Here is a 60948-nt window from a genome sequence, read left to right as displayed (position 1 = left end):
AGTAAGGATCATGGGGCTTGTGATTGGAGAGAGATATGGGGGCTTTGGGAGAAGAAAGCTGGAATAGCTTTGCCAACCCTCACGAGTATTTTGGGGAAACAAGCTAGCACAGAATAGTGATTTATTTTTATGAAGTATTAGTTTGCCTTGTAGAGTGAAAGTATGGGCGTTTGGAGAATGAAAGCTCGTAATGAGAGAGGCAGGGCTTATCCTCCACTTTCTCTTAACCATGAACAAGGAACGACAATGTCATTAATGACAACAGTAATAACTGGAGTCTCAGAGGAGATTAGAACTGGAGCTGGCGGCAAGTATCTGTGCTTAGTTATCTAGTCCAGCATTTCTCAAAAGAGGTTCTGCAGAGCCTAAGTCCCCTGAATGCTTTTTGCTAAAAGGGTTCATTCATGGTTAAACTATTTGGAAAACATAGTATGTACTTCACTCAGTAAATACAAAGGTCCCTGAAAAATAAGAAAACCTTATTAATTTTGATTAACCCACAATTCTGGTGCTTATTTCATCCAGGAAACCATTATTTTTTTGTGACTATTCTTAACAACTCCTAGAAGGTAGACATTTTGGGAAATGCTAATCTGAGCAAGGGTGGTTACTAGTTATTCTTACATAATATTTACTGAGTAATTAATTAATTAATTCATGAATTCATTTATTCGTGTAATCATTCATTTATTTGAGAAAGATCCATTGAGAGACTATTCTGCATAATCTAATGGGTTAGGAGCAAGGGGTGCAGATTTGATCGATGCCTGCCTAAAGCTATAGTTCAGTGGACAAGACAAAATTAAATAACAAATTTCCCGATTGATTGCTTAATTACAGCCGTGATGAGTGCTACAAAAGGGAAACACCGGATGCATACAAATTTACATTAACAGGATAAGGAAGGTAGTTTGGAGCTCTCAGAGAAGCTGTGGACCAACCATCCTGGTTTGCCCAGGACAGGAGGTGAACTGTGATTCATGATTTTAACTTCCCAAACTGGGACACAGTGTCAGGCAAATCAGGGTGGTTGGTCCCCCTAACAGAATGTGATTTCTGAGGTACACTCTGTCGATCTGACTTTGAGAGAACTCTGGTAGGGTGGAGACGTCTTTTCTGGAGTTGCCTCACCCCCTGGGCCTGAGCTTCCCTATCTGGAATGAAGGGGATGGGGGTGTGACTCTTCTGCTCTTCATGGGTTGTTGGGAGTAACAGTGGAATAATTACAATGGAAGGCCTGTGCCAGGCACTTGGGCTTCCTAAGAGTCAGGGGTGACTCTTCCTTCCAGGGGAACTATAATCATCCCTACCTGAAGGTAGTGATTCCTCTGGGGGAAGGTTTTCAGAGAATGCCACTAGCCACACATCCAAGTTTCTAAATCCAACAGCAAGAGGCATTTCCCACAGATGCAAAAACAGGAGCGTGTGTGGGAGGCATGAATCACAGAGGGTGAGGGGGAGACCATAATGATACCCAGGAAAACGCTTCACCCCAGGGTCTGGGAGGGGCTTGAGCCCAACAGCATCTTCCCCCTGGCAGGACCCTGAGGAGGGCTGGAGGGCAGTGCGGAGTCCTGCACCCTAAAGAACTATCTTGCATATGCACTTGTGCACCATGAGTGACTCATTGCCTGCTGGGGGAGTTCAGTGTCTTCATCTATAAAGCAGAAATAATGATGTTTATTTCAACTAGCTATTGGGAATTTAATAACAACGACAACAAATAATATTGCTGGAATGTAATGAATTTACCATGCCAAGGAATTGTGCTATGTCTTTACATATATAGGCTTGATTATTGTCTTCCATAATACAAATGTAAAAAGTGGGCTTAGAGAGGTTAAGAGACTTGTCCAAGGTAGGATGACTAAGTGTCCTGGTTTTCCCAGGACTTTTCTAATTTCAGCATGCCAAGTCCCCTCTCTTTGGAAACTCTCAGTCCTGGGAAACTTGGAATAGTTGTCATGTTAGACAGTCACACAACTAATAAGTGATGGAACTTTAAGATATTTCAGAGAAGAGAATTGTTAAGACTGTTAAAAATTATAGCAAAAATTATTGATATAGTTATTATTTGTTTTTTATATAATCATATAATCATTATTATATCAACCTCCATCTCAATATAAACCAAGTACTTCTAGACTTTTGTTTTTTAGGATTTTATTTATTTATTCATAAGAAACAGAGGGAGAGGCAGAAACACAGGCAGAGGGAAAAGCAGTCTCCCTGCAGGGAGCTGGATGTGGGACTCGATCCCAGGACTCCAGGATCATGACCTGAGTCGAAGGCAGATGCTAAACCACTGAGCCACCCAGCCTTCCCTAGGCATTTTCGTTTCATTTTATTTATTTTTTATCATGATAAGTGTACTCTTTAATCTCCATCCCCTATTTCTCCACCCTCCTCACCCCCTCCCCTCTGGTAACCATCAGTTTGTTATCTAAAGTTGAGTCTGTTTCTTGTTTCTCTCTTTTTTTTTCTTTGTTGGTTTGTTTTGTTTCTTAAATTCCACATATGAGTGAGACATATGGTATTTGTCTTTCTCTGACTTATATGACTTAGCATTATATTTTCTAGATCCATCCATGTTGTTTTAAATGGCAAGATTTCATTCTTTTTACAGCTGAATAGTATTCCATTATAATATATATATATATATCACATAAAAGTGATATATATATATCACATAAAAGTGATATATATATATCACATAAAAGTGATATATATATATCACATAAAAGTGATATATATATATCACATAAAAGTGATATATATATATCACATAAAAGTGATATATATATATATATATCACATAAAAGTGATATATATATATATATATCACTTCTTTATCTTTTCATCTATTGATGGACACTTGGACTGCTTCCATCATTTGGCTATTATAAACAATGCTGCTATAAACATAGGGGTGCATGTATCCCTTTCAATTAGCGTTTTTGTATTCTTGGATTAAATACTGAGTAGTGTGATTTCTGGATCATAGGGTAGTTCTGTTTTTAGTTTTTTGAGGAATTCCCCTACTGTTTTTCACAGTAGATGCACCACTTGACATTCCCACCAACAGTGCGTGAGGGTTCCTTTTTCTCCACATCCTTGCCAACACTTGTTTCTTGTGTTTTGGTTTTAGCCATTCTGACAGGTATGAGGTGATATCTCGTTGTGGTTTTGATTTGCATTTCCCCAATGATAACTGATGTTGAACATCTTTTCATGTGTCGATTGGCCATCTGCATGTCTTCTTTGGAGAAATGTCTGTTCATGTCTTCTGTCTATTTTTAAATTGGGTTGTTTTTGGGTATTCAGTTCTATCAGTTCTTTATATATTTTGGATACTAACCCTTTATAAGATATGTCATTTGCAAATATCTTCTCCCATTCAGTAGGTTGCCTTTTAGTTTTGTTGTTTTCTTTGCTGTGCAGAAGCTTTTTATTTTGATGTAGTCCCAATAGTTTATTTTTGCTTTTATTTCCCTTGCTTCAGAAGACATTTCTAGAGGAATATTGCCACAGCCAATGTCAGAGAAATTACTGCCTGTGCTCTCTTCTAGGATTTTTACGGTTTCAGATTTCACATTTAGGTCTTTGATCCATTTTGAGTTTATTTTTGTGTGTGGTGTAAGAAAGTGGCCCAGTTTCATTCTTCTGCATGTTGCTGTCCAGTTTCCCCAACATTATTTATTGAAAAGACTGTCTTTTTCCTACTGGATATTCATGTAGTTATTGCTATGATAATTTTTATATTTTAATATAATCATATATTAATTATTCTATCAATTTCCTTTTCAATATGAACCAAGTCCTACTAGACTTTTAAAAAGACTGTTTTCCCATCATATTAATAATGCTCTCCAGACATTAGTGCTACTCACCAGTATTTGTAGTCTTCTTTCTTCTGGACCCAGAACCTTTGATGATAGATGTGACCAAATGACTTGTTTTGACCAATGGAATGTGATTGGAAGTGATACACATCACTTCAGGGAAGAAATGTAAGGATCAGTAAGCAGCCCTCCACATTCCTTGCAGTAGATGCTGGTAGGGTTTTTCCCAGGTCCCTTTTTTTTTCTGGCTGGTATGCTCACCCTGCAGCTGCTGTGACAGCTGGAGTGCTAATAGCTCACAGCTGTCCCTACCTAGCAGGGCTAAGAGCACAAAATTTGATGCCAGCCCACTTGGCCAAGCCCAACTCTGCCATGAATGACTGTGTGATCCTGAATGAGTTATTTAACCTCTCTGAGTCTTAGTTCCCTCATCTTTAAAAAGGATAAGCCTACCTCATAGTATTAATGTGAGGATTAAATGCATAATGCTTGTAAAGCTCTTGTAACAGTTTGGCACATGGTTAAGTGGGCTTTTAAAAAAACATTTATTTTTATGTCTCCTGCTTTACCCTGCCTCAATTGGGAGTATGACAACCCATTATCAAGGGCGCTAATGCTGTCACAATAGAGTGACAGGAAACAAAGTCCAGAGATACTTCACAGGTTTTTCAGATTCCATGGGGATTCAGTTTAGGAGCTGGAGTAAAAGCTAATACAGAAGAATGATAACAACACTAAGTCAGCACTTACTGTTGCCTGGCATTGCATTATCTTACTTATTACTCTTCACAATACATCTGGAAATTATGATAATCTTGATTATACAGATGTGGAAATAGAGGCAAACAAAAGAGGTGAAATAAAACTTCACAAGCAGTAAGTGGTAGCAGAGTCAGAAGGAAACAAAAATGAGATATTTCAGGATGAAATATTTTGCAATGGAAAATAACTATGATTACTATCTTTAAACAATGGAAAATGGTGGTTACAAATTTTTTAGAAGAGGAAACATTTATTTATACAAGTGTTTCATACCACATCCACTATTCTATACTTTGAATTTTTAAAAAATAAACGTTTTATTTTAGAACATCTTTAGGTTTACAGAGAAGTTGCAAAGACAGTACAGGGAGTCTTCATATACCTTTACTAGCTCTCCCTAATGTTAACATCTTACATTACCATGGTATGTTTGACAAAACTATTGGAACATCACTGTTAACTAAACTCTAGACTTTTTTCAGGTCTCACCAGTTTTTTCCACTAATGTCCTTTATTCTAGGATACAGTCCAGGTTTAACTGAATTTTAGGTAAAGGAAAGCCTTGCCAATGATGGAAAAGTTTGTTTACTTAGGGAATAAGGATTTGGTATTAGGGCAGTAGAATGATAAGTGACTTTTCTTCTATGGTCAAAACTTTCACACTCTTGTAACGTTAACTATAAGGGAATAGTTATTACATGAAGTCTCTCGCACCATGGGCGTTTGGTACTGTCTGGTGCAAATCAGATTGTAGATTAGAAAAGTCCTTCAATTATCTACTGGCCCCATGGAGTAAGGGAGAAGCATGTATGTTTGTGTTGGGGGAGCCAGGTGATAGGGAAGCTGAACCACCATCATTGTCACAAGAAGGAGGGAACAGAAAGGGGGAGGGGCTGGATGCTTTTAAATTCTGCTGGGGGAGGCGAAGGGGGGCGGGGCATAATCCAGTGGTTGGTCAATCTAGGGGAGTGGCTTCAAAGGCTTTTTGGGTTTTGTTTGTCTTTTTTTTTTAATTTAAGCTTCTGCAATTCTTCAAACAAAAGTCTATTAATTATCTATAGTGTGGCAGTCCCTCTGTTGGCTGCTTTACCTACACTTTCCATACCTATACTCCTTTTTTTTTTTTTTATTGAAGTTCAATTTGCCAACATATATATAGCATAACACCCAGTGCTCATCCTGCCAAGTGCCCCCCTCAGTGCCCATCACCCAGTCACCCCAACCCCCCCGCCCATTTCCCCTTCCACTACTCCATACCTATACTCCTTAAAACAAGATGCTCTTATTCCCATTTTAAGGATCAAAAGGGTGGGGTCAGAGAGGCTAAGTGATTTTCCCAAAGACATAGTCTGTCAGTGTTTGGATTAGAACCCAGGTCTGTGTGACATTATTGTTCTTATGCCCTAAATTGTACTCCTTTGACATCCTCTTTAAAAAAAAAAAAGCCTCTTTGGAGTTTGGCATCAAAGGAGGAACCTTCTATTCTGCTGAGTATTTGGTTAAGAGGCCTGAAGGAATACCAGAAAGTTTAGTGGGATTGTGTGCATATGTGTTACCAGTGGGGTTGCTGGGTGTAAACCATTGCTTGAAGCAGAGATATCAACCTCTCCTTCCTCTTTTCCTCAATTGATCAATCACTAGGAATCTTGTGTCTGCTCTTGGTTAAAACTAGCATTTTGGAGGTTTTGGAAGCGGGCCAGCAGTGATGAATGAGTATGGCCCAGTCAGTGTCCAGATCCATCTGGGGTTCCCTTGGGACAGGCCAACTTGAGTTTTCTGGGCCAGATGCTTGGGAAACCTCCAACTTGGCTTTGGGGGTACACAAAACCAAAATAAATGAAGTGGAATAAAAAAAGCTGGAGGCACCCCAGCATGCCCTATTTACAAAGTGCTTTAGTTCCTTTTGGGTTGTATTTGATTTTCTCCTTCACTGAGAAATGGGGAGACATCACAATGACTTATGTGCCAAAGAGAGGACTCCCAACCATCCTTCAGCCTCCCTCACCCCCTCGGCCCCTTTTGTGTGACAGGATGCCCTCAATTACTCTCTTTAGGGGGGGGTCCCAGTCAGAAGAAGATGGAGCCAACCATCTGTTACCGACTCCAGTGAGCAATTTAATTTTCTCTTGTTCCCAACAAGGAGGATTTTGTAAGTACATAAATTACCGTCAGTCCTGGTTAATCAGGAGCTTGCTGTCTGAAGGGGCGGGGATGGTCAAGTTGGATACACCCACTGACCTGGACTTACCAAGAGGAAAGGCACCCTGCACTTTGGGGGAAAAGTCATTTGAAGGAAGTAAAGAATGTCAGACAGAGAAACTTCCTTAGAGATCATCCAATCTGACACTTCTTTTATAAATGAGGAAATCAGGGCCAGAGAGGGTAAATGATCTGTCTAGCTAGGCAGAGCACAGTTAGGGCTTGAACTAAGGAGCTCCAATTCCCAAACTCTATCTTTCCAACACAACACAAGGTAAAACAAATGACCTACTTGCCCCTGCCATTTAATCTCTAGAGGTGGGACCAAAGGATAATAATCATGACAATGACGACCACCACAGGAGCTACACCTCATGTGACCAGCAATGTAGGAGAGGCAGTTTAGTGCAGAGTTAACAGAATGGGCTCTGGAGCCAGATAGCCTGGTTCAAACCCCCAGTTCCATCACTTAATAGCTGTGTGATCTTGGGTAAGTTACTTAACCTCTGGAGCCTAGGCCAACAATGTCAGTTTTTGAGGTCTGTCCCTTCACATCCCCTTAGTGTCCTCACCCTTTCCAGCCCAACTTTCCATGTTCAGCATCTGCATCTTTGTTGGAGAGCTATCCTTGGGCCCCCAGAGTCTGCTCTGTCAATGACCATTGCAGGCCCAGAGTCTCCTAGGGATGGCCTTTGACCAACAACTGACAGATGTGGGGGGATAAATGCCCCAGCTTCCTTACTTCTTGCTCAGGATAGTTCCCAGGGATGGGTTTTATACCATTCTCCAGAGTTCCCTGCAGGATTAGGCTCTATTCACCCACCACAGTGGCTGGCTTAATAATGCCTGTGTTATTGCTCACTGGTACTGTGTCCTTTGCATCTCTTCATTAACTGTTTGCATTCAAATCCTTGTCTTAGCATCTGCAAATGGTTTGTTAATCCAAACTAAGACAGTGCCTCCACTTTCTCATTTATAAAATGATGTCAATGATAGTTTCTATATCAAAGAGTAGCTGTTAGGGGTAAATGGGCTGAAGTTGCAAAGAACAGTGCCTGATGCACAGTGAAAATTCAACAAATAGCTATGTAGCTGACACATGCTTATCTCATTATCTTATTAATTCCACACTGTATACACACAATTATTCCCATTATACAAATAAGATAATCCAAGCTCAGAGAGGCTAAGTAATTTTCCCAAAGTCATGAAGCTTAATAAGAAGTAATGTCAAGACCCAAACACAGATTGATCTTTGAAGTTCCTTCCATTTTTACCTCTGCCAAGCGGTTTTCCCTGATCCTTCCAATCTGGGCCAAGGTCAAGGGTCCTTCCTCTTGTGCTCCTACTACTTCAGTCACAGGACTTGTCCCAGTGTATTGCTTGTCAGACTTTCCCTCTAGGCTTCTAGCTCTGGGAAGCCCAGTACCTTCCCTCAGACATTTCTGGGAGCTCAGCTTTTAGCCTGGTGTCCTGTGCATAGTAGGCTTCCAGTGAGTGCTGAATAAATAAGCACACAACTTGAAACCAGAAGAGGCAGCCAGCAAGGTTGGCGGGGGCGGGCGGCGCCCAGAGTAAACTCCAGGGCACAAGTCCATGTTTGTGTCTCACAGTCTTCAGATTTCAACTGGAAGCATCTTGGAAATCTTCCCAGGAAATACTCTTCTCCTCCCATTCCTGCTGCAGACAGGATTTATATATGGTTGATGGGCCTCTTGGGTATTCCAAAATTTCATCAAGGCATCTAGTCGCTCTTAAAATCTTGTCAGGGAGACAAGGATCTCACATGTTACCACATAGAGACACATGAGCATCCAATCCCAGTAATTGTTCCATTGTGAGGTAACACTGGAGCAGCAAAGCTTTCAAGGACTGTTAAGGAGTGTGAGAAAAAGCAGGCAGGAGATGAACTGTGGATCAACATGACTGGAAGGATGCCCACTGGAGCAGGAGGAGACCAAAATTAGGCTAGAAGTGCAAGGGTCTTATAACGATACTGATAACTGGTAATCATACCCACCTCTTTAAAGCGTGCGCTATATATTGGCTTCAACACATTGTTTAAGAACCTAAGTTTCAGAGTTAATATTGCTTGAGTTTGAATCCTCTGTCATTTATTAGCTGTATGATCTTGGGTGAACTATTTAGTCTCTCTGTGCCTCAGTCTGTTGTCGGATTTGTAAATGGGGATAACACATACTTTCCTCACAGTACTGTCAGAAATAAAATAGCATGTGATGTGCTTGGGAAAGTGTTTTACCACATGGTAAGCAAGTAGGCAATTGCTAGTTTTTAGTAGGCACTGAATAAGACTTTAAGGAGTAAAAGGTAGACTATTTTTGTTCTCAGGAAGCTCAGAACATACAGTCAACGTTGCTAAGCTCACTTGCCCACGTATAGAGAAATGTTTGAGCAGGTTCCCCCAATTACCATTTGTTTGTTGAAAAGAGCTGAATGATAAAAAATAGGAAGAGGATGCTGGGGGAGCATAGAGAAGCAGCGTCTAGTTCAGAGCTGGGTAGGAGTGGTTACTGGTGGAAGTCAGGGAAGGCTTCCCCAAGAGGCAGTACTTGAAATAAGTCTCATGGACACATCAGAGTTATCTGAGAAGGTAGGAGAGGGCTTTCCAGGGAAAAGAACACCCTAGGTCAACACTGACAGATGGGCTTGGAAAAAAAAGTGAGCTATTTGAGAAATGTTGAAAAGTTTGGCTCTATAGCACTGAGTGGGAGAGTAGGGAAGCGTTCTGCTACTACTCACAATCCTTCAGTGGTATCTCATGGCTCTTGGGCTCTAGACCAGGGTCCTATACATGACCCATTGAAGTCCAATGCACTGTTCCCTACCGACCACCCTCAATCCCACCTTCTGCTGCTTTAGCCACATTGGCTGGCTTAGTGGGCTCTCTGCAAAACCGGCTCTGAGTCCAAGATTCAGATACAGATGGTTTCTTCTATGAGTATTCCCAAGAGGAACCCAGGAAGAAGTGGTGGAAGCCAAGAAAGAGTGTGATTTCAGGTGCAGTTTCAAACTGTTCCTGATTCCACAGGAAGCCGTAGACTTTCTCCACCTTCAATTCATCCATATCAATTGGTTATTGGCACTGGGCACCCGAGGAGGACATAAACTCCCAGGCACCTCTGGGTCTTGGTACAGGTGAGGTGCCTCCAGCCTGTGAAGATCACAGGTGTTAAGGTAAGTGGCTAGCCACAAAACACAGGAACAGAAGTGATCCCAGGGCATGAGGGCAGGCGTGGAGACCAACAGTGCCCATCACATTGGCCTGCTTTCGGTAACCTGAATGCTCCCAGCGCTCTCCCTTCCTTAATCTGGCTAACTTTTCTCATCCTGCGAGCTGCAGCTAAATGCTGTTCATCGAGGAGACAGTCTGACCCTTTAGACTGGATTAGGCCTGCCAACTGTTTTCAAGGCACCCTACATTTTTTCTTCCCAGCACTTCAAAACAAACTGTAACCAATTACATATCCAATCAGTTCTTCCGTATGGGGCAAAACTCCGTCAACTGCCAAAGACAGAAAAACAAGTCATATGAACTGAAGTAAAAACAGGGGAGTGCCTTCTGCAGCTGGAAAAGGTGTGAGGTGTGACTGGAGAACAGGACCCACACTGCCCACAGCCCACAAGACCGCCGGGCTTGGACCTGCAGCCTCCACATAGCTGGGCTCTTCTCTTTTCTAAACTCGGCTTCTTCCTCTGGGCCTCCTTTCTTTCTGCTATTGCAGATGTGGAGGGAATGTGAGCTCAGGCAGCTCCAAATTCTCATCCTAGTCACTACCGCAAGACACCCCACCTGACCCAAGAGAGCACAAGCCCACCTGTAGAACCATCACCGCAGCCCAAGTGGACATGGGCCAACGTGATTGGCCAGGCCTTGGTCATGTGCTTGCCCAGCTGCGGAGGGAGGACAGGGCAGTGCCCTGACAGGCCCCTCAGAGTCGCATGATTGGCAAGGGCCATGCTCACTTCTCGAAGAACGTGCAGGAGAGGAGCTGGGGGTGCCACGTCTCTGCCTCGTTGGATGGTGTGTCTCCCACAGATGTTTACAGCCATTGCCTTCCACGTGTCAGCCATTCTTATAGGTAAAAAGAAATATAGGAAATAAATATATTAAGCCTTGCTTGCACCACAGCTTTTGCTTTTTTGGGGGAAGAAGGAAAATAAGCACGCTGATAATCAAAAACGTGTCAGGTAGTCAGATTTGTTCTGGGAAAAAAGCAGAGAGTACAGATGATAGCACATGCTGAGGAGACACTGTTTTCCTCAGGTGGTCAGAGAGGGCAGCTTGGAAGACCGCGCAGGCAGGTGCCCGATGGTGACGAATCAACTACGCCATTCTGAGGGACATGAACTAAGTCCTCATGCCTCGTCTGCTTGTCTGCCTGCCCGCCTTTCTTCCTCCCTCCCTCCCTGAGTTCCTTCCTTCCTTTCTAGGTTTTCTTAAAAATGTACTGCTCAGACTGCCCCAGCAGGGGTAGGGCATTTATTTAAAAATGCAGTTTTCCAGACTTCTCTGAAGACCCAGAGATTGAGAAGTCTCTAGGGTGATGCCTAAGCATCTAGATTTTTAATAAGCTCTCCAGGGGATTCTTATGCACATTCAAGTTTGAAAACTAATATTTGAGGCAGCGGAGAGATAAGAGAGGCTCTGAACAGGGAAGAAAGTGGACCTCAGTTGTGTTATGGAAGAGTAAGTCTTAGAGGCTACTGCATTGAGGATGGGCTGGAGGCTGGCCAGGTGTAAAGGTCTTGGAGACAGGGAGAGAACACATAGCCAGGTGGTAGATCAAAAAGTTTAGGTGGTGGTGGACAGACAGAGTTTGTGCCTGGTACAGTGTGTGGGTGAAGGAGAGGGAGCTGTTTAAAGGCTCCCTGTGCTCTGACTGGGGTGCTGGGGGGTACTGGGACCATTTACCTAGGAACAATTACCTATAGGCATCATTGGCATTGCATCTCTTTCTTTACCTATTCTGTATCCAGGGAGTGATTTTACTTACTTACTTACTTATTTATTTTAAAAAGATTTTATTTATTTATTTATTTATTTATTTATTTATTTATTTATTTATTTATTCAAGCAGGGGGGAAAGTGCAGAGGGAGAGGGAGAAACAGACTCCCCGCTGAGCAGGGAGCCCAGCGCTGGGCTTGATCCCAGGACCCCAGGATCATGACCTGAGCCGAAGGCAGATGCTTACCTGACTGAGCCACTCAGGCACCCCCCAAGGAGTGATTTTAGAGTCATATATTATAATGGTGTCATTTTATTATTCAACAAATGATTAAAGACTTTTTAATTGTTTCTTTTTCTTCTCTTCTAGTATTTCCTCCTTTTTTTTTTTTTGAGTTTCTGGAATTTTACTTGAAAGGGGTTGATAGTAACTGCTTGCCATTTTTAATTTTGTCTCTTGTATAATTCATTTGCCAAGGGAAACCATTAAGGAGCAAGCTTTATTTTGTGGCATGGGAAGGAGAGATAGTGAATGATATTGAGGAGCCAAGACATCTGACGGACTAAGAATACAGTGCCTAGGACTTTTGGTTGTTCCAGTTGGATGTCTTGGGTGAAGCCGGTCACTCCAGGGGGGGGGGGGGATGCTTCCCATTTGCTCACCCCTGTTCAGAATCCTAAGAGATAAATAATAAAGTTATCTCCACTTAACTACTCTTCTGCAAATCTTCAGTGGGTGTGCCCTAGGTCTAACTAGATGATTGGGTGTGAGGACTACATGAGATAATGTTGGTGAGATTCATGGCATTCAGTAGAATCCATAGTATTTTCTCAATGAAGGAGACTGGGCGGGTATTATTGGCCCAACTTATATGCTTAGAGAAGTAAAATGACTTACCTGATATCACACAACCAAAATGAAGATCTGGCTTTAAATCCTTGCCATTTGGATTCTACAGTTTGTGTATTTTTCACCCCCAGGCAGGTGAAGGCTGGGCAGGGTGCCAGGACCTCAGTTTAACTGCTAGAGTTGGGGATGTGCTCCATTCCGGGGTGAAGGACCATATTAGTTTGAGAAGCTGAGGTAGCAGTCTGATCTTCTCCCCCCATGGTGGCCCTGCCCAGGCCACAGATGGCAGATCCTGTGCTCATCAGAGACCAGATCTAAATTCCCACTGATATTTGTTCAATAGCTCAGACATGCTAAGGCTAGCTGTCTTATAAATTATGGAACAGATTAACTGAGTTAGGCCTGAGACATAAATAACAAAGCCTCTCCACCCAGTGACAGGACACAAGGCTAAAGGCAAAAACACAGGAATTGTGGCAGAGAAGCAGACTGTTTTCCTCCTTTAGGGAAAGGCTGATGGAGAAGAGGGCCAGGATAAAAATAGAGGACAAGGGATGAGGTCAGAGGGAATTCTAGGCAGAAGGGATGACAGAACCAAGGAAAATAGGCCCCAGGGAGCAATCTCATTGACTCGTAAGGTTTTGTGGAGGAGAAAGCAGAGGAAAAAAACAAACTCTGACTTCTCTGTCCTTGTGCCCACCAATCTCCCATTGGATGAACCCAATCTGAAGTCCCAGCAAGGGGTCCTGAGTAATGCCATCCACAGGGGCAAACTCTCAAAGATAAGAGTCCTTGTGGCCATCTGTGATTACCTATATCTATTCTGGAGAGGAGAGCTTCGGGAAGGTAGGAGTGCTCATGAAACAGTGTCAGGTGATTCTGAGGTTCTGGTGGGTCATAATATAGTGAGTACAGGTGGAGAAAAGACTTTAGTTCTCCACGCTCAGCACCCTGGTCCTTCCTTTTGTTTTCTTCTGCAGCCATGGAGTCATCCATGGTATTTCCCCTTCTCTCAAAGCCTGTTTCCAATACCTCAGGGAGTCCTGCTGGCTCTACCCTCCATATCCAGAAGGCTACTACTTCTCACCGTCTTCACTTCTGTTACCCTCCTTCAAGCTGTCATCCTTGCTTGGATTAGTTCAATAGCCTTCTACACTACTGCTGCCTTTCCTTGCCCCCTTGTAGTCCATTACTGACACAGCAGCAAGATCGATCCTTCAATCCTTCAGAAATACAAGTCAGATTCTATCACTCCTCTGCTCAAAACCCTGCCATGGACCCTGTTCACGCAGTCAAAGCCAGAGTCCTTCAGGGGCCTGCATAATCTGCACCCCCAACTTTTTCTCTGAAATCACCTCTTACTACCCTTGCTTACACCCCCACTCTCCCTCCAACCTCACTGACCTCCTTGCTGTTCTTCAAAAACTCTAGAGAGCTCTCACCCTGGGGCTTTTGCATTGGCTCTCCCTTTTGCCTAGAATGCTTTTCCACCAGTTGTTTATGGGGTTGACACCCTCACTTCCTTAAAATCTCTTCTCGAATGTCACCTTCCCTGTGAGTACCCTGTTCACTCTATTTAAAATTGCAACCTATCCAAGCTTCCCCTTCCCTTCGCTCCTGACTCACCTTATCCTCCCTGCTTTGTTCTCATTGGGCTGTTTGTTAGGAGGAGTTGAGACCACCCCATGCGAGGTGCCGGCCAAATGTGCAATTCTGCACCTACTGCACCTTCCAGTCGGGTGGGCCCCCTGGGTGAGAATAGAAAAGGTGGGGATGTGGGAGGCCCCTTGTGACTGCTCAAGCTCTGCTTCTTCACACAGCCTACAACCTCATTATCCACACACAGGAGCACAGGCAATTGCCTCAGGGTATGAGAGTCAGCTTGCAAAGAGAAGTGCCTGTGCGGCAGACAGGATGCTGAGGCAGAGCTGGCAGCCAGCAGGAGGGGCCAGCCCTTCTTTCCTGATGTCCTCAACCAGAAGGGAGCTGAGGCCACAGAGCACTGGGTGGGAGGGGATGTGTGGGGTGAGGTGTGTTTGGAGGGACTCACAGAAAGTTCCTAACTTCCTCCTACTCCCCCAGAAAATGGTCCTGTTATTGGGAAAAGTCTCAGTTCAACCTATGCATGTGCCAGGTTCAGGGGGAGCTCTTGGTTGGGAGCTGTGGGGGGAGGAGAGCAGGCAAGTAAATGCTTTCAGTTCTGTGTTATCAAAAAGACCTGTGATGATGTAAACACAGGCACTAGGAAACGCACATGGCAAAGGGATACTCCTCTTCCAAACTGAGTCTTGACTCATTCATGCATTCATTCAAATGGTATTTGTGGAGGATCAGCTGTAGGCAAAGAGGCACTTCTTCAGCTGCAGGGGATACAGTAATGAATCAAAAAAAGCTTCCTCTGATTTCCAGGAACTTAGTTTAGAGTCCAGGCCAGAGGACAGATATAATAAGTAAACTAAAAAATAAATGTAACATTAAAATTGTGTTTTGGTGAAAGGCTATGAAGAAACGTAGGAGAAGCTTTAGAGGAAGTGTTAGTGGGAGGGTCTCTCCTGTCCCCAGGGAAGCCCTACAAAAAATGGGTAGGGAAGGAGAGACCCTGAGGCTTGAAGAGCCAGGGAATGGGAGGATCAGGTGAGGGCAGCCTGGAGGAGGCATTCTGGGCATGGCAGCGTTGTGAGCACCCAGTGCAGGCCCTTCTACTCCTATTCTGAACCCACCCATCCTGAGCTTGTGCAGACTCCATGTTTAAGCCACATTCAACTTGGCTCCTCTCCTCAGGCCACTGGCATATAGTCCCACATGTCACACCTCACTTGTCCTTCAGGGCTGTGCCCAAATAGCACCCCTCAAGGCTCTTCCCTAAAGCCTGCAGGCCAGGGTATTCATACTCACCTCCGAGTTTCTGGCCTGGGAGTGTAACTCATCTGTCCACATGTCTATCTCCCCAGCCAGGCTGTCAGACTTGAGAGCTGGGGTGCAGCCCCTGTGTGCAGAGCCCGTGGCTTAGACTAGGTAGGGGCTCAGTTAATGTGTATGAATAAGGGATGAGAGTAGGAAGAGAAAAAAGAAAAAAGGAAGGGAAGAAGGAAGGAGGAGGAGAGAAAGGAAGGTGTAAACTTAGAAAACAGTGTAAATATTTAACCCTCGCAAAGGATAATTCAGAAACCCTTATAAATCCAGATATTTGCAAATGTCAATCTGGAATATATTATTTTTGCCACAAAACTTTTCCCAAGAGCCATTGCTTTCTAGTCTTTATTACTTTTTCTTCACTTCCATCACCAGCATTAGCTCTTGGCTTTCTGCTTTAGAACTACGATTCATAGAGAAATCATTTTTTTGTACATTTTTAGAATTCAGTTCATGAGCCTTGCCTTGTAAACCTCAAAAGCCATGCTGAGATATGAATGTTGGGGTTCTCAGACCTACTCACTGGCAAAGCAAATGACTCTCAGAAACCAAATTAATGATGCTGCAAAATGACAAATTACTACGTGTCATAGACCTCAGGGATCTCCAGAGAATAGTGCAAACAGAGAAAGTTAAAGCGGAATGCTAATGGTGACCGTGCTCACCTGGAAGGCATGGGGGGGCCCTCTGGAAAAGACTTGGCAACTAGTTCTCCTCTCCAGATGCGGCTGGCTCCCGCTCACACTGGGCCACAGGTTTAGCTAAGTACTCGGTTACTAAGGAAACCCAAGTTGTCAGTCCTGAGCCATATGGGAATAATGGTGATTTATTTAGGAAAAGCAAGGTTTGTCACTTTAAGCTTACTGCTACAAAATTGCTTTTTGATTACCTCCCTCCTTATTGCATTGTCTTGTCACAATAAACTACAGAAACAAGTGGCAAGGTTAATAATTATGGGCTTCGTTCTTGTCACTCTCAGGGCCCAGCAAGGTCACGGTTGCAGCCTGAGTGTGGCAGGCAGGCTTGTTCTTCAAACCCCTCCTGTGGAGAAGAGGAAAGCTGCTTGCGATGGTGGTTGTGTGTGTGTGTGTGTGTGTGTGTGTGTGTGTGGCGCGGGGGTGCTGTGAACACCCAGCTCTCTCCAGGAGGCTCTTACTGCCCACTCTCCCTGATGCCTGGGTGCTTCTGGAGCCACAGAGTTCCTAAAATTCAGTCCTCCCAGACTGTATTCAACCCATCTTTCAAACACAATCCAAAGACCATCTCCTCTGTGGCTGAAATCATTCATTCCTATCTTTGCCATTCAAAGCTCACAGTTTGTGCCCTCAGTCAGGAGAGCTTATTGAATAACTGCTAGGTGCCATGCACAGTGCTAGACTTTCCATGTGGCTTTTTTCATTTTGCTCTCACAACCACATACAAGATGGACATCATTACTGTATTAGTTATGCTTTGCCTTTCAGGTTGGCACCACTCTCTTAGGCTGGGTTCTCCATGATTTTCTGGATGCCCATATCTCTAGGCTCAACTTTTTTTAAAATAAAAATGGAATAAAGAGCCTCTCTTGACCTGGTTAGAAAGTCCTGGTGAAGAATCCAGATGGGCTTGCCTTGGTTCAGGGGCCTATCTCTTAATTTAGTCAGGCAAGCAGAATCTCAGACAAACATATCAGTTTCCATTCAGGTTGATTATTTAGAACAATATCTGTAAATAGGAAGGCTGCTGTTTCTGTCAGGAATAGGGTCTGGGATACAAAATTATAAATATTCATTACAGAGCTGTATACTTCATTATCTATTAGATACCAACTAAGAGTCCTCCAAAACTAGTCAGCTCTGGTTTTCTGATTACTGGGTGACCTCAACATCTGCGCAGCGCTCAAACCCCAGGTAGAACTTACTGTGTCTGTCCCTTCTTCTTCCCTCATGTTTAGTATGAGACTGCTGACCATGTCCTGCTATCCTATTTCTAAAATCCTTCCTGATTGTCATTCTCTCTCCTTCACCCTCACTGCTAATATAATAACCCCATCCTTCTATCTCAAGACACAAGCCATAGCTCCCAACTGGCCTCTTTATCTCCGTTTTTCCTCTCTAGGTCAGTCAGGGTCAGCTAGAAAACAGAAACTACTCTAGGTTTTTCTCTAGCTTCTGTGAACAAAAGGAATGTGATTGGGGAAATACATCCAATGGTAAAGATTGCATGTTTGCCTTAGAGCATCCTTGCCCCCATTTTTCTAGAGGATCTCATTATGCTGAGAAATTGCTAGATAGGGTGCATGCACAACAGAACACAGAGAATCCCAATAATGGGTAGTTATTCCACTTTAGACTGCTTACCCTCCTTTTAACTTCCTTCTCTGGGGCCTGGTGAAACATACACAATGTTACTCTTATGGTTTAGCAGCATTTTTCATTAAAAGCTTCCAGGATTTGCTCAATTGTGATGCACCAGGGGTGTGTCTTTGGGCTGTGCATAGATCCTATATGGTATCAAGAAGAATCTATTTCCCCCAAAAGGGAGATTAGAGACCTCTTCCATTGAGACTGAGGACACTGATGATGTAGGCAAAATATAACATATGTAGGAAATGAAGATCCAGAACCCAAAGTCATGGAGATAGGGAGTAGCTACCTTCCACTGTTGGCAAAAGTCAAGCCCCGAAGAGCTCAACAGATAGTAGATCTTGCATCTGAGGATTATACTTGGAGTGAGACCATACACAAAGCCTATTTACCAGAAGGAATGTGAGGGAGAAATGTGTAAGGTGGTCTTCATAGACTTCACAATGGTTCTCTTGTTTGATCCTCTCGACAACCTATGATGAAGATATTATAGAATCCACTTTTTTTTTTTTTAAATATGGGAGAACTGAGGGTTCCTGGTAGTTATGTAACTTAAGTAGGATAGTGGCTACCAAGTGGTAGACTGAGGTATAAGTCCAGGTCATCCTTGACCCTTTCCTTATTGAGGGGGAGAGAGTATTGAGGAGAGGGATACTGGTGTCCACTGTGTCTCCTTATATACACAGGTATGTAATTCTCTTTTCAGGCTGGGGGTTTATTATTTTCTTAGCTCATTCTTTTAGCATATTTTGAATGTTAAGGATTTAAAAAACCCTTCTAGGAATTGCTCTATAATTAATTCCTGGACTACGTGGACCCTTCTTTTCCATTAAAGGCAAAATTGTGTCTAGAGTATTAAAACCTGATAAATACCCTTCCCTTCCCCAGAATGTGGTTTCACAACCACTCTGGAAAACAGTGTGGAGGTTCCTCAAAGAGTTAAAAATAGAACTACTCTATGACCCAGCAATTGCACTACTGGGTACTTACCTCAAAGATACAGATGCAGTGAAATAACGAGACACCTGCACCCCAATGTTTATAGCAGCAAGTCCATAATAGCCAAATTGTGGAAGGAACCTCGGTGTCCATCAACAGACGAATGGATAAAGAAGATGTGCTCTATATATACAATGGAATATTTCTCAGCCATTAGAAAGGACGAATACCCACCATTTGCTTTGACATGGATGGAACTGAAGGGTATCATGCTGAGTGAAATAAGTCAATGGGAGGAGGACAATCATTATATGGTTTCACTCATATGTGGAATATAAGAAATAGTGAAAGCGACCAAAAGGGAAAGGAGGGAAACTGAGTGGGGAAAAATTAGAGGGTGACAAAATATGAGAGACTCCTCTCTGGGAAACAAACAAAGGGTAATGGAAGGAGAAGTGGGTGAGGGGATGGGGTAACTGGGTGACAAGAACTGAGGAGGGCACTTGATGGGATGAACACTGGATGTTATACTATATGTTGACAAATCGAACTTCAATAAAAAAAAAGACTGGTTTTAAAATGCTTTCTGTCTTATCATGCAAATTGTTCAAATTAAAATACCAATAATTTTTGAACACCCATTCTGTGTCAAATTCTTAGTATGCATTTACTCATTTAATCCTTACAATGATCTTAAATACAGATATTACTATTATCACCATTATTTTTATTTAAAAATTTTTTAATTAAAAAAATTTTTTTTAATCATCATTATTTTTGGATGGGAAATTGAGGCATAGAGTGGTAATTGCCCATCATCACAGACTATAGAGCTAGGTTTTAGATTCAGGTCCTTTGTTTACAGAGTTCATTGTTTAATCATGTGCCATTCTGTCTATGATTGTCTGATTTCTGGATTGGGGGACAAGGGAAAAAATGAAAGGGTCAGGGAACTTCATTTACTGAATATTACTAGGTGTTAGAACTCTGTAAAAGATGCAACGTATGTTGTCTCACTTTATTTTTTTTTAATATTTTATTTATTTATTCCTGAGAGACACAGAGAGAGGCAGAGACACAGGCAGAAGGAGAAGCAGGCTCCCTGTGAGGCAACTTATGCAGGACTCCATCCAGGATCCCAGGATCACGACCTCAGCTGAAGGCAGACACTCAACCACTGAGCCACTCAGAAGCCCCTCACTTTATTCCTCTAACCACATGTTGCCTGAACACTCTAACTTCCAAGGAAAGCTAAGACATCTTCCTTCTGACCTCTCATTTCTCTGCTAAGAGAGAATACTTCTGATATGACTCAAGAACACATCAGAGCTCCTTTAGGAGGGAATGTGGAATCTAGTGGGTGGAATAAAGGGAATATAAATGAAATAAGTCTTGAAAAAAGGGTAAATGCTCTGCTTTAGATAGTCCTTCCTCAAGGCCAGTGTTAGTCAGGAGCCATACAGGAAATAGTGTTTCACCAAAGAGAATTTAATGATGGAATTGAATAGATGTATGGGCAGGGTTAAATGAACCAGCAAGTGATCTTGATGTACTTGGGGGCAGCAGATTCACCACTTTCCTTAGGATTTCAAGTGAAAAGGGAAGAAGATGTTACTGGAGTTTAGGAAGTAGGGTTTCCTGGCAGGAACTATAGTCATAGAGGGACACAGACACTGCCAGAACTTCAGGACTGAACTATGGAGGAAGTGAAGAAGAAATACCCTCCTCTCTTTCCTCTTGCTTTGCATTTTCAGCCAGTGCCACTCATTGACCAAGCTCAACTGGAATCTTAAGGGTAGGGAGCTCTGGGATGCTGTCCTTGTGGCAGAATGATAGTGCATAATGGGTCTGTGTGAGTGTAATTGACCAATGGAGAATAACCTGCATGGGGCGGGGGTTATAAGATGGACCTAAGTCTGCCTCCACTGGGAGATTCCCTTTTCTCTTTCCCTCTCTTGGAGCACAAACAGATCACAAAAGGAGGAGCTGATGTTATGCTTAGGTGATCAGCTCAATGCTTTAGGGAGAAGTGCTCTCTCTTTTGGGGTCGAACTTGGCAAGGTTCTTCCCACTGTGGAAGTGATAAGACCTAGAGGTCTAAGATTGGGATGTGGTCAAGGAAAAGGCCTAAGGAGCAGTTATCTGCCCAAATTCCTATCTGGTTCTTAAGACAAAAGAACAGAAGAGATTTTATATAGACAGCCAGAGAGATCTCTGGGATTGAAGTCCTGGTTAGTAGTGGACAGTATGTTTTCCTAGAAGGTTGCCTATTCACCTTGGAACAGGGCAGAGGTAGAATGACAGATAAGTTGAAAAAACTCTTAACGTCCAGAGGGGAGGTGGGTGAGGGATGGGTGAAATAGGTGAAGGAGATTAAGAGGTATAAACTTCCAGTTATAAAGTAAATAACTCATGGAGATGGAAAGCTATAACATAGGGAATATAGCAGAACGAACAAACAAAAAACCCAATATCCATTCCACCCTCCTTATAGTGTGCTTTCCTGTGTGGCAGCATTTTGAACGATGTCCTTAAACACTCCTTTCCCAGACTCCCTTGCAGTTGGGGTTCTAGATGCCTTTGGAGTCCAGCCAATCAGGATTGGCTCATATGAGATTTAGAAGTGAGGAGAGCCTTGCTTCTGCTACTTCTGGAAACCATGGTTGCAGAAGCTTATTTATTTATTTTTCTGAAGCAGCATTAGCAGAAGCCTCACTGTCCACGAACAAGCTTCATGGGTGTTAAGAAGCAGGGTGTCTGGCAGTGATGCAGATGGTAGAGATTGTAATAGGCACCACATGGCTCCGCAGTAGCAGCAGTAGAAATAGCCACCACACAGTAGTAATGTCCTGATTACAGTGACTTCCTGATCATGGCCCTAAGGGTGGATTTGGAGCTGGTGGCTTCTGTATGGTGTAAGAGGCAGAAGCTCTCTTGGGGCATGTGGCATGATTTTGGGAGTTTATTCCTGAAAATTCAATTTTGAGCTTGTCCTTAGCACTCAGCAACTCTCTTAGACATTTAATCTCTGTAATAAATTCCATTTCTGCCTCAACTAGGTAGGGTGGATATTTTTCTTCTGAAGCTGAAACTTGAGCAAAATAGATGGTCTTAGTAATAATACTAACACTTAAGTGCTTACTATGCGCTGAGTACTCTAAACACTTTACATGAATTATTTTATTCATTCAATTCTCTTGACAATCCTATGTACTAGGTGTGATATTGATCCTCATCTTATAGGTGAGAAATCTGAGGACTCCAGGGACCCAATAACTTGCCCCATGTTACCAGATTTTAAGTGGTGAGAGGAGATATGCAGTGCAGTGACTGCTTCTCGTGTTTGGGCTATTGAACGTTTGTTTGATGAGACAGGCTGAGGATTCTGGGATATCAGATCTCAGGCATCATCTCCCATTTTGAAGATATAATTAAGACAACCCAAAGAGGAAACAGAGGCCTAGACACATTGTATATTTGGCCCAAGGTCACGTGAATAGTGGGCGGTCAAGCTGTGATTCAAACACATCTCCTTGACTTCAAAATCTATGCTATTGTCCACTTAAATTTATTCCTGCTGCCCCATGACAGCCCTTCAAATCTGAGAAGACAGCTCTCATATCTCAGCAAATCTTTGCTGCAAGTCAAACATGCTGAGTACTTTCAGCTGTACCTCTCTGAGCTCTCTCTCCACCTGGATCACCCTCCCCCAGTTTGTGACTGTCCCTCTTCAAGTCTGTCATCTTGGACAGATCACAGAGCTCTCTGTGTGGTCTGACAAGCACAGAAAAACCCCCAGCATGAAAGCTCTTAATCTCGGTCAGACTCTTGAAGTTGAGAGGAGCAAATCTCTCTCTTGCCACCATCTTCCCCCAAATGCCTTCCCGGTGGAACCAATTCACTTTGCCTTTGAGGAAGACGTGACTTATGTATTTCCACACAAATTAAGAGCTTTTTTTTTTCACCAGGCCCTTCTAAGCAGGAGGGTGCATTCATTCTCCCTCTGCGGAACTGGAGTGGACTTTTGAGGAGTTATTTATGGGCAGAATGCTAATTACTTAACTACAAATATGTAAATACTTTGAGAATAAATTCATCACAATATATTAGGCATCACATTGTAATTAAGCTCAATTAGGTATTATTAGCAGTATTAATGTCATGTAGCTCGTGCCTGTTCCTAATGAATACATTAACCCAGCCTTGCTGCCACCATCCATGTGGGTGCATTATGATGATGACGATAATAGACACATAATTAGAGCATTATTGCTTTGCTTGCAAATTGTGGAGAGAAATGTCTGTCTTTGGAATCTGAATGATTGGCCTGACTAGATATGTTAGATGTGGCCAGGAGATTATGTAGTCTAGAAATGAGACTTAACATCTTGGCATCTCTGTTTGTAGCTCTTCAAAGAGAGAGGTTTCTGATTTTCTTTCAGAGATTAGAATAAATTCAATAGAAATGGAGTGTGGGATGGAAGCCACCAGAAAGACATTTGGTATACCAGAGTGGTGAGTTTATTGTTCCAAATCACAGCAGAGTTGAGGAGCCAAGTCTGGACATGGAAACAAGGAAGGGCTGAAGCTAAGGTCAGCATGAGTCTGCATGGAATTCAGGGTTCAAGGAAGTGGGAAGAAAGTGGCCCTCAACTCCATCTATCCTTAGAACAACCCCCCGGGGAAGATACTAGTTCCCTAAATTTGCAGAATAGGCAACATCTCAAAGACATCAACTAAAGTTGTCCAAGGTCATATAAAAATAAGTGGCAGAATCAGGATTTGAACTCAGTTTGTCTGACAGTAGTTAATAAAAGAATTCAAGGTAGGCCACTCTAAAAATTTAGGGCCAAGCAGACCATAATGTAGCAAGTACTTATTTACCAAACTTTAGTTAGTACCTTCTGTGAGCCCCTGCTCTGGGCTAGATCATTTCGATAGATTCTACAAACACACTTATCTGAGCTGCTTACCATCAGCCTTAGGAGGATGAGAGAAAGATCAGATGGGCCAACACAGAACAAAGGGAATGATACAGTTAAGTCTTTTACTCAAAAGACTGCGGTGGGAGCACGTTGGTGTTATACAGCCAAGTTTTTAATATTGGCAGGAAGGTTGGATATTAACTCTGATTTGGAGCAGGTTGATGAAGCCAGAGATATGGCTGTAGATGGAGAGAAAGAAACTTTCAGGAGATTCAGGTGTGTTCAATTGTGAAATTCTTTGACAAAAAAATTACTTGAATGTCAAAAGTGGAAGATGTCTTAGAGATCATCCCGAGGCTTCATTTTACTGCTGAAATAACTTACCCAGGGTCTCAGTCAGGATCCAGATAGTCAAACCACTGTAGGAATGTCTTTCAATACAGCAAACAGTCTCATGGGAAAGAACCCAGAAGCCAATTGAGATAGAGAGGCAATCTAGAGACTGTCAAAAGCTGCTACTTTCCTTAGGGTGGAAGGACCAATAGGAAGAGGTGGAGTTATCAGAGGACAGAAGCCAGGCCCATCTGGTAGGAGCTAGAACATTAGGACTCTGGGAATCTTAGAAGTACTGGAACCCAGTGAGATGTGTGGCTAGGCTGGTTATACAGCATCTGTAAGATACAGGACCTGAGGTAAGTTGAGAGAAGAAATACCTGGCTTTCTCCTCTTTCCCACCCTCCTGTCTTCTATGAGAGCATCTCAATGGCTACACTAACCAGGAAGCCAGTAGTTTAAAAAAAGCCAGGAAAATGTAATTCCAGACATAGAGAAAGGAGCAGAAAAAGGGCTGGGGAGGGAGTCTGAGGCAGAAGCAGGAATAGAATCCAGGAATAGAATCCAGGTTTTCTGATTTCCAGTATGGTGTGTTTCATATTGAAATGAGAGTGTGGTTTATTTATGGGAGATTCTTACCAACTAAGAGGGAAATATGGGTGGTGATGAAGATGACCTTAGAAATATTTGCTTATTTCCCATAGTATTTTATGACTAGGTTTTTCAAGACCTTTCTCATAAAATATTTCATCTAATCCTTACAAATTTTGTGAGATAGACATTGCTAATCCTACTTTATAGATGAAGAAATAGAATTTAGGAGAGACTAAGAGAGTCTTACAGTTTCACACCTGATAAACACCAGACCAGCATTTGGCCCTGGTTAGATCTTACTCTCAACCCAAGGAGCTCATGGAAAGGATGGAGGAGATGCTGAAATACAGAGGCTCCTGGATTTGCATAAGCATAGAGACACAGAGCTCGTAAAGATGAAAGCACACCGCCTGCTCTTCTTCCAAAGGAAGCTCTCTGCATGGCTGACGAGCTCCTCTTCTTTACATGGGGCCACTAGGGCACTCTATGAACTCACTATAACACCAGTATCCATGATTCACTACAGTTTTCAAAGGATGCTTGCAAAGAATTGTATTTCATTTTTCCAACCATTCTCAGAGGTAGTAATGTTGGGGACAAATGGTAAGAGAGAGTCACGAAAGATGAAGTAACTTAACTTGGAGCTTACCACCCCATCATGCAGTTTATGCTTCAGCCAAATGTAGTTCTACTCTCCGAGCAGATAATGTACATTATGACTTTGCATTTATTATTTCATCTGTCTGGAATGATCTCCTTCCACATAGAACTTTACTTGATTGAATTGGTTGGCTCCTTCTCTAGCTCTTGAAACAATTTGATCTTGCCTCTGTTGTATTGCTTTGTGATTATTTGCTCACTCACCCATCTCTAGTAGACACTAGTAGATTATGAGCTCCTGGGTTACAAAGAGTATGTCTTAATCACTTCTGTTTCCCTACATTGTGCTGAATAAATGAATGCATGCATGGATGCATAACTGAGACTCAAACCCAGGTCTCCTGGGTCCTTCTTGCCACTGGTCTCTTTACCAAAGCGGCATTTTGCACAGTGGAAGGAAGAAGCTGCTGACCAGAGAGCATAATTGGGGCTGATATAATGGGTCTGTGTAAAGCTCTAAGCCATCTTTTCCTTGTTTTTAACAGGAGAGTTCATGCAAAGAATTAAGTTCTCTTTCTGAGACTAGTTTTGCTGAATTAGCAATCCCTGATCAATTAGACTAAAGGGTTTTCTCTGAGCATGCCAGCTCTTGATTTTTTATTTTGCTGCAAAACAAAAAGGGGGTAAGAGAGCAAGGAGGTGGCAGAGGGTCACAGGCACACAAGGGAGAGAGACAGAATTACAGTGCCCTGTGGGGGCTGGAGGCAGATGGGAGGGTGGACTGCAGCCCAAACTGAGTCTTCCTTCCCCTTCCAACAGGGTGCAAAGCTCAGTTAGTTTCTTCAGGTGAGGTCCACCTCAGAGACAAGCAGGATTGAAGCAACTGGGACAGTTTCACAGTGGGAGGGAATCCAGCATGTACACACTTCTCCCATTTTCTGGCTTAGCAAATGGGGCCTAAAGAGGCAGAGTAACTCATCCAAGGTGCCAGTGACTCAGTATCAGAGCAGAGATTCTCCCATTTACCTTTCTTTTGTTTGTTTCAGGTGTAGTTTTCAACAATTTATCTGTTGCATATAACACCCAGTGCTCATCACACCATGTGTCCTCCTTAATGCCCCTCACCCAGTTACCCCATTTACCTCTTAAGCATTTACCTGCATGCAGGCCTCTGTGCTAAGTGGCATCTGTGGTTCTTGCCTGCCCAGGATCCATTTTCTCACCTCTCACAGCAGCGCCCCAATCTCCTCTGAGGGGCTGGTCCTTCTGCACTAAGTACCATCTTAGTTGGTCTGTCATTCCAAGTGCTCTTCCATCCCCCAGCCATCCCCAGCCAAGGAGTTGACAAGTGAATCAAACAGGCAACTGGATTTCTTTTCCCTAGAATGTGGAGTATTGTGATATGATGATTAAAAAGAGTTAGAGATCTGCATCCAGGAGGCAGGGACCATCTTTGCATCCTACACCCTAGGTCTGCCCTGGGTCCTTTCCTAGGCCTGTTGCTTAAGTTTTTCTATAGAGCCTGTGAGTATTCTCATATCCTTCTTTATTTGGTTACTATAACCAGGCCTGATTCCTACTAGTTGTGACCAAAGAATCCTAAATGGTCCATTTTCCCAACCAGTATTTTTAAGAACAGCCAGAAGGCAAGGAGAGGAAGAAGGATAATAATCCTGCCAAGTGTGTGGACCGTTCTTCATGTTGTCCAGTAGGTATATCATGTGAGCTAATAGGACATTTAAACTGTCCTAGTAACCACATTAAGAAAGTACAAAGAAACAGATGAAATTCATCTTAAAAATAAATTTTATTTAACTTAATATAATCAAAGGATTATCGTTTGCACATGTTACTAGGATAAAAATTGAAATACTTTATATTCTTTTTTACACTAAGTCTTTGAAATCCTGCCTGTATTTTATACTTTTACATTTCAATTTGAATGCTAATTTTTCATCAGAAACATTTGATCTGTATTAAGATTTCATAAAATAGTTGAAAAAAATAGATTCACACAACCAAATTGTGAATACTTGGATGTTTTCCAATAACTGAATTGAGTATTAGCTTTTAAATTTAAGTTGAATTTAACTAAAATTTAAGGTTTTCTTCCTCAGCCACATTAGCCACATTTCAAGTGCTCATGGACGCTAGGTAGTGGCTACTGTCTTGGACAGAGTAGCCCTTTACAGTTACTACACCCATATCACACTTATAGTAAACTCCTCCAACTGCGGGGGAATAATTGTTACTATAATTAACACTATCATCATCAACATCATTATCCTCCTCATTGGTAGCATTATCATGCCCATTCTCCAGATGGGAAAAACAGAGATTCAGAGATTAAATAACCTGCCTAGGGTAACAGAACTGGTAAGAACTAGGTTTAGGGCTTGAATTCAGGTCTGTGTGACTAGCAGTGCTAGCCCAGGGTCTCTGAGTCCTCCACATTAGGGATGGCCTTAAATCAGAGTACAAATGAAGTTGACACCAATATGCTGTGACCTGGAACACATTGCTTGTCTTCTCTGAGATGACATTTCCCTGTCTGTAAAACAAGAGCATGGGACTACCTCCTCTCTGACTTCTAGCTTTATCATTCTGTCTCTGAGGGCATGCAGGTAGAAAATAGAAGCTAGTGTTTATTGAGGCTAAGCACATGCCACCCATGGTTCTAGGCACTTATATTGCTTCATTTAGTCCTCACAATAACACTATGAGGAGGAATCTAATTGTACCCCCATTTAATACACCAAGACGTCAAGCTACTTGCCCAAATTCAACAGGAAGTTGGTGGCAGAGTTGATATTGGAACCCAGGCTATCTGGCTGCAGTGGCAGGTATTTAATCAGTGGCAACATGGCATTTGAAATGGACTCTCAATGAGTACGGGAGTTCTGTTATAGTCACCACTGGGATTCTAGTCCCTAGAATGTAGTTGGTACTCGATTAATAATTGTTGAATGAAGAAATGAATGAATAAATGGGAGGAAGAGAGAGCCCAATGTTGCATGAATTTAGTTCTTGAATTTTTTGGTGTCTGGGGTGTTTCACAAGCGCAAGCAGATATTTGGTATTCTAAATAAACAAATTCCTGAATACATTCATCTTTTCAGATGAATTGGAGATGTGATTTCTGTAGCTACTCCCTTCATTTTTGCCTTTTCTCTAGCTTATGTTTGTGCCTCTTGGGCAACCAGTGACTGTGAGAAAGCCTAGTAGAGCCCATACCTAAGTGGAAAATGGATCTTTTTTCTTTTATTAGAACCTAGATGAGGAAAATCATAAAAGTTGTGATGTCAAATATTACAACCCGGGCAACTTTGAGACAAAATTTTTACCCAAATTATTTCTGATATTAACATATAAAATTTTTTGACAGCCATTTCCCATAGCCTAGATCTTTGCCTATAAATCGGTAAATATTTTACCATATTATGTAACAGTGCTTCACGTGGGATTGAAAGACCTCTTTTCTTTCCTAAACTTTCATATACTTGCTGTATGGGCTTGGGCAAGTTTCCTCACTTCTTTGGTGCTCTTTTTTTCCTTACTTTTTAAAATGAAAAGAAAGTCTAAAAGGTGTCTCCTCCATAATTGTGACCCTCCATAATTCTGTGGAATTATAGCTAGTCATAGAAATAAAATCTTACTAAAAAAAAAAAAAAGAAATAAAATCTTACTGCTTGTAGACAATTCTTTGAATATGTCTTCCTTCCTTCCATCCATCCATCCATCCATCCACCCATCCATCCATCCATCCACCCATCCATTTATATAAGAAACACGGAATACTCTATACCAGGCATCATTCTAGGCATTGGAGACATAGAAATAAAAACAACAACAAAAAAAGAAAACAAAACAGAGTCCTTGCCCTTAAGTGTTCCTAATTTTTATGGGGAGACTGAGAAGAAAATAAATTAGGACACAGTGGGGTGAATTTTCTGCTAGAAGATGCTGAAGAAGCACTAATTAGTAGTAACCAGCCCAGTTTGGGGGTCAGGGAAGTCTTTTGGGGGATGATGGCATATGAGCTGCTCCTGAAGGATGCATGTGAGTTAAGGAAGATGTGAAAGGAAAGCATTTCAGGTACAGAGGGCAGCATGCACAAATGTGGAGAGAAATGAGAGATTCCAGAATCTGCACAGATACTTCAGAATGCCTGGAACATGGGGACATGGAACAAGCATCAGGAGGTGAGGTCAGGATAAAGAGCGAAGGCCAGATTGCCAAGGTTCAGTGTGCTGAGCAAAGGTGCTTGCATTCAGCAATGAGCAGCCACTGAAAGATTTTAAGCAAGGATAGAACATGGTCAGATTTGCATCCCGGGATGATTCCTTCAACTATAGTGTAGAGGATGACCCACAGAGTATCTTGGGAGGCCAAGAGACCAGTTGGAAAGTTGTAAAAATAGAGTAGGGGAGAGATGATAGTTTCTGAAATAGGAAAGAAGCAGTGCAATTGGAGTGGTTGGGGCAGCTCTGAGAGGTAAGGTCTGCAGGATGTGGGGATAAGGGCTGGAGAGCATCAAGTTCAGGTGTGGACTATGGGTGGACAATATATTTTCCACTAAGATGGGAAACGTGATGTTGAGGTTTTATGATTCCATAATGTCAAGAGACAGGTTCTTAGCAGCTCTGACTGTTCTGTTTGAGGGGTGTTTCCATTCCGTTTAGCTCCAGAATATGTTCTATATTAAATACTGTCAGTGTAATTACAGAATGCGATACACTGTAATTATGCTCTATAATTACATTTTCTTCCATTAGCACCATGGCATTCTGGCTCAGTGTAGGCCCCCGGCACCCTGGACTGTCAGCATGGCCCAGACTGCAGGGGCCGCCTGAAGCAGATACAGAATTTTCCTTCTCAGCCTTTTTCAGGTGATACGATGGCAATCACAGGGAGACAGTGCAAAACAATGGTTAAGAACATGGGCTTTGGAAGAGGCTTCCCAGGATTGAATGACAGCATTAACTCTTATCAGCTTTGGGGCTCAGGCAAGTCACTTAATATTTCTGTGCCTCAGTTTCTATGTTTTTAGAAAGGAGAGAATAGATTCTATCTCACAATTTTTAAGAATAAATGAGATAATGGTAATTACCTTTCCTGGTTTTTGTCAAATTTAAGCCCTCAATACAATATTACACTGATGAGAAGTAATGACAAAAGGGGATCCTGCTCATCTTCAGATTCCTGGAATAGTATCTAGCCTCCTTGGGGAAGTTTTAAGATGCCAAGTGTTAAGGTGTTAGGAATGACGTTATTACATCATAGAATTGTAGAATGTTCCTGAAACTAACCTAGTCCTCTCCTTTCTGACATCATTATATAAATGACTAAATAGAGGTCCAGAAAAGATAACCAACTTGTCACATAATTCATTAGTCTCCGAGATGTCTTGAACTCAGAATCCAGAACACTTTATTCCTTGACTGAAGTTTTGACTTTCTTAAGTGTGCCTCTACATTTTACAAAGCATGTGACATGCATTCCTTTTTAAAAATCTTTGAATAGCATTTAACATTTTATTATTTTTAAGATGTTATTTATTTTTCTAAGAGATATTTGAGGTTTACAATGAAATTGAGAGGAGAGTAAAGAGATTTCCCATTACCCTTGCCCCCACACATGCATAGCCTCTACAATTGTCAACATTACTCACCAGAATGGTCTATTTTTTTGTTTTGTTTTGTTTTGTTTTACTGAGGATGAACCTACATTGACACATCATAATCACCCAAAGTCCATAATTTATATTAGGGTTCATTCTTGGTGTTGTACATTTATGGGTTGGGACAAATGTCTAACGACATATATCCATCATTATAATACCATGCAGAGTATTTTCACTGCCCTGAAAATCCTGTGTTACACCTATTCATCTCTCCACTCTCCACACCTGCTTAGAATCACTAATCTTTTTAAGGTCTCTATAGTTTTGCCTTTTTCAGAATGCCATATAATTGGAATCATGCAGTCTACAGCCTTTCAGATTGGCTTTTTTCACTTAGTAATATGTATTTAAGTTTCCTCTATGTCTTTTCATGGCTTGATAATTCATTTATTTTTAACATTAGATAATATTCATTCTCTGGATGGACCACAGTTTTTATATTCACCTACTGCAGGACATCTTGGTTGCTTCTAATTTTTGGCAGTTATGAATATGTAACATGCATTCTTTTAGTCTATCCTGAAATGACTTTAAAATATCTCATTTTATATGTGAATTAAAGAGGTGTAGAAACTGAGTCTAAAGGAGATAAATGGCTTCTTCAAAGATACCCATTTAGGAGAGAATAGACCTGGAGCTTGAATCACCATGTCAGTGGTCCTCCATCATATTTCTTTTCCTTTTCTCCACAAACATGCACTGAGCATCTCTGTAGTGGATACTGTAATTCCCTCCATGGGGATACAAGGCTACTTGCCTACAGGTGCTAGTAAATAGGATATATGTACCTAATTCTAACAGGGAAGGTAGGATATAATAAAGGCCAATTGGTTACTGCAAATCTGAGTGTCTATGAGTAAAAAGAACATGGTGAGGTGGAGAGGAAGATGGACATTGCTCCTGGATGAGATAATTATGGAAAAGTTGGTGACTATGCTAAGGTATGACAGGTAACAAAGGGGCCAGATAGTGAATTAGTCAGAACCCTTCTTGGTTTGAAGTGACAAAAACCTAATACAAAGGAGTTTAAGAAAAAAGATAATTTATTGGATCACACGACCTGGAAGTCCAGCGATGCAGCTGGTTCTAGGCAGGTGTCCATCCAGTGGCTCAGATGAACTTACCTCTCCCTCTATTGCCATCTTATGACCCTGTGTTTCCCTATTCAACATTATTCATGAGAATCATTTCTTTTCTAAAAAGTTTTTTTTATTTAAATTCAATTAGCCAACATATAGTACATCATTAGTTCCAGATATAGTGTTCCATAATTTATTGGTTGCATGTTACACCTGGTTTTCATCACATCATGTGCCCTCCTTAATGCCCATCGACCAGTTATTCCATCCCCCACCCACTTCCCATCCAGCAACCCTCAGTTTAGAATGATTCCTTTTGAGGGGCAGGCAAGATGGCCTGGCAGCCCCAAACTCATGTCCTCCCAGTTGAGCAACACCAAGAGAATAGCAACCCCAGTGGAAAACTCAAGGGAAAACTCTTGATAGTTTCACCTGGGTTATTGCCCATCTCTGAAGCCACTGCTGTGGCCAGACAGTGGGTCATTCTTTGTGGGACAAGCCTAGAGATAGAGGTAGATTAAGGTGAGCTCACCTTAATCACATGGAATGGGTGCCCTATAAGAAAGAAATATTCTATAAGTAAAAGATAAGACGGTGTGAAGGGAGCTTGAGAAAATCTGGATCCCAAATGCCCACTTCTTGGGAAGGGAAAAAGCATAAGCAAAGGCCTATATGTGGAAAGGTGTAATTCTTGTTGATAGACATGTGAACAGAACATAATTGAGAGATAAATTTGCAAAAGTAAATTGAGGCCAAACTGCAGAAGTCTTTTAAGTGCTATGCCAGGGATCCAGTCATTGAGGATTTTCCCATGATCAAGCTCTCCCAAGAGGAAATGGTTAGCTCATATCCCTGTCTTGCTCTCTCTGCTCCAGATATGCTGAACTCATAATTCTTTGAATACTCTGTGTTTTCTATTCCAGGACAGTGTCTGCAGTTCCATTTCCTCTTCCTGAAATCCTTTTCTTCTTTTTTCTTCTCCTTCTCTTCTTCAACTCCTGCTTGGCTATACTGTGTTATTTAGAGGTCACTGCCTTTAGGAAGCCTTCCCAGGCTATCACCCCAATGGATGCTCCCACAGCTTTCTGCCTACATACTTCATCGTGGATGCTTATTTACATATCTATGTTGCTAGTTCCCATGTATTCAGTGCTTACAAGGTGCTTATCCTCCTTTTACATACAAGGGAATTGAACCAAAGAGAAGTTAAGTAATTACCCAGGGTATGTAGCAACAAAGTGACAGAGCTGGAATTTGAACCCAGGCAGTCTGCCTTCAGAACTTTTTGCTTATCCGCAAAAAGTTTGAGTATGTCCTATTCAGGATTAATGCCATGCCTGTCCAGGAAATATCTGTTATTTGGATAAAAGAAGGCAAGTAAATGAAAGACTGAATGGAATAGGAAGGGGTGATGAGATCCCTATCAGTAGAGTTATTCTAGCAGAGGCCTGGGGGATATAGGTGTGTTTAGTAGAGCACATTATTGCATAATTTGGCGTGTAGGATTAGACGGTTCTCAAGTTTCCTTTCAACTCTGTACATTTTCCCTTAAAGCAAAAAGAAACTGAAGGCTTTTGTGCAATCAAGTGACTCAATCACACTCATCCTTGGAAGAAATAACTCTGGCAGTGGCATGTAAGGTGGATTAAAGAAGATTGCAAATGTTTGGTTAATAGGTTATCACCTCAATCTTCTCCTGGCTGTAGGATTGGGAAGGAGGACAATTCTTCCCTATCATCAAAGACAATTAGTCTTTGATTCTTGGCCTATCATTTGGGAAGTTCAGTCCTTCCCCTTCTGAACTCAGGAATAGAAATGAGGCCACATGGCAGTTAGGAGGTCATCAGGTTGTGTTGGAAAGGGTCTTGGACTTGGAATCAGAAGAAGTGAGTTTGATTCCTGTCTATATTGGGAACCTCAGTGTTCTTATCTGGAAAATGGGACCAGGAATATCCGTTCAGCCTATTTTCAGCCTCTTCATGAGGATGAAACAACATGAGTGATGTTAAAGTACTTCTAGGATACAAAGCACAATATGTGTAGAGGAGTTGCACACAAAGGTGGTGGCAGTAATCAGCTCAGATTCCTCTCCTCCTGCCCACCACCGCTTTCCTGGATCTTCCAAGAAGAGGGTAGGGGCAGAGGAAGACAGAAGAAAGGGCCATATCAGAATGAAGGAGCAATGCCCCAGAATCATAAATTCTACCTCAGGCCCTTAACAGACTGTAAAATTGTTATCTGAAGACTGAAAGTGATTTATCGAAAAATAAAAACTCCCCCTCCACTGCAGAAAGCATCCTTAAAGATCTTATATATGATTTCATAAAGCTGCATGGCATCTTTTCAATTCCTTCCCAGGGCCGGGTAGGCCCAGAGCCCAGCATGCTGATGAAGTGGAGGGGCGGCTGAGGCTTAGGAGGAGAAAAATCCAATTACTTTTGCCCTGGGATAAAGGAATTCTGGGGATTTGAGATCACTGGAGCATAATTGGAATTCTAATAAAGTGAATTTTTTGGGGGGTGATGTGGGGATGGAGGTGGTGTGTGGGGAAGTACAAGTTCCCAATCCAGCTGTGGGAATGATTCCAAAACACTTTGTCATCAGACCTGTATTTTGCTGCCTGGAATCTTCCACAATATGGATTTGCTTGTGGGCAGCTGGAGGCAAAATTGGGAAGGAAGGAATGATTCAAAGCTCCCAGCTCCCTTGGCTGGGCAGGACTCTCCCTGAAGGTTGCCAAAAACCTGGCCAGAGTTCAGTGAACCTGGCCTCCATGTCTGGTTTTTAAAACCAAGAACCTTTGAATGCCTTTGAAGGTCTGGAAGGAGTCTGAATCGTCATATAATCTCATGAGAGGAAAATGAGATCTATGGAGAAGGACTGTCCCAAAGCCGTGTATATAAGAATAGAATCATGGGATCTTACATCCAGAAGCTTAGAAGTCATAGGTGTAATATCCCTCTATTCACAGCAAACACTACGTTATCCCAGACAAATTAATGTCTAGTTTCTGTTTGGATGTGTATACCGAAAAAGAGCTCACTCACTATCTCATAAGCTAACCCAGTGCATCATCAGATAGCCATAGTATTTGGCAATTTCTTCCTTGTATAAAGCTGAAAATGGTCTCTGCAGGACATGCATTGGGAATAGGAGTCCATAGTTTTTTTTTGCCTTTTTTTTTTTTCTTTTGAGCAGAGGTGTTCTATCACCTTGTGCAAATCACTTCGGCTCTCTGAGGCTTAATTTTCTTGTCGGTGCAAAGGAGACTATGATATAAATACTTCCTAGGAGAGCAGTGAGAATTCAATGAAACTTCCTAGAAAGCATTTAGCTTAAAACTGACCTGAAGCTCAATGAATGTTATTCTTTTTACGAGCATCTGTAGAATGGGGATACTTACATTTTGTGGGTATCACATGAAATACTTTACATAAAGCACCAAGGAGATGCTTTCTCTTTTCCCACCATTTCCTCTGTGCATGTCTTGGCCCCATATTACACTTTAAGCTTCTTTTTTTTTTTTTAATTTTTATTTATTTATGATAGTCACAGAGAGACAGAGAGAGAGGCAGAGACACAGGCAGAGGGAGAAGCAGGCTCCATGCACCGGGAACCCGATGTGGGATTCGATCCCGGGTCTCCAGGATCGCGCCCTGGGCCAAAGGCAGGCGCCAAACCGCTGCGCCACCCAGGGATCCCCACTTTAAGCTTCTTGAAGACAGGGTTCATGTCTAATTCTTTTCTGTGTTGTCCCTCCCAGGACTTGGCTTTTGGAGAGATTTCTCTGATGTGTGGAATGAGTGCAGGAGGTTCATGAATAAACCCCTTCAAGTCCCAAGGCCCTTCCTCACCTCTGTGTGGGGCCACATTCCACAGCGTACAGGGTACAGGTTACTCAGGAGCTGAGTCTTTGTGTGTGTCTTGCAGCATCTGCAGCAAGATTTCTCAAAACTCCTTTTTCTCCATGTCCCTACTCCTTCCACCTCTCCAGAACCAAAATTCTTAAATGTCCTAGTTTGAATATTGTTTCTCTGTTCTCCACTTCTCATTACAATATAAACTGGTAGCTTCAAAAAAAAAAAAAATACATTGGTAGCTTCTTTTGTTTCTCTTTGAGTTTCTCTTCTGCTCAGCATAACTAGATCTTCCACTTACTTATTCATTCCTTTAATAAACATTTTGACAGGCACTGCTTGGAGCACTAGAGATGGAGCAAAGAACAAGACAAAGTTCCTGCTCTCCAATGGAGCCTGCTTTTAGTGAGGGAGAGAGAAAAATAAATAGAAATAAATGACCATTACAATTTAATAAAGTAATGCCCATAATGAAGTAATGTAATATTCATTTGGGTTTGAGGCCAACTCTTGATAGAATGTTCAGGGAAGTCTTATGTTAGGAAGTATCAATTGAATTGAGACCTGAATGACAAAGATTTAATCACATGAAGATATGGGGGAAGAACATTCTAGATAAAGAGAGGAGCAAGAGCAAAGGTCCTGAGGTAGGGATAATCCTCTCTGTTAGGTCATTGGATCTGAGACTGAAGAATGCATCAGAATCACCTGGAGGACTATCCCTGGAGTTTCTGATCAGGTGGTAGGTATGAGGGGAGGACTGGAGACATTGCACATATGACCACTTTCTGGTGCTTCTGCTGCTGCTAGACTGAGGGTCCATACTTTGAGAACCACCAGTCAGAGAGAACATCAGTGTGGATGGACCTGAGTGAGGAGGCGAATAGTAGAATTTAGGACTGAGAAGCAGGTGGAGGCCAGATCATGCAGGGTTTCATAAAACACAGTAAGGAGTTTGGATTTTCTTCACAGGGAAATGAGAAGCCAAAGGTTTCTTGGGAAATTGACTTGATTTTTAAAACATTACTTTGGCTGCTCTGTGGAGAGCAGAGTGGATTTCGGTGGACAAGAGTGGAAATGGAGATGTGACAGGATAACTAGTGGAAAATAACAGTGTCTTGGCCTAGGGTGGTTACCAAGGATGTTGGATAGATTTCTGGCTGGACTTGGGGTGGGGCAGGCTTCTCAACGGTGACACTATGGACATTGGGGCTGCGTAATTCTTCACTGTAGGGGCTGTCCTGTGTACTGTCTGTGCTTAGTAGCATCCCTGGCCTCTACCCACTAGATGCCCCCTTCCAGATGTGACATCCAAAAATATTTTCAAACAAGGCCAAATATCCCTTGGAGAAAGGGGCAAAACTATCCCTGGTTGAGAGCCACTGGTGTTAGGGATTCATTCACCTTTCTTTCATTTATTTAACAAACATCTATTGATGCTAACAAATAGGTACGTGATGAGATTGTAGTAGGTGTCAGTATCTGGCTGTGAACAAAGCAGACCATATCCCTATCATGCTTCTGGAGTCAGAAAAGAGGTGTGTGTGTGTCAGGAGGGTGGGGATGGTGAGTAAAGGCCACCAGGGGTGGGGGGCTTTGGGGGGGGGTGGAGCCAGGGAGAAGTTAAATGTACAAAGACAACATCATCTTTAGCTGGTAGGAGATGCGGCTGGGGGAGGTGGGAGAGGACAGGAGGAAGAACATTTACATATTAATAATTTTGTCATGCAGGCAGGCGTGAATGAATTTCTGGAGACCAGAAATATATAATAGCACTAGGTCAAAATGTCACATCTCTCTTGCTCTGCCGCTAGCAGTGATAACATTAGCTCACCTGCCCTGCGCCAGGCACTGTCACCGGCATTCTAGATGGACCATCAGATAGCTCTCATTTGATATTTTTTTGCTCCAGCTGAGAACATGGGTCCAGAGAGGTTAAGTAACTTGTTGAAGGTCACACAGCTGGTGAGGAGCATGGTCAATCTTCCCACTCCTGAACCCATTGTATTTTCATGAAACTTGGCCACTAAGAATCATTTTTCTTCGGCAGCTTCATTGTGGTGGGTGGTAGGGATCTGTGAGATGGTGGTGAGGGGGATTATACTATCTTTCATAATTATCTTGGAGCAGAGAGTCAGAGAGAATCAGAGCAGGTGTTAGAGGAGCTGACCTCAAAGGCCACGTCTCCTGAAGAGCCCAGGGCCAGTGGGCCATTGTCGTCGGTGGTGTATATTTCTAGTGCAATTATCCCGTCCTCCTCTTACAACTCTCTCAGAAGTTCCTTCCGTGATCATTAAAACTGGCTCTGGGCTGCAGCTTTGAAAGCGGCCGGAACCGCCCAGGGCTGGATCGTGTCCTCGTTAAGCAGGGACGGCCTTCCAGGGACTTCAACGGGATTTCTGCCTTGTTACAAATTGAGGGAGATGCGACCGGGCTGTGCCAATTACAGGTGGGCACCTCTCCAAAGCGGTTGTTCTCCTTTGCTTTCAGAGATTCTAAGATTTCTGGCTCCATTTAACTCAAAGACAATCCTGTGTCTCCTCTGGTATGTCGCTAGCCTGCAGGTCACAGGAGCCAGAGCTGGGAGAGGACAAAGGAGAGAGCAGGCTTGGAGAGAGGAGGCGGCACCACACAGTGGTTCACTGGCTTAGGTCTTGATGGTCTTGGGTCTGCAGAGCTGCTCTGCCATGACTTTGCACGGGCACTTGACCCTTTTCTGAGACGAATGGCACAGTACCTGGCACTTGGTAGCACTAAAAGTACTGTCTGTGTTCCTGGGGCTCTGGGCTAGGGATGCTCTCCTGAGATGTGATCTATTCTTTCTCAGAGTCATGGTCAGTCAGCAGCCTCCTAGAGCAAAGCAAGAGGGACACAGGGTGATTAGAAGAGAGCTACACAGTCCTATGAGAGATGGCGCAAGTCTCCCCTGAGCCTCAGTTTCCTCATCCATAAAGTGGGATAATAATGACAGCATTCATGCATTCCCTCATTCACCATCCTCTAAGTGTGCTCACTCTGCTAGGCTCTGGAAAACAGCAATTAGCAAGTGATGGCCCTTCTTTCAGGGAGTTTATACTCTGAAAGGGTGCCTTACAATAAACAAACAAGTAGACACAGAATAGATTTATAAATTATGCTTAGTGCTCTGAGAGACTTAACATAGCATGATGCAACAAAGACTACTTGGGAGGAATCTTCTTTAACTAGAGTGGTCAGGGAAGGCCCCTTGGAGGTGACATGTGAGTGAGCTCCCATGATGACAAGGAGCCAGCTACAAGGAGAAAGGGGGGTTAGGGAGAGTATCCTGAACAAAGAGAACAACAAGTATAAAGACTTGAGATGATGGAAGGGCCTGGCATGTTGGAGAGTAGAGGGCAGTGGGTATTACCAGGAGTGCAGTAAGTGCAAGAGGCAGTGGTGTGAAATGATCCTGTAGGACTAAATGTGGCCAAGTGTGTGAATGGGGCTTTATAGGTGGTTAGGATGACCAATATGGCAAGCGAGCCTGCTAGGCCTAGCTGGGACCACCAACCCAATAGGAACTGGAGGAAGAGGGAAAAACAAGCAAAAACAGATGAGGAGAAGGGTGGGTGGGGATGCAGGGTGGATGGGCAGCTGCTCCCTGGGCATCCACTATCCTCCAGGCATCGTGCTAAAGGGTGTTTCTTTACACTTCATCCACCCAGCCACTCTGGGTGCTGCAGATGAGGAACTTAACAGTGGAGAGCTTTAATGACTTGGCTTGGATCATAGACAAAATTCAATTTGAAACCAGATTCTTAAGATCCCTGAGATCCTAAGGGATCCTAAGAGGTTTGCAACTTTCACAATATACTGTTACCTACTCAAAGCTATAGCTCTTGGTCAAAAGGAGGGAGGCTGTCTCTTTCTGACAGTCTGCTTGGGCCAGGTACTCTTCTAGGAGGCCTGTGGAGGAGACAAATCAATCCAGGTGGCCCTCGGGGCTATCAAGGGACATTGGTCATGCTTGTCCCCAGCTACTTTGGGGGACCATGTAATGATCATACAGTTGGTCTCAGTTATTAGAAAGATGAGGCATGAGGAATCCAGGACTCAAGTCAAATACAACAAATGGCCCAACCTCCCCACTTCATCTTGGAACAGTCCAGTAAAGCCTTGTTCTTTCCACAGGAACCTACTGCTTGTGAGATTTGATCCCCGAGACATGGTGTCTTGTTATGCAATCTCAATGGTACACCTTGTACCCAAAGAGGCTCTTAGAATCTCAAGGCCTGGGGGACTTTATGTCTCATGCATGCATTCTGTTGACATACCTTCCAAGTAGGTCACTCCACCAACTCACTCAGTGCCAGTGATGGGGATCTCACCACCTCTCTGGGAGGCTGCCTGTGTTGGCCCTGAGAAAGTTCTTTATATTAAGCAGAAATCTGGTAATATCACCTGTTGGCCCTAGTTCTGTTTCTGAGAATTCACAGACCAAGTCTGGTTGCTGTTCCCTGTGATGACCCTTCAAATGTTCTTTTAAGTCTTCTCTAGACTAGATAAGTCCAAGTTTTTTTTTTTTTTTTTTTTTTTTATAATGTAGACAAACTTGGGTGTAGTAAAAGGAGTGGAGATTCTGGAGTCAGAAAACCAAGATTCAAAACCCTGTTTAGTCACTTGTGCCTATTCAAGTCATTGAAGTGTGTGTGTGTCTCTGTCTGTGTGTGTGTGTGGCGTGCATGCACGCACATATGTACATGTGAATGCACATTTGCAAACATACATGGAGTGTATGAGGGTAGTGACAGCAGATTCTGAGCATCTGGGCAGCTATCAAAGGCCAAGTCTATGTTCAGAGGTTCACATCCACAATCTGATTTCATCTTCACAACTCTGCAGAAGTGATATAACTGCCTCTCCCTATTTTACCCTTGAGGAAACAGAGACCCACAGAGTTTAAACATCTTGCTCAAATCATACATCCAGTGACAGCACTTGAGTTTAAAATGAAGCCCCTCTACTCTCAAACCTCTAAAATAATAGTTAACATTACCAAGGGTAGGATTCTGTATCTGTAGATGAGAGTAAATAATGATGCCTTCTTCCTATTTTATGTTCTTTCTTTTGTTTCTGTTGGTCTCAATTCTCCAGAGAGTTGAGAAAAAATTTTTGCTTTAGTGAAGCCTCTTTTGGTTACAAAAATAGATCCCCATTTTGGTTAGCTCAAGCAAAATTGGAAATGTACTTAGGGGTTCAGGGGAAGTTTACAGAATCCAAAAGAATCAACCAGCCAAGCCTCAGAATGGACAAGGATCAGGGACAGTCTTTGGACCTCAGCAGTGAGAATTCTTAAAGTTTGTTCTAAAAGTTTGACTTTGACACAACTCAACCGCAGTGAATCCCAGTCTGTGTCTAAGGTCAAAATTCCCAGTTCCTGCTGGAGAGAGATGGAATGTCTCAGCATAGGCCAAAGTGTGGGCTCGCATGGAATAGACATCATCACTGGAAACTGGAGACAGGTTGCATGGCTAAGCAATAATTGTGAACTGGGGAACTTGTGCCCAAGAGGCCCAGGACATGAGTGGTCTCATTGTCTTCCAAGGCCTTCCTCATGGAAGAATTTGACTTACGGTAAGCCTGAATTATTTTGTTTGTTGTTTACCTTCTCCACTAGCATATAAGCTCCTTTAGGACAGGAAACATGCCAGTCTGTTCACTATTTTCGTATCAGCTCCCAGCAGAGTGTGTAGCATGTGGTGCTGACTCCATAAATAAATGCAGAACAAAATGAGTAAGTGTTTGAATCTGGACACAAATGAAGTCACCAGTTCTCTTTCTCTCCTCCTCCTCTTCAATAGTCCATTTGACAAATATTTATTGAGCACTTTCTGTGTGTCAGTAGGTGTTCTAAGTTTTGAGATACAGGAGGTTTTGCTTTTGTTCACACACTCTCTATTTCTCTCTCTCTGAGTTTTTCTTCTTCCATTGCAGATAGACTTTCTTTGTGCTGCAGAAAAGATGGCTATTTGTGGCCATTGGTACAAATTTTTTTATTTCATTGCTAAAAGAAACCCAAATAACAACAACAAAAGTAGAAACCCCTCCCCAAAACCCTAGGCCCCTACCTGCCAGTTAAATATATATATATTTTTTTAGGGGGCAAAGGACTTTGATTGGGCAACCACAGTATCACTCACTGGGCCAGAGGAAAGGAACACTGTAATTGGCTGATTAAGGTATCAAAGTAGAGGGCAGGAGGCAGAGCTGGTCCAAAATTGACAGCTCTGCTGGAATGATATGACTGCGGTGGGGAGTAGTAGCTCTTTTAAGGGAGCTGACAGACCAAAACAACAGATGTCCACTCCAGGAACATATGAATACAGGGTCTTTCTCATGCCTGATGCCAGAGTATATGCTCATCTTCATTCTTTCTCAGTATACGGATTCCTCAGTGTAATCAAGACTCCATCAAGAATTGATCATTACAAGTGTTGCCAGCTGTGGGCAGAACATTTATTTCCTTTTCTAGGGCTTAGATATGTGAGTCAATTCGGCAGATATTTATGGAGCACCTTCTATGTCCATGCAACATGTAAAAAAAAAAAAAGCAAGGATGGAAATACGGAAGAGAGAAAAACCCCTGTCATACTGGTAGCCTGAATATGGGATATGCTATATGGGTTTAAAGAAAACATCAGTTACTGTCTTACTAAGACTGGAGGAAAAGCAATCATTTTAGAAGATGTGGAAGGAAAGAAGGAAGTGATCATTGAGTACCTACTCTGTGCTGGGTTTTGTTCTAGGTGCTTTCATGTATTCATTCCCTCACTGAATGAATCTCTTGAGTTGCCTACTATGTGCTAGGCACTGTTTCAGATGCTGAGATACTCTAGGCAGTGAACTGAACAGATTAGAAATCCATGCTTTTATAAAGACTGCAGACTGGTGGGGAAAGCCAGTCAGTAAGTAAAATAAATAAGGAAACCACCTGGTCAATTAAAGGCCACACATACCAGAGAAAAAGCCAGCAAGGGAGATAGGACATGCTGGGGGGGAGGGGTTGCAGTTTTAAACAGGGTGGTCAGAGAAGGTGATGTTTGAGCGAAGAGTTGGGGAAGGTGAGGGGTGAGTCTTCAAGATGTCAAGGGGAAGGGCTTCCAGGCAGAGGGAACAGCAGGTGTCAGCCCATGGAGTGTTTGAGAGACAGTATGGAAGTGATTGTCACTGTAGGGGACTCAAAGAGGGAATGAGGTGGAGCAGAGAATGAGGGCAGATATAGAATGGCACAGGGTGGGCAGTGGGAAGATCATGCTGGGATTTCCAGGACATGGGAAGCCTTGGAGGCTTCTGAGCAGAGGAGTGACATGTGCTGACTCCCACTGATCATGCCATTCAGTAATCTCAAGGACCCTACAAGTGGTATCACTGGCCGCAATTTATGATGAGGAATGAGGAGTAGAGAGGGTATATAACTTCCACAGCATCACACTGATAATACATTTCAGAGATGGGCTTCAAGGCACATGTTTCTGATAAAAGCAGTCTTTCCATGAGATCACACTGCCTCCCTAATCCTGGCAGCCTTGCAACCTTATTTTATCATAGTTACAAAATTAAAAATCTACCTGGCCTGTCTTCATTTTGAATTTTACACATTAATTTTGCATAGCAAAATTTTATTATTCTCTCAACTGTATCTGAATAATATTCCTCAATTGTGAATATCAAAGAATTATACCTCTATTTCATAATATAAAATTATAATTAAGAGCTTAAAGGCTTTGCTATATATATATATATATACACACACACAAATACATATACATATATAAATTATACATATATACATACATACATACAATATGTATCATTTAAAACTACCTCTGAGGTTCAAGGGAACCTGGGTGGTGGTTCAGTTGGTGAAGTCTGCCTTCAGCTCTGGTCATGATCCCGGGATCCTGGAATCGAGTCCCATATAGGGCTCCCTGCTCAGTGGGGAATCTGCTTCTCCCTCTGCTCTCTCCCTATGCTTGTGTTTTCTCTCTCAAATAAAAAAATAAAATTAAAAAAATAATTGTTAGAGCTTGGGTTCCAGCACCTGACTACAAGAGAGCTTGGTTCTCCGACGGACCATTACCAGCTACACAAGGCTGGGCAAGTTACTTGACTCATAAAAAGTCTTGGTTTCCCCATCTGCAAATGGAGACAGTTACCCTTTTCTCATCTTTGGCACTGAAAGCACATAGACCTTAACCCATTCTGACTCTCAAATGGTCAAATTGGCCTAAGAGGTAGAAAGCCCTGGTTTCATCACTGGCTGTGTAAACCTGAGCAAGTCATAGGATCTCTGTGGACCTGAGGTAGGAAAGTGCTTATCTGAAAAACATATTGAATCTCTGTTCTGCCTGCCTCACGAGGTTATTAAGGATCAAAAGGAATCTATACCATTTTGTGTACTGTAAAGCATTTTATGAATGCAAATGAAATTTTAAGTATTTAGATGCATGTCTGTCTTCCATGCCAACCTTACTTTCCTCATCTGTAAAATGGTACTAATAATGCCAATGCTGCGCGGTTGTGATTATTTAAGACAATGTATGAAAACACAATCCCAGTGCCTGGCACTTAATTGTGAACCAACACATGACCATCCTCCTTTCTTCTTGGTTTTACAAAACAGCTCACTACCTTTCTTTTCCTACTTGGTCTTTAGCCTGCTCTTGGAATTATTTCACAGGTGAGAAGGTTGAGGCTTGGAGATACCGAGTGACTCAGCACAGTTTTGCAAGCAGTGGCAGAGACAGACCTGGAAACCTGCTCTCCGATCATCCCTTCACAGCAGGTCAGGAAGTCTGCTTGGAAGCTGGCCTGCCTGTGTTTTCTATCCTTGCTTCCTGCATGGTAACTTGTATGAGTCACTCAACCTCTCTGTGCCTTGGTTGCTTGATTGAAAAGGAGAGTAATTATCTCTACAAAATAGCACCTGCTTCATAGGGTAATTGGGAGGATTCACTAAGGTAATGCATGTGGCGCTTAGCAGGTGGCTAAGACATGGTACTTGTTCTCTGAGTGTGGGCTGTTCTTTTTTTACTACCTGCTGACAATGTGGCACAGTGAGTACAGACATGAGGTCAGAGGGCCCTGGGGTTAAAACAAGGCTCCACCCCTCTTACAGCAGCTGTGTGACTTACTCCGTGGAGCCTCCCTGCCTTCTATACAGAAGAGTGACAATGCCTATCTTGGGAAGAGTAGAAATTATAAACATATATAAAGTGCTCAGCATATGTGGATACTTAAATGGATCAAGTAGGGAGCTGGGAGGAGGAGAGATTTTCCAGGAGGCAGCAGCAGCAAGAACAATAGCAGGGAGGTTGAGACCAGCCTGGTGTGCTCAAATGTGTCTTTAGGAGGGCAAGGTATGGCGGGAATGACAAGGAGAGATGTAGAAAGGTCCAAATCACAAAGGACCCTGATCCCCATCCTGTGTCTGTGTGGAGCCCCAGAATGCTCTTACGCAGGGAAGGTGGGAACAGAGTTGTCTTGTTGCACTGTCATCCTGGTGGCTGTGGAGGATGGGATGGAGCTACGGGTGAGAGTTGATGGTGGGTGATGGAGGCCAATGCAGTGGAATGGGAAGAATGGAATGACTTCTTTTTTTTTTTTCCTTTTTTTCCTCACTTTATTTAGATATAGATATTTGACATTGTGTGAGTCGAAGGTATACAACAAAATGACTTGATACATATATATATTGTAACACAATGACCCCTGACCCCAAATATGGTTAATAGCTTCTGTGACCACTAACCACTAGCTGATATTTCCTGAGGGTTTACTGTAGGCCGGGATCTTACTGCTTCGTGGGCTTTGCATATATTAGCTCATTTAACTATCTAACAACCCAGTACAGTAGAGAATAGTATTATCTCTCTATTATAGGTGCAGAGATGGAGGCACAGAGAGGCTAAGGAAGCCTCAGGAGACAGACTTCATGGGACAAGGTGCAGGATCTGACATGGAGTGAAGGAGTCGGTGGCCTGCAGAGTTCTGGCTGGGATGATGGGCTGGAGCCAAAGGGTCTGGGAGAAAGAGCGGGCTAGAGAAGGGGGCAGGAGCTGTGTCTGTGTTGAAGGCACCAGGGGCCTGTATGGGAGGCTGTGGGGTATTGGGGGGAGGCGGGGACCAGCATGTGGGAGCACAGGTGTGTGAAACTCAGAGGGCTCTGGTGCTTGTGGAGGTTACTTGGGGAGTCCTGAAGCTGCGGGAGGGAGAGAAATGTCTCTGGGAAATCTGAGAGGTGGTGAGAGAAGTAAGGCCTGCATTCCGGGGCATGGGACCTTCACAGGTCTTTTCTGTCTCCCACGTCCAAGGTGTGCATGGGTCCCATTGCTGGGACCTAGAGTGCCAGGAAGGGTGTGGCTGCAGGCAGTTTGTGTATGCTTCTCAGAAGCTCTGATTTCCTCTTGACAGGGGTTAGCACAGGTTCACAGGTGAGATGGCCAAACAACCAGCCCAGCAATCCACATACATGTTGTGGCCGGGCTGTGTCTGGGGCTCCCCGCCAGTGGCTCCTCTCTACCCCTGAACCTTGGATGCTGCTGCTGGTGGCTCAGTCTCTCAGCCCCTCCTCTCCTCCCTCCCTCCCTCCTGTTCTCTTTCCCTATTTCTCTCACTCACACTTTCTCTGTTTCTGTGCTGCTTTGTTTTGGCCTTTGTCCTACTGTTGTCTCTCCTCCTCCCTCTCTCTCTACTTCTCTCTCTTCTCCCTGTCTCTGTCTCTCTGTCTCTGTCTCTCTCTCTCTCTCTCTCTCTATCCCCCCTCTCTCTTTCCCTCTCACTGGATCTGCTGCTGTCTCCTTCTCAACTCTTTTTCTGCCTCTATTTGCCTTCCTCTATCTCTCCCTCAGTCTCTTGAGTCTCTCTGCTCCTTCTATTTGTCTCTGTGTGCTGGTTTTCTTCTCTCTCTGTCTCTATATCCCTTTTTCTTTACATCTGTGTCTCTCCCTTTGTCTGTCTCAATCTCTGTGCTTTGTTGTCTGTGCCTCTCCCCCTCCTCACTACCTCCATGTTTTCTTTCTCTCCTTTCCCTCTCCCTCCCCCTCTCCTGCCTCTAGGAAGAGGGCAGAGATCACTGGGTAGGATTGGAAGTCATTAAAAGCAAAAAAAGGAGAAAGGGCTCCTTTTCTCCTGCTTGCCCCTGGGGAATGCCTAACAATGAGAGACACTTTGGTGGGTAATCGATAGGAACAAGATGCAACTAGATGTCTTTGTTGGGCAGTGGCAGCCGGCAGTTTCCTTTGACCGGAGCCCCTGGGAATGGCTGGCCCCTCGACCAGGCTCAAACAGAGTGTATCACAGTGGAGCGGACCTGAAGTGTGAGCCCAGCACACCCTGACCCCTGGGGCGCCTCATTTCCATCACCTCCTCTCCCTCCCTCCCTGGCCCTCCTCCCCTTTGGTACTACTTCTGGAATATCATTAATAGAAAGAATCTCCAGAATGGACAGGGGAGAGATTGTAGCCAGCACACGTGTGGGGTTGGCTAATAATCAGTCTTGAGCTGGAGCAAGAATCTTCATCCTGCTAAGCCCAAATTTCCTCATGGGTAAATGAGGGAGACTCATACCTGAAATCCATTCTGAGCAAGGCAGCCAGTTTTCTTTTTCAACAACAAATCTGATCAGTGCTTCCTGCACTTAAACTCCCACAGCAAGGATCACATGTTTTTTCTCACTGCTGCATCCTAGCACCAAGCTCATGGGAGGTGCTTAATAAACATATGTAGCATCACACACAGTGGGTAACCTATACGTGTTTGTCAAATGAATGGACCTGACTGCTTCTACACCTGAAGTACCTGGCTGACTTCTTTCTTTCTCTGCCTTCCCAAGGTGCCAGCTCTGGATAAGATTCCAGATCTTCCTGCCCAGCTCTGTCATCCTTTCCTTGTTTCCCTCCTCCCTGTGTGTGACCCTCAGATGTTAGGGGGATAAAGAGAAAAGGCGGGGAGTCACAGGGAGGAAAAATAGAACACTGACCTCTGGGACATAACAAAACCAGCAGAAGAATGCACATAACAGCAGCAGCCTGGACTTGGGCTGGAATGTTAAGGAAGGACCTCAGAGATCCTCAGGTCTGCTCCTCTACCTCCCATTTCACAGATGACAAACTTCTAGAGAAAGGGAATGCTTGCCCAGAGTAGCATGTCCCTGTGGTGGAGATGGGCAGAGAGATGGGTTCTGCAATCTCTCAAAGCTTTTCAAACATTATCTTTGGTCTTTATATCTACATACCCCTATGCCTCGGTCAGTATAAGCCCCACAGAACCCCATTCTCCATTCCAGTCTTTTTTTTTTTTAATTTATTTATTCAGAGAGAGAGAGAGAGAGAGAGAGAGAGAGACTGAGAGGCAGAGACACAGGCAGAGGGAGAAGCGGGCTCCATGCAGGGAGCCCGACGTGGGACTTAATCCTGGGTCTCCAGGATCAGACCCCAGGGCTGCAGGCGGTGCTAAACCGCTGCGCCACCGGGGGTGCCCTCCATTCCAGTCTTAAGAACAGAGAACCAAATCTTCCCCATCCTTCTAAATACAGTCTAATGGTGGGACGCACTCCTAATCCTTGGCCGACAGGCAAACAGGCTCTCACTTTTGCAGAATCAGCCACAAGGAACTGCTTGCTGCCTGGTTCATGCCTACTTATTCTTCAAGAGTCAACCTTCCCTGAAGCCTCCCATTCTAAGGCATGCCCCCTGTTTTCTGCTTCCTCTATATTTTATACATATCTCTTCTTTGGACTTCTCATATTGTTTCCTTTTAATCAGGCTTATGATGTATAATTTATATGTAATAAAGTTAATCAATTTTGTGTATATAACTCAATGAGTTTTGACAGATGTGTGCAGGAGTATGACTACCACCACAATCAAGATACAGAATACTTTCATTCCTGCCCCTAAATTAAGCCCATATCCTGCACTTAATTCTCTACCATAGCCAGCGCTAGGCAACCGTCGATTTGATTTCAGCTGCTATAGTTTTGCCTTTTCTAGAAGCTCTTATTATTAAGAATTATTTTGTATCTGGTTGCTTTCACTTAGCATAATGTTTTTGTGATTTATTAATGGTGTTACATATATCAGCAATTCTTTCCATTTTATTTCATTAAAATGAAATTTTATTTATAAAATTATATATAAAATGAAATTTATTTCATTCTAGCAATACTTAATTAAGATAGCATTCTGTCCCTGTTGTGTGGATACACTACAATTTGTTTAACCATCAGATGATGGGCATTTGGATTGTTTACATTTTTTGACTTGTAAATACTCTTATTCTGCTATTGACTCTTACTTTGCTATGCATTTATGTTTAGTTCTTGTTTTATTTCCATATGTTCTCATTTCTCTTGAGAAAATTCTCAGGGGTAAGATTACTAGATCTTTTTTTTTTTTTTTTTTTTTTTAGATTACTAGATCTTATGATAAGTGCATGTTTAGTTTTCTAAGAAACTCTCAAATAGTTTCCTAAAGTGCTGGACCATTCATTCTCCACTAGCACCAGTAATGCACAAGAGTTATAGTTTTTCTACATCTCTGCCAACACTTGATATTATTAATCTTTTTATTTTTAATCATAGTAGGGTGAGTACTCATTGTAGTTTTAATTTGCATTTCACTAATGATGTTGAGAATCTTTTCCTTGGTGCTATATCTATTCAAATATTTTGCCCACTTTCATTAGGTTGTTTTTATTCTTATTATTGAGTTGCAGGTATGCTTTTCATATTTCCAATGCAAGAGTTTAATGATAAGTATGTTTTACAAATATTTTCTCCCACCCTATGGTTAGTTTTTTTGAGACATGTCCAATACCATTTACTTCATCATGGCTGGTCCTGAGGTTCATTTATTATCCCTCTGAGCCTTAGTTTTCTTATCTGAATATGCTTATTATCTAAATATTCTTATCTGAATACTTGTAAGAGTAAAATGCTCCTAAAATGTATCTGCTTCTTAAAAGTTTTGAGGATTCAAAGAGAGAGTGAATATATAACTCTTAGCATAATGCCTAGAGCTTGAAAACCCTCAGCTAATTATTATTTGATTTTTATTCATTCCATCTTTGCTCACTCAAATAGTCCTTTTTGGATATTACCTTATAGTATTGACAACTGGTAGCTGGAAATAACTGTGTAGAGCTCAGGAAAGCAGTTGGGACTAGAAAGAAATCTTTTGAAGTACTTAGCATGTAGATGTCATTTGAAGTCCTGGGTCTGTTGGGGCTGACTGAGTCTTGGTATAGTGAGATGACCACAGCTGGAATTCTGGCCAATTCTAACATCTAACGGATGGGCAAAAGAGGAGAGATTTATGAAGAATAATGCCTGGGTGGAGGAGGAAAGCCAAGACAGAACAAAGTCATAGAAGCTGAGGAAGGAGTGAGATCTAAAACACAAGGAATCACTAACAATGTCAAATGCTATAGAGGAGGTGAGCCCTAAAGAAGGGACAAAACCAGGGCATCATTACCTACTGAGCCTTGCTTTCAATGGAGGCAAGGCAGGAAGTCCAATGATGGCGGGGAGCAGGGGTTGAGAAGTAAGCAAATGATCAGGTTTTAGGAGTATCAAGCATGTATTTCATCCCCCCAACACCAGATTAATTTTCATAGAAATGAGAGAAGAGATGGTGATAACAGGTTCCTCAGAGGGTAGCAGTTGTAGAGGAAATTTTCTTTTTATAGTATGGGACAGAATAAGCATATTCTTAGACAGTAGGGTAAAAGAAGAAAACAATGGAGAGCAAATACTTGAAAGGACCCAAAAGAGGACGCCTGGGTGGCTCAGTTGGTTAAGTGTCTGCCTTTGGCTCAGGTGCCTGGGATTGAGCCCCACATGGGCCTCCTTGCTTCTCCCCCTTCCTCTGCCACTCCCTCTGCTTGTGTGTGCTCACTCTTAAATAAATAAATAAATAAATAAATAAATAAATAAATAAATAAATAAATAAATAAATTTTAAAAAAGAAAACACAAAAGAGAGGGGTTAATGGAGAACATGAGTCCCTTGAGGAAGGTATGGCATCCAGATGACAGGATTAGTCTGGAATAGGGGAGTCAGGTGGCTTTATACTGTGTCAGCCAGCTGAGCTGGAAAAGGTGACCCTTTACAATTCTGTTAGAGTTGACTAGGAGAGAGATTTGCATGTAATTTGGAAGATACAAGCTCTGAAAGTCACTGTGGTTAAATGGGTCAAGGGGTAGGTACCTGTGGAGGTGTAGGGGGACACCAGCTTATCTTGGCAATTTCCTGGTGCGATTCAAATGCAGAAACATCAGAAAATTTCAGCTTGTCTTTATTACCCTCAACTCTGTGCTGCTTCTGCCTGCCTGCCTTGCTCTCCAATACCAATCCCAGACCCACAGCCAGAAGCAGTGGCATCTTCTAAACAGTCTTCCAAAGACTTTTCCATCAGCTTTCCTTTGCAGACCCTCTCTAGCAGCTAGGTGTGCCTGGCTCTCCATATTCCTTTATGAGCTCCAACATCCCCACTCATTCCCGTATTTCAGGAAGGTTGGATAGTGACTTTTATTTGATTGTCCAACTCCCACTTTTGGGGACCTTACTTCCTAGATTCTCTCACAGTTATAGAATGTGCTTTCCTACAGTAAATCTTTTATTCCATAATACTCATAGAATTTCAGCTTCCCTTATTGAGCCCTGACTGATATGGGGTGGATGGGGTGCTACTATTCAGATCAACAGAAGGCACTAAGAGTGGGTGCAGAAAAGGAGTAAAGGAGTAGATGTCAAAGGAATTTAGGTCACATGAAGTTGTAGGGACCAGGCTAACTGCAGAAGGGATAAAGGTTGAGGGATAAAGGTTGAGCCTTGAAAAGTTTGGAAAAGCTCTAGAAAATAGTGTATAATAAGCAGAATAACAAGTAGAGAGAACTCTACTGGACAAGTCAAGGGGTTGGGAGGTGGCTGGGAGGAATGCCAAAGGTAGGAGGCTTGAATTCTCATCCTGGACCTATCCTTCATCAGCCTGATAGCCTTGGATAAGTCACATATTTTCCCCTCTGTGGCTCTCATTTGCCTATTTGTTCTACTTCTTCCTCTACTCTATATTCCAGGAAACTGCATTCCCCAATTCTTGGGGCAAGTTCCAAATAGTCCGGGCCCATGTATGGTGGTAGTAGAAGACCAGATGGGGAGAAGGGAGAAAGCTAGGGTATCTGCCACCTGTAGTCCCATAGAGTCCTCTCTATAGCTCTGACTCCAAATAGCCTCTTCCCTAAGGGTCCCCGCTTCTGATTAGCCAGCAGCTGTTCCCTTCATGGTCCTTGGTCTAGCCAGAAGGTCTGAAAATGGCAGCAATCTGGGTTACCACTTCAGCTTTTCTATCACCCATGTAATGAGGCTCCTGTAAGAAATCTTTTCTGTTTGAAATACTAGAGTGGATTCTGTTTTTCTGATTGATATATTCATCTGTACAATGGCATTGATACTGCCCACCTCCCAGGGTTATTGTGAGATGATGGATGTATTATACGGCATTTGAAGAAAAGTAGTAAGAGCTACTCTATTAATTTAGGCACACCTCTCTGGGATAACTACTACTGAGTGAATCCCAGTATGCAGACGCTTCTCGTTCGTTAATGCATTTACTGCATATGTGTGACCCTGGGTGACTTAGCTCACTCTACGTACCTTGGTTTCCTCATCTATAAAATGGGAAACTCTACCTCATAGAATTATTGGGGTGAGGTCTTACACATGAAATGCTTAGAACAGAGTCTGGCGCATATTAACTACACTGTGAACATTAGGTATAATTATTACAAATTTTAGCCACTATTTTTGCTTTTTAAAAATTATTTCACAGAAAGCTCAAGGAAACTGAAAATCAGTGAGGTTACATAATTTGTTCAGGGTCTCAGAGATAGTAGATTATAAAACTTGATCTTAGGTCCCTCTGACCCCCAGATTGTGCTCTTTCCTTTGCTCCCTTTCCAATGCTGGTTATGTCTAACTGGGCAGATAGAGGGCCACAGCAGCAGCAGCTGCTACATGGAGCAGCTCTTGGCTTCTCTGCTCCCCTTCCCTTCCTTTGTATAGCTTCTATATTTAAACCCTAGTGCAACCAAGCCTCAGCCCTAAGAACAGGATGGACTTGATCCTGGTAATAAGTCCCCCGAGAGGCCCTGGCTAGCAGAAGGGCAGCCAGAGATTCACAGATGAGGAGGACAGCTGCTGGCCAGGGAGGGGGTGTCTCTGCCTAGGCAGATTCCCTCCACCAGTGCTCGAGGAGCTATTTGCATTCTGGAGGCTTTTATTACCAACAGGCAGCACTCAGCTTGGGTCTCTCCTCCCCCAATCTCTCCTCAGCCCAAAATATATTGAGCTGTGTTGGAGGCAAAGTGTATTTTCAGCCCTGCTGGGTCTTCAGGGAAATGCTACCACGGAGAAGAGCCAGGGAGCTATGAGGGACTTTGAATCCCTCCTCTAGCACCTGCCCCCACATCTGCCCAAGTGCTGCTGCCTGGCAGGCAGCTGCTACCTCACAAACTTAGTGGTCAGGTCTGCTTCAAGGCTGGCATTGACCTAAACAACCTCCTCTGTGGTTCTCTGCAGACCAGTCATTTTGTATCTTTGGAATTCAGTTTATACCTGTAACCCATTCTTCCCTCCCCTGCCCTCTTCTCCCTCCCTTGCCAACACTGGACTTACTACCAGACTGGAGAATACAAATAACAATAATAATAAGCCTGTGCAGATTCACATCTGTTATCTCATTTGAGGCTCTTCTATGAGGTAAATGCACCAGATAGACAAGGAAGAAATTGAACCTCAGAGTGATGAAGTAATCCATCCCAGGTTATGTAAGGTGAAAGAGGGGGAGCCAGGGTACAAACCCCTTGAGACTGGCTCCAAACCCAGAACTCTTAATCCTGTGCTATGCTGCCTCTGAAATGGTTGATACTAATTTAGTTGTTGAAGTTCTGGCTTGCTGGCTTAATAAGCAGTTCTTATTGTCTTCTAGTACTGCATTAAAACAAGAGTTGACCAAACAACCTGAAAGCTCATGTTTTCATTAAGGGCTCATGGCCTCTAGTTGAAATCTGAACCTTGAAATGCTGTTCGGGTCTCCTCTGCCCCCATCGAAAGTACCATAAACATTTGTTGATTGCTTAGTATGCATCATGCCCTTTTCATGTACAACTCATTGTGAAATGGAGATTACTGTTGTCATTTTACAGTTAAGATCCTGTTTGGGATTACCCAGTTAGTTAATAGCAGTTGCAGAATCCACACTAGGGCTTCTCCAGGTGTAAAAGTCATTTTAAAAATATCTGGCTCTTCCTCCTGTGTCATATTGCATCACATTCTTTAATGATTCTGAAGGAAAAATTGTAGTGAAGAACTTGAGAATGCATTTTAACACTTCTCTTGTTGCTATAATTAACACTTGTTGTCAACTGGGATTGTACTTCATAGTAATCTGACCACAGAGGCATAAACAAATAGAGTCATATTTTCAGGGAGTAGGGGTCAGATAGATGATCTAGAACTAGTGAAACTCCTCTAGCAAATATTCAAGGACCCAGGCTCCTTCCAGCTTTCTGCTCTGACATTTTAAGTACAGTTGACCCTGAACAACATGGGAGTTAGGTGCCCCCAGGCCTCCTGTGAGTTGAAAATACATGCACAACTTATGATCCCCTCCAAATTAACTTCTAATACCCTGTTGATGAAATGGGCAAAAGACATGAAGAGAAATCTCACAGAGGAAGACATAGACATGGCCAACAAGCACATGAGAAAATGCTCCGCATCACTTGCCGTCAGGGAAATACAAATCAAAACCACAATGAGATACCACCTCACACTAGTGAGAATAGTGAAAATTAACAAGACAGGAAACAACAAATGTTGGTGAGGATGTGGGGAAGGGGGAGCCCTCTTGCACTGTTGGTGGGAATGTGAACTGGTGCAGCCACTCTGGAAAACACTGTGGAGGTTCCTCAAAGAGTTAAAAATAGTTCTGCCCTACGACCCAGCAATTGTACTGCTGGGGATTTACCCCAAAGATACAGATGCAGTGAAACGCCGGGACACCTGCACCCCGATGTTTATAGCAGCAACGTCCACAATAGCCAAACTGTGGAAAGAGCCTCGGAGTCCATCGAAAGATGAATGGATAAAGAAGATGTGGTTTATGTATACAATGGAATATTACTCAGCCATTAGAAACGACAAATATGGGCAGCCCAGGTGGCTCAGCGGTTTAGCGCCGCCTTCCGCCCGGGGTGTGATGCTGTAGACCCGGGATCCGGTCCCCACACGGAGCCTGTTTCTCCCTCTGCCTGTGTCTCTGCTTCTCTCTCTCTCTCTGTTTCTCTCATGAATAAATAATAATAATAATAAAAAGACACTGCAAATATCCACCATTTGCTTCAACATGGATGGAACTGGAGGGTATTATGTTGAGTGAAGTAAGTCAATCGGAGAAGGACAAACATTATATGGTCTCATTCATTTGGGGAATATAAAAAATAGTGAAAGGGAATAAAGGGGAAAGGAGAGAAAATGAGTGAAAAATATCAGTGAGGATGACAAAACATGAGAGACACCTAACTCTGGGAAACGAACAAGGGGAAATGGAAAGGGAGGTGGGCGGGAGGTTGGGGTAACTGGGTGACGGGCACTGAGGGGGGCACTTGACGGGATGGGCACTGGGTGTTATGCTATATGTTGGTAAATCGAACTCCAATAAAAAAATATATATACAAAAAAAAATCAAGTGGGCAAAAAACAAAAAACAAACAAACAAAAAAAAAAACAAAAAAAACCCCACAAAACCCTGTTGACCAGAAGCCTTACTGATAATAAACAATTGGATTAACATATTTTACTGATAATAAACAGTTGATTAAACATATTTTGTATGTTCTATGTATTTTGTACTCCATTCTTATAATAAAGTAAGCTGGAGAAAAGGAAATGTTATTAAGAAAATCATAAGGAAGAGAAAATACATTTATAGTACTATGCTGTAAAAAATTTGCATTTAGTAGACCTGTGCAATTTAAACCCATGCTGTTCAAGGGTCAACAGTATGTAACTTTTGTCTTTCTGCTTGCAAGATGGGTGTCTTGGCTGTAAGCATCAGGTCTGCATTCCAGGCAGGAAGAAAGGTAAAGGATAAAACAAACAAACAAACAAACAAACAAACAAACAAAAAACTACATGACATTGGAGTCTTTTGGTCTCTATCAGAGACACAGTAAATTCCCTGGAAACTCTACCCCATAGACTTTTGCTTACATGGAATTGTGTGGAAAAGGTCATGTGGCTGGCTACCTATGGCCATAAGGGTGTCTGGGATGTGAATAGTTCTAACTAGGTACATGGAATCTTGAAACAGAATCAGAGTTCTGTTGATATGATAAAGAAAGATGAGGAGAGAACTCAATGACCCCCTGTCCCTGTATATTTGAAGTGGTCGGTAAAAACGACAGTGAGCATTCTATGGACTTTAATACATTTCCCTGATCATCTCCAAAGCAAGTTACCATCTTTTCTTGAACTTCTCATTTTCATTAATCTTGAGTCTAAAATTTAGCAAACTATTTACATATTTTCCCCTTGCACAAGGGATACATAATGTCCACTAAACTGAGAGATCCCTGAGGACATGTATTAGGAGAACTTATTTCTTAGGGCTCACATGTCACTAAGGGACATCCACGCCATTTCTTGGAGTAAAGAATACTTGAATAACTCTTCTATCCCAGCCCTTTATCCCTTACTCATCCCACCTTATGGAAGGAGAATTTCCTTCTTTCTTTTTTTGTTCCTTGATATGAAAAAAATTCTAGATTGGAGGAAGTAATGTTATAAATTGGGCTTTTGGGTGCAAGACAGGTGCTATTTCCCACATAGTTGACTGAGTGAATATCTGTTTCATGGACCCTTTCCTCAGCTAGATCTCAAGGACTATATACCTGGTGGTAGGGGCAGGGGGTAGCCTGGAAGGAAGCCTGATTCTGACATTTGACTCAAGCAGTATACATCATGCAGTTCTGCAACCAATAATGTTGGTATCTTGATCTCCATTTGATTCCCTTGATTATTTCCTCCATTCGTTTAAGATTGAGCAGTGGGAAGGTTTGATTATCATCTCAGAGCAACACACAGTAGCAGGGGTGGCTATTTTCCTTCTTTGCTTCCTAGCCACGTGGGGACAAAATTTGGTCAAAAAAACATGATTGATCAAATGGATAATGGAAGTGAAAGCAACTTATAAAGTGCTGCTATCAGATAGAAATTATTAGTATTACTATATTTTTAAAAGTTTATTTTTTTTTAAATAATCTTTACACCCAGCATGGGGCTTGAACTCATGACCCTGAGATGAAGAGTTGTATGCCCTACTGACTGAGCCAGCCAAGTGCAGCCCCCGCCCCCCCCCCCACAGTATTGCCATGTGAGGATTTAATAAAATCCTCCTGTCCTGAGAGGAAGAATGTTGGCTTTGGATGGAACATGGTCTTTTCAGGAGCTTGTAGCAGTGTGGTGAGGGTAACGAATGAACAAAAAGAAAAGGAAAAAACATGTGATCTCAAAATGATCAACCAATACATGCTTTTGTGGGGATGAATAAAATCTTGTCCATGGGAGTCTAGTAGGGAGGCATACATATGCAGGAGTAACTCTAAGGTAAGATGTTAAGGAAGTTCTGTACACTAATTACAATGAAAGCAGAGAAAAGGGGAATATTACTTTTGACTTGGAGGTAATTGTGAATATGGATTTAGGGAAGGCTTGGAACAGACAGATAGTTGAGCTGAGTTTTAAAAATGAATAGGTACTTTAAAAGGTAGTACTTGTTAATAACAATGTTATTGAGTCTCTGTACTAAAAGATCATATATGAAATTTGGTAATGAACCCAGCAACTGTGTTTGGTGGGTGGGTATTATTTTCATTATTTCATTATTTATTTCATTATTTTTTTTTAGATGAAGAAAATGGTATTGGCAGAGAACAGTCAAAGAGGAAGGACATCATCCAAGGCATGCAAGACAGAAAATGATGTAATTCTGGTATGATGACTCATATAAGGCCCACAATATATTAAACACCTACTTTGTGTTCACTATTTTGTGGCCACTAGGAGACCAGTGTGAGTGTTAGGAAGAATTGAGGGAAATAAAGAACTATCAGCAGAATTTAAAAATCTAGGTGTTAAAATCAATCAAATTTGGTGTTGTATTTGTTTTGGTTTCCCCAGAAGTAAACCCTGAGACCAAAATGCAGATGCTAATACTTTATATGGGAGGCAGTACAGGACTCAGTGGTAGAGGAGAGGGAATGTGAAGCAAGAAAGGAAAGAAAGCCAGTAAAGGGGCTTTATCCAATATATTACTTTTGTGAATAAATGGAACAATATCCCATTGGGAGATCCAGTGTTGAACACTCACTTCAGAGTTATTTTACCCAAGGTGCAAGGGAGCTATGATATTTATGCACTAACTTCTGTTAGTCCTTGCTTGAGGGCTACTTTTAAGGGCTGCTAACTTTCTGATATTTCCTCCTGTCCACATGTGGACAGAGAAATTTTCAGTGGCCAAAGAGAACCATGGAGTAGAGTTTCATGCTGGCAGTTGGATGGTGGACTGGGCTCAGTGAAAATGATAAGGGTGAGGCAATAGGACTATGCACTATATAGTCTACCCTTGGACTGTTTCGGTCCACTTCTGCCCAAGTTCACTGCATCTTCTCGATGATTCTTCAAGAGTGTGGCCTATTATAATTCTAAAAGCAAACAACTGAATGAAAATCCTACAACCTAAGAGTCAATGGGATATAGAGTCTCTGCCACCACAGCTGTCATTAAGGTTATATTGATAATCATCTCCCTCCTCTCTACACATTCAAATTTGACTTATCCTTGGCTATCACTTCTGCTCCTCTACATCACTTCACCAGTGGGTAACCCAGCTTCTCTTCACTGAGGTGTCAGAACCCTTGGTTATCACTTTTCTCAGGCTAGTGTTTCTGTGATTGCTCATTTATTGTTATCTCTGGCGATAGAAATACTAAGAGATGTCCCAGTAAATTTTCTGAGTTCCAGATCTACTCCTCCATGACCCTGATAGGTAGTAGCAGCAATCCTAGCTCCTCATGATAACCATAATCAATCATTGCTACCAGCATCGTAACTCCTTTTTAAAATCTGCTTATCTACTGGCACAAGGGGTTCAAAATACCAAGAGAGCAAACATTTTGCACAAGTTCCTTAGGTGTGTCACTGAGAGTGATGGCTCTAGAAGCCTTCCCTCTATACTTTTATTATTGGATCCAAGTATTCACCTATGAGGCATGCAGCTCCTCGTAATGATTATTGGCTCCAAGTATAAAGTGCATCTAGGATGACAGCACTTTAACACTGTAAGGTGTCTTAGCTGTGCCTTTAAGAGCCATACCAACATTTTATCAAACCAGCAGCTTTGGTTGCTGTCATATATAGTAGTGTCAGTGAAGCAGATATATATATCTTAATACCAACTATGGTCTTTGCCCACTTAAAGAAACAAGGATGGTAGCATTTATGAAGATTTTCTCCCTTGTTTGTTATAAATACGCACACACACACTCATAAACACACCCACATATATTTATATTCACATATTGTTGTCTTTTTTTTTCTCTCTCTCTCCTTCTTCTCCCTTATTTTATATCAGAATTGATGCTGGCAATTAACATAGTGTTTGCTTTACAGAATATTAAGGAGTAACTGACTGAGTTTGAGATATCATTAAGTTCAGATATGTGGAGCAAGGTGGGTATGGATGCTGAGTAGCCAAAGGGGTGGACTGTCTGGTTATTAAGGCATTATGGTCTCTTAGTTCCACACCTGTCATTTTTGGCTCCATTTTAAGATACTGGGACTGGGACTATGAAAATATATTTCTCTGTTATTAGCTAGCTTTCTGTTAGTCTCTGCCAGACTGGAAGACTGAAAGAGGGAGAAGGACTTCCTGCTCCCAGTTTGTTTGCTATTTCTGTTGCTGCCAGCCTAGTGATAGCTTATTACCCTGGAAGCAGTAGTTGGTTCCCATAGCAGTTGGTTTCAGCTTTCAACCCTGTTTCAAGCTCTTAGACCCAGCCTCTTCATCCCTTCCCAGAGGTACCAGGCCCAGAAAGGCCATGCTTCCCTCCTCAGGGGTTTGAATCTCTGTGCCAGAATCATAGAGTATTAAAGGTATGTTTGGAGGTTGGAGGCACTACCTTAATAACCTAGGGATCCTACTTTTGAAAACATGCCCCACATGTTTGTACTTCAGAAATGACTCCTTCCTCCAGGGTCATAAAGTGATTCCAGAAAGAGGGCAGACTTCTGCCTCTAGGAGAATAGCTATCTACCTCTGCTCTTATTGGAGGCAGAGAACACTCTGTCTCAGCACAGTTCAGTGGGAAGCCCCAGAGTCCTCCCAGACCTATGAAGGAGACAAGGTCTAGCCCTGAGGCTCTCCAGTGAAGCAGCAGAAGAGAATAAAAGGGCAGGAGGAAGCCAGATGCTATTACCCTCAACCCACACGCAGTCTGAAACAAGAAGGTGAGGTGGTGGTCTATGCTGACCTTTCTTTCCAGCTTCCTGGCAGGCTCTCCCCTGGAAAATGAAACTTTCCACAGTGTCTTCTTAATTATGCATGGACACAGTTGATTTGCATATCCAAATACTCAGGGCGGTGGAGCGAACAAATAACTGCTATCTGGTGGTTGGCTGCAGAAGAATGAAAAAAAAGGGGAAGACTTCCAAAATCCTCTTGCCTGTGTGCTAACCTGTGATGACCAACTTCCCCCTAACAAAACTGTGAGGTTTCCAAAATTGACTGAAAAAACTTGTCTAATTTTTATCATTACTCTGACCCCATTACCGGGCCATACCAACAGTCTCCCTGTGGCTTCACGTACTCCTTTTTACCCGTTTTCTTAGCCTATCAGAGAATAATCTACTGGATTAAGGCACTAGCTTAATAACCTATATGTATTCATGATAAGTCATGATAGGCCCTTGGAAAATCTT

At 42.6% G+C, this 60948-nt stretch overlaps 3 long non-coding RNA genes across 8 annotated transcripts; 2 read left to right on the top strand and 1 right to left on the bottom strand.

Annotated features, from left to right (window-relative positions):
- The first annotated feature begins 6579 nt into the window (after positions 1 to 6579).
- Positions 6580 to 58077, top strand: LOC144310678 (uncharacterized). 2 transcript variants are annotated; one of them, XR_013376338.1, is made up of 4 exons: positions 6580 to 6753; positions 44590 to 44694; positions 45792 to 45853; positions 57878 to 58077. It is a non-coding gene; the product is annotated as an uncharacterized LOC144310678 (long non-coding RNA). The 2 variants fall into 2 exon arrangements; XR_013376339.1 differs by lacking the exon at positions 57878 to 58077 and adding an exon at positions 48507 to 48669.
- LOC144310677 (uncharacterized) lies at positions 8584 to 10940 on the top strand. Its single transcript, XR_013376337.1, has 2 exons — positions 8584 to 8809; positions 10258 to 10940. It is a non-coding gene; the product is annotated as an uncharacterized LOC144310677 (long non-coding RNA).
- LOC144310676 (uncharacterized) lies at positions 12151 to 30519 on the bottom strand. 5 transcript variants are annotated; one of them, XR_013376333.1, is made up of 7 exons: positions 30380 to 30519; positions 26427 to 26649; positions 18869 to 19000; positions 16199 to 16333; positions 15516 to 15606; positions 14247 to 14368; positions 12151 to 12447 (listed from the first exon to the last, which is right to left on the bottom strand). It is a non-coding gene; the product is annotated as an uncharacterized LOC144310676 (long non-coding RNA). The 5 variants fall into 5 exon arrangements; XR_013376332.1 differs by lacking the exon at positions 15516 to 15606; XR_013376335.1 differs by lacking the exon at positions 15516 to 15606 and having other exon boundaries at positions 26493 to 26649.
- Positions 58078 to 60948: the final 2871 nt, after the last annotated feature.

Source organism: Canis aureus, chromosome 3 (genome assembly GCF_053574225.1).
Source record: "Canis aureus isolate CA01 chromosome 3, VMU_Caureus_v.1.0, whole genome shotgun sequence".
Taxonomy (NCBI): Eukaryota; Metazoa; Chordata; class Mammalia; order Carnivora; family Canidae; genus Canis; species Canis aureus.
The sequence above is the reverse complement of the archived record's forward strand: the minus strand, read 5'-3'. Positions and strand labels throughout refer to the sequence as shown.